General features: G+C 36.5%; 3 protein-coding genes and 1 pseudogene across 3 annotated transcripts; 3 read left to right on the top strand and 1 right to left on the bottom strand.

Moving 5' to 3' along the window:
- Nucleotides 1-2,247: 2,247 nt before the first annotated feature.
- On the top strand, nucleotides 2,248-3,680 carry LOC100663288 (olfactory receptor 6C2-like; annotated as a pseudogene).
- A 23,999-nt stretch (nucleotides 3,681-27,679) lies between these two features.
- Nucleotides 27,680-28,725, top strand: LOC100663855 (olfactory receptor 6C68-like). The gene is given in 2 exon segments (XM_010601009.3): nucleotides 27,680-27,812; nucleotides 27,815-28,725. Coding segments are annotated over 2 exon segments (942 nt in total). The 3' UTR covers nucleotides 28,624-28,725.
- Nucleotides 28,726-44,213: 15,488 nt separating this feature from the next.
- LOC100664143 (olfactory receptor 6C2-like) lies at nucleotides 44,214-45,679 on the top strand. The gene has a single exon (XM_003405527.3). The coding sequence runs from the start codon at nucleotides 44,705-44,707 to the stop codon at nucleotides 45,677-45,679; it is 975 nt and encodes a 324-aa protein (XP_003405575.2). The 5' UTR covers nucleotides 44,214-44,704.
- Nucleotides 45,680-65,304: 19,625 nt separating this feature from the next.
- Nucleotides 65,305-66,243, bottom strand: LOC100671547 (olfactory receptor 6C2-like). The gene has a single exon (XM_064285266.1). The coding sequence runs from the start codon at nucleotides 66,241-66,243 to the stop codon at nucleotides 65,305-65,307; it is 939 nt and encodes a 312-aa protein (XP_064141336.1).
- Nucleotides 66,244-72,089: the final 5,846 nt, after the last annotated feature.

Raw genomic sequence — 72,089 nt, 5'->3', positions numbered from 1 at the left:
TTTCCTTTCAAATGTGTAAAAAGGAACTATTCCCAGCCCTGTTTTATCTTCAGGATTTTACTCTTTATTATTTATTGGTGGCCCTTTTCCTAGCCTCAGTAGTTTCCTTAGATGCATGCAACAGTTATATTCAATTGAAGGCTTGTGACTTGTGGGCTTCTCTTTGAACATCTCCACAGTTCTCTTTTCTCTCTACATCTCTTTCGTCTCTGGTTCTCTGCCATGTGAAATTTAGCCCCTGTGGCTTTCCCATATTTACAGCTTTGTCCTCTCAACTTTGAAGGATGACCAGTCTGCTCCTGCTTTTCCCTTCGTTGTGTTGCAGCATGAAAACACTTATCAGTAAACTGTGTTAATTGTACATTCACCCCATTTGCCTCTCCCACTCAGGTGTAACTGTCCCTTGCTACCTGATGCTCGATATCTGAAAATTGTTGTTTCACATATTTTCCTATGTGTTTTACAATTTTTTTCTAGTGGAAAAATAAATTTAAATATTGTGCCTCCATCTTGAATTGAAGTGGAAATCTTCCGGCTATTATTTCTTTAAATATTGCATCTTCATCTGTCTCTTTTACTTGTGTTCCACACAAATGTTTTGGTTTTTACTAAACCCCTTATGTGTATTGCCTGCTTTTGTATATGTATTCCATCTATTTGTCCCTCTGTGCTTTAATCTTGGTGTTTAATTTTGATGAATATTAACATTTCTTATTCTTTCTTCAGCTGTGTTCTAGCTACTAATTTTATTTTGTTTATTTTTAAATTGAAAGTTTTTGTTTCATTTCTATAGTGTCCATGGAAATTCTTCTTGTTATATAATGTCATGAGTATATTAATTTGAGTTATTCCAATATGTCTGTGCTTGAAAGCTGGAATATCTAGATCTTCTGTTTGTCTGTTTTGTTCTCTTTATTTACTTTAGCTTTCAGTTATGTGGTCATGTCTCCTCCAATGACTGTTAAATTTGCTTGTCTCTCTTATGTCACTGTGGGTATTACATATGAAAAACTTGCACAATGCAAGGTCGTGGCAGCTCCCTAGACACATCCAAACTCCCTGAGGGACCGAATTGCTGGGCTGAAGGCTGTGCAGACCGTGATCTCTGGGAGCATCTAGCTCAATTGGCATAACATAGTTTATAAAGAAAATGTTTTACATTCTACTTTGGTGAGTAACGTCTGGGGTCTTAAAAGCCTATGAACAGCCATCTAAGATACTCCACTGATCTCACCATTTTGGGCACAAGGAAAAATGAAGAAAACTAAAGGTACAGGGGAAAAATTAGTCCAAAGGACTAATGGACCACATTTACCACAGCCTCCACCAGATGTACAACTAGATGGTGCACGGTTACCACCACTGACTTCTCTGACAGGAATCACAATAGAGAGCTCCAGAAAGAGCTGGAGAAAAATGTGGAACAAACTTCTAACTCACAAAAAAAAAAAGACTAGGCTTACTGGCTTGACAGAGACTGAAGAAACCCTGAGAGTATTGCCTCTGGACACCTTTTTAGCTCAGAAATGAAGTCACTACAGATGTTCACCCTTCAGCCAAAGACTAGACAGGCCCATAAAACAAAATGAGACTAACAGGGCACCTCAGCCGAGGGGCAAGGACTAGAAGGCAGGAGGAGGCAGGAAAGCTGGTAATTGGGAACCCAAGGTAGAGAAGGGAGAGTGTTGACATGTCATGGGGTTGTCAACCAATGTCATAAAACAATGTGTATACCAACTATTTAATGAGAAGCTAGTTTGTTCTGTAAACCTTCATCTAAAGTACAATTAAAAAAAAATAGAAAAGAAAAATCACCAAAAAAAAAGAAAAATTTTAGGAATAATTTGAAATCCTGGATGAAGAGCTGTTTTCCATTGGCACTGTATTTTGCACTAGGAGTCAATTAGGCCATATCACCCTAATCCAATCAGGAACTAAGCTCATTATGAAAGATGGTCAATTCCAGTTCATCATAACTCCTATAGTCCTTGAAAGCCCTAAGTGAAAGTGCATGATATTTCCCAGATTATCTCATCTTTGATAGACTCTGAACTTCATTTTGTGTGCCTACCCAAACTCATGAGACTCACAGAAAGATACCATACCTTTCAGATGAAAAATAGTTAATACCTCAATGGGAAATATGTTGTCAAATATCCATCTTACCTCTCTGTGGATCTTGATCCCACAAGTCCCTATTACCATTTTGGTGTTTGCCAAGTGTTAATTTTTTTGTTCATTTTGTTGTTTTTTAGCCTTTCTAGTTTTCTATTTGAAGGTAAGATAGCATATGTTACAAATCTTCATAGTACTTAAAAATATTACAGAGAAAATTAACATGTTAAATCAATTAAATTTAATTGAAAATGTGAAAAAAAGTTATAAACTATAGATGTAATAGACAAAACGTGAAGTGAGTTTTTGAGAACAAAAAAGTGAGTTTTTGAGAACAAAAAAGGAGTAAAAGCTCAAATCTCTTTTCTGTGTAGTCCATTTAAAAATAAATTTTATATAGATCATTGAAAACTATAACGAATAAGAGGAAGGGGTCACTTGGTATACGTTCTTTCTGGTGAGTTGTATACTTTCTGATTTTTTCTTTACATGCAGATTGACTAAAACATCAAAGGTAGTAATGAGAAATCATATAGCAGTAACAACTTTCATCTTGCTGGGACTTACTGATGACCCACAGCTGCAAGTTCTGGTTTTCATCTTTTTACTTCCGACGTATATTCTGAGTGTAACCGGAAACCTGACCATTATCATTCTTACTCTCACGGATTCCCACCTAAAAGCCCTATGTATTTTTTCCTTCAAAACTTCTCCTTCTTAGAAACCTCATTCACAACGGTCTGTGTTCCCAGATTCCTGTACTGTATATCAATTGGGGATAATACCATTACTTACAATGCATGTGCCAGTCAAATACTTTTTTTTTTGGACTCTTTGGGGCCACGGAGTTTTTTCTCCTGGCAGCCATGTCCTATGACCGCTACGTGGCCATCTGCAAGCCCCTCCATTATACGACCATCATGAACAGCAGAGTCTGTACTGTCCTTGTCCTCTGCTGCTGGATCTCTGGGTTGATGATCATCATCACACCGCTCGGTATGGGCCTGCAGCTGGAATTCTGTGACTCCAATGCCATTGATCATTTTGGCTGTGATGCAGCTCCTTTTTTTAAGATTTCGTGCTCAGATACATGGTTCGTAGAACAGGTAGTTATAATTTGTGCTGTATTGACATCCATTATCACACTCATAGGCGTGGTTCTTTCTTACGTATACATCATCAAGACGATAGTAAGATTCCCATCTACTCCGCAAAGGAAAAAAGCTTTTTCCACGTGTTCTTCTCACATGGTCGTTGTTTCCATCACCTATGGTGGCTGTATCTGCATCTATATCAAACCTTCAGCCAAGGAGGATGTGGACATTAATAAAGGGGTATCTGTGCTCACTACATCTGTTGCTCCTTTGTTAAACCCTTTCCTTTATACCTTGAGAAATAAGAAGGTGAAACAATCTTTCAATGATATTTAAAAATTGCATTTATTTCACAAAAGTAAGAGCACACTGAATTTGAGCAATCAAGTGAAAATGGAAGACTAGTTCCTTAATATTTCTTCTGAAGTTCTAACTAGTGGAATTAGATTAACTTTCTTATGGTACTTTCATCTTGACTCATGAATCTACTCTGATCAAGTAGTTCCTTGCCCTCTTCAATCTCAATCAGAATTCCTTCCATGGCTAAGAGAGAAAGGCCAGCCAGAGTGAAAGGCCTTGTTAATACTTCTTCAAAGCCACATAGGAATAACTTTGGAGTAATGACCATGTCACAGAGTCAGCAAATCAAGGCCTGAGAACAAAATCTATCTACTTCCTCTTTTTTTAAATCAAGTTTCTTTAGAATAGAGCCAAACCCATTCACTGGCATGTATTGCTTATGGCTGCTTTTAACGGAAGAATCAAGTAGTTTAGTGAACCTTATTGCCTAAAGATCTAAAGTATTTGCTATCCGGTCTTTTACAAAAAGGGTTTTCCCACCTAGGGTGTAGAATTTACTTTCTGCTCTCATGATTTTATATCATTTAGGGAGAAAATAATAGGAGGTATTTTGCTATGCATCCACATTGCCTTCACCTGCCCAGAGATCTCCAAGGGGTGACCCTTCAACTTGTTGGCAAGCTAAAAATATTCAAGGTTAGTCCTTCCCTTTGTAATCTCCTCCTTCGTCCCTGAATATACTTCGAAACAGATTTTAAGGACACTATTTTGGGAAGCCTCCCTATTCTGTCCACCTAGATCTCATACTAACCAAAAAAGCATATCAATATTTGATAAAAAATGGGAAACTCACCTGCTTTTCCATTTAAAAGCAAATTTGAGTCTCCAATTCCTATAAATCTTGAATCTCACCAAAGATGGCCCTGAAAAAAAAAAAAATCCAGAAGTATGCATGCAACTCAAAATCCAGCTGCAGGAATGTATTCCCTAGGAATTCGGGGCAAGCCAGTCACATGATCTGCTCAACATTTGACTAAGATCATTTTAAGTATCATAAACTTAAGATTCCATTCCGGAAGTTTGGTTAGTGCCTGTCAAGTGGTGTTTGGCTGAAGCATCACAAGTGCAGCCTGCCCTGCAGTTACCTAAATATTGTCACTGATGTGTGGAGAAGGCCATCTTGAACTGAAGGGACCCTCTAAGATGAAAATTCTTTGATACTAATTTTAGCTAAACACTGCTGGAAAATTTAACTAGTTTCTCCTAGGGAGTACATTCATTAATTCTTATGTTAGATCTTGTTTCATGTATGCTATTAAAAAAAAAAAGCAGTTTTTTTTTTTCTCCTAGATATTTAAAAGAGATATTGGAAACTTCTTCAAAATTGAAATACAATACAACTTAATATCATCTGTCTAATGCAAATAAATTATTAAGGAGACATAAAGCTGACATTTTGAATATTAATCATTTCTGATTTTATATTTTATGACCCCAAATAAGCACTACTCTGATTAGTGGTTTAGAGTAGTTTAGAGTAGGTGCTTTACTGTTTGAAACAATACCCTCTATATATGAAGAAAATCTGAAAAATTTTGTCAGTCAAAGGCATTATGTTTAGAAGATGTGAATTCATTGATATTTTTCTACAAATGACTTATTTTTGCATTTTTCAAAAAGTAGAAGCCCTTTTGATGTGGTTGTTAGGTGCCATGGAGTTGGATCAGGGCCATAGTGACCCTTTGTACAACAGAAGAAAGCTTTGTCTGGTCCTGGGCCATTCTCACAATGGCGTCTCTGTTTGAGCCCATTGTTGTAGCCACTGTCTGAATTCATCTTGCTGAGGAGCCCCCTCTTTTTCACTAACCCTCTACTTTACCAAACATTATGTCCTTCTCCAAGGACTTTTGCCTTCTGATAATATTCCCAAAGTATGTGGGACCAAGTCTCATCATCCTTTCTTCTAAGGACCATTCTGGTTCTACTTTTTCCAAGATAAATTTTTCTGTTCTTCTGGCAGTTGATAATGTATTCAATATTCTTCTCCAACACCGTAATTCAAACCCATCAAATTTTATTCAGTCTTCCTTATTCATTGTCTAGCTTTTGCATGATTATGAGGGGATTGAAAATAACATGGCTTCGGTCAGGCACACCTTAGCCATCAAAAAGACATCTTTATTTTTAAAACTTTAAAGAAGTCTTTTGAAGCAGATTTGCCAAATAAAATATGTGGTTGGATTCCTTGACTCCTGCTTTCATAGGCATTGATGGTGGATCCAAACAAAATGAAATTCTGGGCAACATCAATCTTTTCTCCTTTTCTCATGATGTTGTTTATTGATCCAGTCGTGAGGATTTTTTTTTTTTTGGAAGTTGTACTGAAGGCTGTAGTATTTGATCTTCATCAGTAAGTACATAAATTCCTCTTTGCTTTCAGCAAGCAGCAAGCAAGGTTGTGCCATCTGCATATCACAGGTTTTTAACGAGTCTTCATTCAATCCTGATGATGTACTTTTTTTCATACAGTCCAGCTTCTTGGATTATTTGCTCAGTATACAGATTGAATAAGTATGGTAAAAGGACATAACTCTGACACACCATTTTCCTGATTTTAAACCACACACTATCCCCTTGTTCTGTTCAAACAGTGGCCTCTTGTTCTATGTACAGGTTCCACATGACCAAAACTTAGTGTTCTGGAATTTCCATTCTTTGCAATGTTATCCATAATTTGTTATAACCCACACAGTCAAATACCTATTCATAATCAATAAAACACAGGTAAACATCTTTCTAGTACTCTCTGCTCTCAGCCAAGTTCCATCTGACATCAGAAATGATATTCTTCCTTCCAAGTCTTCTTCTGATTCGGGCTTGAATTTTTGACAATCCTTTGTTAATGTATAGCTGCAATCATTTTTTAATTATCTTCAGCAAAATTTTATTTGTGTGTGATATAAATGATATTGTTTGATAATTTCTGCATTCTGTTAGATTACCTTTCTTTAGAATGAGAACAGATATGAAACTCTTCCAATCAATTGGCCAGATAGCTTCCAAATTCCTTGGCATAAATAGGGAACACTTTCAGCTTGCATTCGTTTGTTAAAACATCTGAACTTGTGTTCCATTAATTCCTGGAGCCTTGTTTTTCACCCATGTCTTCAATGCAACTTGAATTTCTTCCTTCAGCACCATTGATTTTTGATCATATGTTACCTCCTGAAGCGTTTGAACATAAACTTTTCTTTTTGGTTCAGTGACTTTGTGTTTCTTCCATCTTCTTTTGAGGCTTCCTGCATCATTCAATTTTTGCCTATTCAATCCTTCAATATTGCAATTTGAGACTTGAATTTTTTTTTCAGTTCTTGCAGCTTAAGAAATGCCATTTTCATTCTCTAACTCCAGGTGTATGTACATGTCATTATAATGCTTTCCTTTGCCTTCTCGATGTGCCGTTTGAAATTTTCTCTTCAGCTCTTTTACTTCATTATTTCTTCCTTTTGCTTTAAATACTTGACATTCAAGAACAAGTTTTGAGTCTGTTCTGACATCCATTTTGGACTTTTCTTTTTTCCCTGTCTTTTTAATGACCTTTTGCTTTCTTCATGTATGATACCTTTGATTACATCCCATAATTTATCTGGACTTTGGACACTAGTATTCAATGTGTCAAATCTATTCTTGAGATGGCTCTAAATTTAGGTGGAGTATATTCTAGGTTGTTCTTTGGCTCTTGTGGAGTTGTTTTAATTTTCTTTACTTTCAATTTGAACTTGCACATGAACAATTGACGGTCTGTTCCACCTTTGGCCCCTTGTCTTGTTCTGAGAGATGACATTAAACTTTTCTATTGTCTCTTTCCACGGATTAGTGAATTTGATTCCTGTGTTTTCCATCTGGTATAGTTTCCACTTATATTGGTGAAAAAAGGTACTTGTAATGAATAATTCATTGGCCTTACAGAATTCTATCATGTGATCTTTAGTGTTATTTCTATCATCAAGGCCATATTCTTTGTTTCCAATTTCCTCATTCCAATCATAGTAATTATCAATGCATCTTGATTGAATGCTTGATCAGTTTCAGGCTGCAGAATTTGGTAAAAATTTTCAATTCCTCATTTTTGACATTAGTGATGAGTGCGTAAATTTGAGTAATAGTTGTATACTTGGTGTTCCTCGTAGGCATATGGATATTATCCTATCACTGACTGTGTTGTACATCAGGGTAGATCATGAAATGTTCTTTTTGACCATGAATGCAATGCCATTCCTCTTCAATCTGTCCTTCCTGGTATGGTAGACCGTATGAATATATGATTCAAAATGGCCAAATATCAGTCTTTTTTAGCTCACTAATGTTTAGGATAGCAATCTTTATGTGTTCCATTTCATTTTTGACAATTTCCAATTTTCCTAGATCCATGCTTTATATATTCCATGTTCCAATTATTAATGAACGCTTTCAGCTGTTTCTTCTCATTTTGAGTCATGCCACATCAGTAAATGAAGGTCCTGGAAGCATGTCTCCATCCACGTCATTAAGGTCAACTCTACTTTGAGGAGGGAGCTCTTTCCCAGTCATATTTTGAGTGTCTTCCAACTTGAGGTTTTCATCTTCTGGTACTGTATCAGACAATGTTCCATTGTTATTCATAAAGTTTTCAAGGGCAAATTTTTGAGAAGTAGGTGGCCAGGCTCTTCTTCCTACTCTGTCTTGTTTTGGAAGCTCTGCTGAAACCTGCCTACCATGGATGATCCTGCTGGTATTTAAAATACCAGTAGCATAGCTTCCAGCATCACAGCAACATACAAGCCACAAAAGTATGACAGAAAGATAGACTCATGGTGATTTGATTTTTAACTCTATTATTTAATTAATAATATGATTATCTTTCTTCCACCAAATCTTATTACATTTCTTAAATGTATTAGATATAAAATATAACCATGAAATATAACCATATATTTAAGAAAAGGAGCCCTGTAAGTGCTATGGTTAAGCACTAGGCTGCTAAAAGAAAGGTCAGCTGTTCAAACTCACCACAGCTCTGTAGGAGAAAAGACCTAGTTATGTACTCCTGAAAGCTTATTGTAGCTTAAGAAATCCAATGGGGCAGTTCTACTCTGTTCTATAGGGTCACTGTGAGTCAGAATTGACTCGATGGCACACAGCAAAAAGCAACAAATATGTTTAAAGAAACAGACATAAAGGTATTAAAAACCTAAAAAGAGGAAGGCCTGGGTAGTATGGTTAGAGGAGGAGAACAGAGAAATAGATGGAAAGAGATTAGAAGAAACAAGACGGCATTTCTGTCACCCATAAGTGTAATCATTTGTTTTCTTTAGGATTAATCTCCTTTTAGTTGTAAATATTCTCTGAAAAGTCCGTTACCTTCAGGAAATAAGGAAAATAAGACACTTAAATGAGCAGTAGGTGGTCATAATCCAGAGAATAAAAAAGTGAGCAGTAGGTGGTCATAATCCAGAGAATAAAAAAGAGGAAATTTAATCATAAGTATGTGGATATTATAATTAGCTTTATTGTTGTGAGTTGAGGAATAAATGAAAGGTTGATATAATGGCACGTAAGTCGAGACTGTAAACTGAATGGATAAAGGAATGAAAAAAATAATGTGCTTTGTATAGTCATCTCCATTTTTGCCTTATCGACACAACAAAGTAACAGAGAAAAATTCAATTTGAGGTAAACTAGCTGAAATTATACAACTTCCGTGATGATATTTTTAGCCTGCATCCAAAAGTAAAAAAAAATGAAGGCTTTATAATTCTACTTATATGTACTATCAGTCATGAATTCCTAACACTAACTGTAGAACTATGAAAATTATACTGAACTAGGGCAGCTTCCCAAGTATGAAACCTGTCCCAGAGAACTGAGGAAGAAAAAGTGAAGAATGCCCATTCTGTGATTTAAAAGTAAAGTGTTGAGCATCTACTCAAAACTAATGGCTAACATCATTCTCAACGCTGAGAAGTTGAAAACATTCCCTGTGAGAATGAGAACAAGACTAGGATGCCCTTTATCACCGTGCCTATTTAACATTGTGCTGGAAGTCCTAGCTAGAGTAATGAGGCAGGAAAAAGAAATACTGGACATCCAATTTGGAAAGAAAGAAGTAAAACTAACCCTCTTTGCAGCTGATATGATACTATACATATAGAACCCCAAAGATTCCACAAGAAAACTACTGGAACTAAAAGGAAGATCTCACAGAGTAATAAGACACAAGATTAACACACAAAAATCATTTGGATTCTTATACGCCAACAAAAAGAACTTTGAGAAGGAAATCAAGAAAGCAACCCTATAAAAATAAAATACTTAAGAATAAATCTGACCAGGGACGTAAAAGACCTATACAAAGAAAACTACAAAACACTATGGCAAGAAACCAAAAAACACCTACATAAAGGGAAAAACATACCGTGCTCATGAATAGGAAGATTAGATATTGTCAAAAAGTCAATTCTACCAAAGTACAGATATAATGCAGTCCCAATCCAAATACCAACAGCATTTTTTTTACAAGATGGAAAAACTTATCACTAACATTATATGGAAATGAAAGAGGCCCCAGATAAGTAAAGCATTATTGAAAAAGAAGAACAAAGTAGAGGACCTCACAGTATCTGATCTGAGAATGTCCCCCTGTATGTATAGACACTGTGGTCAAAACAGCCTGGTATTGACACAATGACAGACACATGGACCAAAGGAACAGAATTAAGAAGCCAGGTATAAATCCTTCCACATAGGGTTAGCTGATCTTGACAAAGGCTCAAAGTCCATTAAATGGGAGAAAATACAGGTTTTTTAACAAATTTTGCTGGTAAAACTCGATGTCCATCTATAAAAAAATGAAATAGGACCCATACCTCACAACATACACAAAAACTAATTCAAACACATAAATATAAAAATTGAAACTATAAAGATCGTGGAAGAAAAAATCAGGAAAACACTAGGAGACCTAATACACAGCATAAGTAGGATATAAACCAAAACTAACAATGCTCAAGCACCAGAAAATAAACTACATAACTGGGTGCTCCAAAAAATTAAACACTTATGCTCATTAAAAGACTTCAACAAAAGAATAAAAAGAGAACCTACAGACTAGGAAAAAAATTTTTGGCTACAACATATCTGGTAAGGGTCTACTCTCTAAAATGTACAAGAGACCTTAACTCCTCAACAACAAAAAGACAAATAATTCAATTAAAAAATGGGCAAAGCATATGAACAGACGCTTCTCCAAAGAAGACATCAGGTGGCTAACAGACACATGAGGAAATGCTAGTGCTTACTAGCCATTAGAGAAATGCAACTTTTTTTTATTTTATTTGGTTTTGGGTATGAACCATAGAGCCTGTACTCTCCTTGTCCTTGGCTATTGCCTGGCTGGCTTATTGATCATCCTTGCTTCACTTTGTGTGGGATTTCAGGTAAATGTTTTGTGACCGCTTTGTGACCATCTACAAACCCTTGCATTATATGACAATCATGAGCAACAAAATATGTGAAACAATGGTTATCTGCTGTTGGATGACAGCTTATATGATTATCCTTCCACCTCTTGGCTTAGGTGTTAAACTGGAATTCTGTGACTCTACTGCCATTGATCATATTGGCTCTGATGTGCTTCCTATCCTGAAAATCCCACGCTCAGGCACCTGGTTAATTGAGCAGATGGTTATAGCCTGTGCTGTGCTGACCTTCATCATCACTCTTGTATATGTAGCTTTCTCCTACATATATATCATGAAAACAATTCTAAAATTCCCTTCTGTTCAACAAAAGAAAAAGGCCTTTTCCACCTGTTCTGCCCACGTGATCGTAGTTTCCATCACCTATGGCAGCTGCATCTTCATCTATGTCAAACGTTCTGCAAAAGAAGAGGGAGAGACTAATAAAGGTGTTGCAGTGCTCATTTCATCCGTATCACCAGTGTTGAATTCTTTCATATATACCTTGAGGAATAAACAAGTTAAATAAGCCTTTAAAAGACTACATTTCTCTTAAAGAAATAAAGTGCACATAAGTTGATAAATCAAGTTAAAAAATACATATCTACTTTATATTTTTCGTAAAGCTGATAACCAACTTTTCAATTACTTAGGCTGTAGAGCAATCAGGCTGATCTCATATCTATTTAGTTATTATCTTTTCTATCAGTTTATTATCAAACAACTAATTACTTAACAGTGCTCTGTGATAGACAAAATATATCACTTTTAACATTTTAACCAGAAACTATCATGGTTACAATATTAATTTTTCTTTTTTCAGATTATTTCCAAGATGATTTTATAATATTGACGTAAGTCACTCTTAACCAAAAAGTAAATTCCTGCCTCCATTAAAAGAATAATGTATTTAACTAAAAAACTAAAAATCTATAGTAAATTGACAACATTTAAAGAGAAATATCAAGGAAAGACTATCACTAAAATAATAACTTTGTGGCATAGAAAGAGTTAATAACATTGAAGAAGTTTTTATGAATCAATACAAAGACAAAGAATTTATAAATACCAAGAGAAAATAAGATAGTTAATCTACTAAAAAGTAAATGAAATTATCTATCATAATAGGAAATGATGCAAATGAAAATCATGGCATAAAATACATCAGTCATATCTGGACAAGTTAAAAACTTTAATGATGTTCAGTTTTAGCAAGTATTCAGTGAAATGGAACTTCTGTGCACAATTTGTTTGAAAACTTTGGATTTAATTATTTACCCAAAATATATATAAACTTGCACCTGGAAATATCTACATTTTAGGAATTTATGTTAGAACTATAATTGTCAATAAATGTGAAACACATATTTATACCCCTGCTCATTGAATTCATTTTGTAATAGTAAATGATTGGGAAAGACCAAATGAACATCACTTTCACAAAGGCTAAGTCAATTAGGGGATTATGGTTTAAGACGTAGAACTTACAAAATGATATAGACCTTGATCTTATCATGGAAAGATATTAAAAGATGCATATTTTAAAGTAATTTTCAGAATAGTACATAATTTATTATGCCATTTATTAAAAAGAAATTGTTTATTGAACATAAATCTATGAAGGTAGAGGGATATATATTTTAGTTCTCCCTCTCACTAATCAGAACACCAAGTATTATAGTCAGGCACATAACAGAAACTCAGTATACATTTGATGAATGAATTAATGAATGGATAAATGGGTGGTTACCTAGATGAAAGAATGGATAGGTGAATGGGTTGATTATTGTTGTAAATAGAAATGAACATAAACATACACACCACACAATTTAAACCAGTCATCTAGAAAGACAAGTGAGCAATGTAAAAGTCAAAAAGAATATTCACCTTTTTCAATAATCCTAAATTTGTTTGTTATCACTGGGAATATCTGATGATTGTTTCTTCTTTTGTTACCTAGCCTCTATTTGCCTTTTGGGGTGGGACAAAAATACTTGGTAAACAACTTCGTTGAATTTATGTTTTTTCTGTTGTTGTTTTTTGTTTGTTTTCAGGAAAATTGTCTCCATCCTCGAGTTCAAAGGGAGAACAACATAACCCAGGCTTTCAAATGTTGAATTGTATTACATAATCCACATTGATTAATTCAGTATTGTGATCTAAATCAGGACAGTCAGAATTAATCGAGGCTTTTTTTCTACAGAGGAAGTATGCTTACAGAAATCAGGCTATATCAAAAAAGGTACATTGTAGTAAAAACACGTTATTTTTGTTTGTATTTTCTACTCAGCATCAATTCTCCATCCTCAAGGCAAAACAAAAATAGACAGACAAAAGCCAGTTTTATGCTAGTGCTGACATTAAGAGTAGAAAACGCAGCCTAGGCTAATTTATTTAATATATTTTATTTCTCCAGCTGCAGTGATTGATTAAAAAAAGAGCATGACTAAGCAAGGACAAGCAGATCTTGGTTTTTCCTGTAAACCCCTCAATCAGACTACTTCTTTTGTTCTTATTGTAAGTTGCCATCAAGTCAGCTTCAACTCATGGGAGCCCCATATGTTGGATGGCATTATATGACAATGTTTTATACAGAACTGCTATCACAATTATTGCTAGTGTGAAGGTAGATGGCATGAGAATAAAAAGTCAGACTGAGAAGTCTGGGCCTAGGAATTCTTATGGAGGTAGAGCCAGGAAAAAAAAAAAAATCATGAATTACTGAGTCATATCGTACCTAGCCCAGTCCTACTACCAGACTATTTCTCTAATGTCAACGAGCAGATTTTATTGTTCTTAACCAGTTGGAAACTGGTTCACACAGTTGCAACCCAAAATTTTGAGCTGCATAATAAGCCCTGTCACCCTGCATCCTCCTACTATACTCTAGGATATCTTAAGCCTCCAAACAATAGAAACAGATTATCTAGTAATGGCACTTATGGAGTCATGCTTCCCTGCATCCATGTCTTTGTGTAGTTCCCTCCCATACTTTCACTGGCCTTTGTCATGTGACTTGCTTTGGTGAATAAGACAATAGCAAAAACAACACAAGGAGAGTCTTTAAAACCTAGAACACTGCAAATACCTCTCATGAAAATAGATGCAAAAGTCTTCAAAAAAATATTAGGGAATAAAATGCAGGAGTATATAAAGAGAAATACATCCTACAGTCAAATGAGTATGCAATGCTGGTTCACTAATCAAAAATGGATCAATATAATCCACCATATCAATAGACTAAAAAGAAAAATCATATGATCATATCCATTGATGAAGAGAAAGTATTTGACAAAATCAAACACAATTTTTTAAATAAAAACTTAGATCGAAATAGTAATAGAGATGAGTTTCCTCAACTTTATAACATCTGATAGGAAATGCTAGTATCATACTTAATGATGAGAATATAGGTGCTTTTCTCCTAAGATTGAGAACAAGGCAAAGATGTCCTCTGTTACCACTCCTAAGGAACAGCACACGGAAGTACTAGCTAGTGCAATGACATAAGAAAATTAAAGAAAAACTATACAGATTGGGAAGGAACATACAAATCATGCAGATTACAAGTTATATTGTAGATACACACGAAATTATCTTAATGATCATATGAAAGGCAAAAGACTGAGATAAGCCAAAAAATATTGAAGAAAAAAACAAAGTTGGAGAACTGACTCTACCTTATTTCAAGACTTATTATAAGGCTACAGTAATCAAGACATTAATCATTAATATCACACGCAAGTAAAATTTTAATGAAGATCATTCAAAAGCAGCTGGAACAGTACATCAACAATGAACTGCCAGAAATTCAAGCTGGATTCAGAAAAGGACATGGAACCAGGGATATCACTGCTGGTGTCAAACATATCCTGGCTGAAAGCAGAGAAGGCCAGAAAGATGTTGACCTGCGTTTTATTGACTACACAAAGGCATTCAACTATGTGGATCACAACAAATTATGGATAACTTGGAAGAATAGGAATTCCAGAACACTTAACTGTGCTCATGAGGAATCTGTACATAGATCAAGAGGCAGTTGTTGGAACAGAATAAGGGGATACTGTGTGGTTTAAGATCAGAAAAGTTGTACATCAAGGCAGTATCCTTTCACCATTTCTTTTTTCAATCTGTATGCTGAGCAAATAATCCAAGAAGCTGGACTATGTGAAGAAGAACATGGCATCAAGGTTGGAGGAAGTCTCATTAACAACCTGCATTATGCAACTGACACAAGAAGACTTAAAACACTTACTGATGAAGATCAAAGAATAGCCTAAAATTTGGATTACATGACAACAAAAAGAAAACAAAAATCCTCACAAATGGACCAGTAAGCAAAATCATGATAAATGGAGAAAAAAATGAAATTGTCAAGGATTTCATTTTACTTGGATCCACAATCAACACCCACGGGAGTAGCAGTAAAAAAAGTCAAAGAACTCATTGCATTGGGCAAATCTGCAGCAAAATGACCTCTTTAAAGTGTTGAAAAGCAAAGATGTCACCTTAAAGACTAAGGTGTTCCTGACCCAAGCCGTGGTGTTTTCTGTCACCTCATATCCATGTGAAAGATGGACAATGAATAAGGAAGACTAAAGAATTGGCACCTTTGAATTATGGTGTTGGTGAAGAATATTGAATATACCATGGACTGCCAAAAGAGCGAACAAACCTGTCTTGGAAGAAGTACAACCAGAATGCTCCTCAGAAGCAAGGATGGTGAAAGTACTGCTCACATACTTTGGACATGTTGTCAGGAGAGATCAGTCCCTGGAGAAGGACATCGTGCTTAGTAAAGTAGAGGGTCAGCAAAAAAAGCAAGACCTTCAATGAGATGACCTGACACAGTGGCTGCAGCAATGGTTTCAAGCATGACCATTGTGAGGATGTCGCAGAAATGGGAAGGGTTTTGTTCTGTTGTACATAGAGTTGCTGTGTGTCATAACTGACTCAACTGCACCTAACAACAACAACAAAAATCAAGACAGTATATTGCTGAAATCATAGACAAGTAGATCAATGGAAAAGAATAAAAAACTCAGAAATATACCCACGTATATACAGTCAACTGATTTTTGGAATAAAATAAAACCAATTCAATAGAAAAAGTTTAATCATTCTAACAAATAGTGCTGTATGTATGTCAAAGGGAGAAAGAAGCCAACTGAAAGAGGAAGCAATGGTCAAAGTTGGGTTATTTGAGCAATAAAATCAATAAGTATTGGTTTATAACCCAAAGCATGAAATAAATATCCATGAGCCCATTATGATATAGATGGATAAATAAATAAATAGAGGAAAAGAAAAAAAATCTCTCATATAGCTGAATTCCAAATAATTTATATAACTACTACACCCTCAAGGAGGTGAAGCATCACTCCAAACTTCTTAAATGTGACTTTCTTATAGAGATTTCCTTTCAGAGAGGATACAGTGGAAATGGGAAAAAAAGAGTAACTTTATCAGGTTACCGTCAATAGTGATAACTCATATTGATAGTATATACCCATTGTGCTAGTTTCCCAAGTCTCTGGTAAAAAATTACCATAAAAAAGTGGTGGTTTAAAACAACAGAAATTTATTCTTTCACACTTCTGGATGCTAGAAGTCTGAAATCAAAGTAGCAGCAGAGCCAGGCCCTCTCTGAAGGCTCTAGGGAAAAAACCGCCTTTGCCTCTTCCTAATTTCTAGAGGCATGTGGCAATTCTTGGCATTCCTTGGCATTCCAATCCCTGTCTCTATCTTCTTATGGCATTCTTCCTTGCACATGTATGTGTCTGAGTCTTCTCCTTTTCTTCCTCCATAAGGACACCCTAGATTTAAGTCCCACCTAATCCAGTATTATCTCATTGCAAATTAACTAGTTACAATTACATATTTCCAACTAAAGTCACATTCTAAGGCCTCTGGTAGATGTCAATTGTAGGGGGACACTATTCAACATAATACATCTTTGACATGATGTGGGAAATATGACATACCTCTGTGATCTTCCCAAAAACACATAACCTCACTCTAATCTCAGAAAAAGTCATACAAATTCAAAATGAGTGACATCCTATAATATGCCTGACCAGTATTCCTCTAACTTTCTTTAAAGTCACCATGAATAAGAAAATCTGAGAAACTGCCACAGCTAATGGGAGCAATGTTCATAATTTTCAGGCAATAAAATCTGTAGGATTCCATTACCAATAGATCTACATTATAAAAAGTGCCAAGGGATATCCTTCAGCATAAGGAAAATGATACAGATGGAAATTTGGATCCAGACAGGAATAAAGACTGTCAATGCTGGTAACTATGTGGATAAATGTAAAATATTTTATCTACAGTTGAAATTTTCAAAGAAAATAAACCATTTAAAGTGAAAATAATAAAAAAAAATGAATTAGGGATTCTGTGGTAGACAAACTTCTAAGATAACTCCTCCTAATTACCAAGGTTTCATGTCCTTGTACAATTTCCTCCCATAGAGTATGGAAAGGGCCTTGACTTTTTTTTAATCAATAAAACATACAAAGATGATGGAATGTTACACCTGCGATTAGAGGATTAGTATGTGACTTCCATCTGGTTAGTAGACTCTCTTCATTTCCTTCTTGACTTGCAGGCTTTAATGAAGCAAGTGGCCATGTTGAAGAGCTCCGTGTGGTAGTGAAGTGAGGACAACCTCCAGTCAACACCTGAAGCTGAATTCCAAATTTAACACCTCCCAAGGGACTGAACTCTGCCAACAACCTCATGAGCTTGACAGGAAATCTTTCCCCAGTTGAAGCTGTGGATAAGACCCCACCAGCCCCATTCAACATTTTAATTGCAGTCTTTCGAGAAATCCTGAAGTAAAAGACACAACTAAACTGTTTCTGGAATCCTGACCCACAGAAACTGTGAAAAAATAAAATAATGTTGTTTTAAGCTGCTAACTTTGTGTTTATCAGTTATGCAGCAATAACTAAAACAGAGGTTGGTACTAAGTGGGGTGCTGCCAATATCAAATACCTTTAAATGTGGGGTTGCTTTGGAAACAGAAAATGGGCAGAGTCTCAGAGTACTTTGAAGAGCATGATGAAGAATGCCTAAATTGCCTTGAACAAACTCTTAATAAATATTTGGACATTGACAATTCTGCCAGTGATAGCTTAAAGGAAGTGATAAACGTTATGGGAAAATGGAGGGAGGGACAGACTTGTTTTGTAGTGACAGAAAGCAGCCTTGATAACACATTGATCGTAGACTTATGAAAGAACCTGAATCAGAGCATTTAGCTAAGTTGTGCTCAGATTCCTGAGCCGTAGAAACTGTGAGATAATAAATGACTATTATTTTAAGCTGCTAATGTTGTGGTAATTTTTTACACAACAATGATAGCAAATACAGAGTTCATAACACATGTGGAAATAAAATTAACAATAACACAAAGGATAAGAGGGGACAAAAATAGAAGTATGCTGTCATCTGATTCATATATAACTCATGAAATGTTATAGCATTATTTAAATATGAACTTCTATGGATTAAGGATTTATATTACAAACTAAATCAATAAATAGAAAAATAAAAAAATATATAAAGCTAATAAACCAAAAGAAGATATAAAATGGAATGCAAAAGCATACAGTCAATTGAAAAGAAGGCAGTAAAAAGAGGAAATGGGGACAAACACGTGTGTGATATATAGCAAACAAATAGCAAGATGGTAGGTTTAAACTTAACCATATCAATAATTATATGATATCGAAATAGTCTTAACATTACAATTCAGGGCTGAGACAATCAGTTTTGATAATAAAGCAATATCCAACTCTGCTATCTTTCAAAATACACATTTTAGATGAAAGCCATAACTAAGTTAAAAGTAAAAAAGAAGGGGAGAGGGATACAATGCAAACATTAAACATAAGAAAATGGAAATGTCCATACCAACATCAACCAAAGTAGACTTCAGGGCAAAGAATATTACCAGAGGTATACAACGATATTTCACAAAGTCATGAGTGTCGGTTCATTAAGAAGATATAACATTCTTAGACGTAAATAACAGAGCTTCATAGTGCACAAAGTAAAAACTGACAGTACTGAAAGGAAAAATAGATAAGGCCCCAATTAGAGTATATGATTTCAATAGACACAGAGAAAGTACAGCGAAAACAACGTAGGATCTATTGTTGTTAGGTGCCGGCGAGTTGACTTTGACCCATAGTAACTGTCATGGATTCCATTGCATCCCTCAAAAATATGTGTCAACTTGGCTAGGCCATGATTTCCAATACTGTGTGGTTTTTCACAATTTTGTTATCTGATGTGATTGTCCTATGTATTGTAAAGCCTACCTCTATGATGTTAATGACGCAGGATAAGAGGCAGTTGTATTAATGAGGCATAACTCAATATACAAGATTAGGTTGTGTCTTAAGCCAATCTTTTTTAAGATATATAAAAAAAAAAAGTGAGTGGAGAGACCTGGTGACCTAGTACCACCAAGAAACAAGAGGCAGAGGAATAGTTCGTCCTTTGGATCTGGGGGTCCCTGCACTGAGAAGCTCCTCGACCTGGGAAGATTGATGACAAGAACCTTCCACCAGAGATGACAGAGAAAACCTTTCTCTAGAGCTGACGCCCTGAGTTCAGACTTCTAGCCTACTAGACTGTGAGAGAAGCTAAAGCGAAAGGAACAAATGACGAAGTAAAAGAGGTGAACAGATGATTTCAAAGTAAAGTATTATAATGATGTGTGTGAAGACCTGGAGGTAGAAAACTAAAAGGGAAGAACACGCCCAGCATTTCTCAAGCTGAAAGAACTGAAGAAAAAATTCAAGACTTCAGTTGCAATATTGAAGGGTTCAGGAAAGCATTTAAAGAAGATGGAAAGAATACACAGAGTCACTATACCAAAAAGAATTGGTTGACATTCAACCATTTCAGGAGGTGACATGTGATCAGGAACTGATGGCACTGAAGGAAGAAGTCCAAGCTGCACTGAAGGCATTGGCAAAAAACAAGGCTCTGGGAATCAACAAAGTATCAATTGAGATGTTTCAACAAATGGATGCAGCACTGGAAAGGCTCATTTGTCTATGCCAAGAAATTTGAAAGGAAGCTACCTGACCAATCAACTGGAAGAGATCTCTATTTACACCTATTCCCAAGGAAGGTGATCCAACCAAATACGGAAATTACTGAACAATATCATTAATATCACAGACAAGTAAAATTTTGCTGAAGATCATTCAAAAGCAGCTGAAGCAGTATGTTGACAGGGAACTGCCAGAAATTTAAGCTGGATTCAGAAGAGGACATGGGACCAGGGATATCACTGCTGATGTCAGATGGATCCTGGCTAAAAGCAGAGAATACCAGAAAGATGTTTACCAGTGTTTTATTGACTATGCAAAGGAATTTGACTGTGTGGATCATAACAAATTATGGATAACATTTCGGAGAATGGGAATTCCAGAACACTTAATTGAGCTCATGAAGAACCTGTACACAGATCAAGAGACAGTCGTTCGAACAGAACAAGTGGATACTGCATGGTTTAAAGTCAAGAAAAGTGTGCACCAGCTTGTTGCAGGACAAAGCTTCCCAGCTTGGGACCGAGTCCTGTTTAGGTTCTTGCCTTCTACTGACCAAGAATGACCAGGAGTGGCTTAGAAGTTCACACAAAGCTTTATTAGTGACAGAGAAAAAAACAATGGCTCACGAGGGAGGGACGGAGAAGGGCTTCCTTCTGCCTATGCTAGCCTCCAGTCTTTCCCTGAATGGAGACTTTTCTGAGTTTATAAGTGGTTTAAGGCAGAAAGGATCTCATGTTTTATTCATTGCTTTCTGGGGAAAAAGGCAAGACTTTCTGAGAGGGAGAGAGGTTAAGAAATTAGGTGCATGCGCATCTGGAATCCAAGGTGGAGTCAGTTTGGACAATGTCACGTCACCACTGTGCAGTCTCAGTTGCCACTTGTCAAGATTGTAAGGTTGCACCCATTCTCACTGCATATACCCTGGGGATCAGCTGATTCCTGTTCATCTTTGGAAAGCACCTTGTAGGGAAGATACGTGGAACTTCACGTGTCAGAGTCGAGAATGTGAGTTATCTTGTAACACCACCCTCTATAGTGGAGTCCTGAAAAACAACTTACAAGAGAGACACGCAGGATGCCACACCCATAGTGGGGTTCTGAAAAACAACTTGAGAGAGATATGTAAGACTTTGTGCATCAAGGTCTGCACGTGTGGGTTGTCTTGAAACACCATCCAGGAGATAGAGTCCCAGGTCAACGGGTCTGTTATTCTGGCCTCGAGGCTCTCCCGTCTTCTGTGCCTGTCTCGGGGATTGTATCCTTTCACCATACTTATTCAATCTGTATTTTGAACAAACACTCTGAGAAGCTGGACTATATGAAGAAGAACAGGGCACCAGAATTGGAGGAAGACTCATTAACAACCTGTGATATGCAGGTTTAGAGAAGTGTCATAACAACCTGCCTTATGCAGGCTACACAACCTTGCTTGCTGAAACACAAAGAGGACTTGAAGCACTTACTGATGAAGATTAAAGACCACAGCCTTCAGTATGGATTACGCTTCAACATAAAAAAAAAAAAAATTGAAAACAAAAATCCTCACAACTGCGCCAATTAGCAGCATCATGATAACCAGAGAAAAGATCGATGTTGTCAAGAATTTCATTTTTACTTGGTCCACAATCAACATCCACGGAAGCAACAGTCAAGAAATCAAAAGACACATTGAATTGGGGAAATCTGTTCCAAAAGACCCCTTTAAAGTGTTGAAAAGCAAAGATGTCACCTTGAAGACTAAGGTGTTCCTGACCATGAATGTCACTTTATATGCATGTGACATGTTGTCAGGAGGGATTAGTCCCTGGAGAAGGTCATTATGCTTGGTAATGTAGAGCACTAGGATAAAAGAGGAAGACCCTCCACAAGATGGATTGACACAGTGGCTTCAACAATGAGATCAATACATAACGACGATTGAGAGGACGGCGCAGGACCAGGGGGTGTTCCATTCTGTTGTACATAGGGTCATTATGAGTTGAAACTGACTGGATGGAACCTAACGTAACAGGCTGTGAGAGAATAAACTTATGTTTGTTAAAGCCATCCACTTGTGACATTTCTGTTACAGCAGTACTAGATAATCGACACAGTGACCTTATGTACAGGCATAATATATATAAACTTGTTTTTGTTGTTAGGTGCAGTAAAGTCCATTCTCATTGACTGCAACCCTATAAACGATAGAGTGAAACACTACCTAGTCCTGTGCCATCCTCACAATTGTTTGGGCCCTTTTATTGTATCCACTGTTTCAATATATCTCCTTCAAGGTCTTCCTCTCTTTTGCTGACCCTCTGCTTTATTAAGTATGATGTCCTTCTTCAGGGACTGGTCCCTCCTGATAATATTTTCAAAGTACGTGAGATGAAGTCTTGCCATGCTCACTTCTAAGGAGCATTCTGTTTGTACTTCTTCCAAAACTGTTTTATTCATGGTATTTTCAATATTCTTCACCAGCATCATAAATCAAAAGCATCAATTCTTCTTCAGTCCTCTTTATTCATTGTCCAGCTTCCACATGCACATGAGGTGATTAAAAAGACTATGGCTTGAATCAGGCACATTTTAGTCCACAAAGTGACATCTATGATTTTTAACATTTTAAAGAGGTCTTTTTACAGCAGATTTGCCCAAAACAATATATCATTCAATTTCTTGACTGCCGCTTCCATGGGTGTTGATTGTGGATCCAAGTACAGTGAAATCCTTGACAACTTCAATCTTTTCTCCATATAGCTTTATGTATACATATCTAGCATGGGTACATATATGTATACATATATACAGATACATTTTGTGCTCTAACCTAATTGATTTTATATTTAACAATATAACATTCATGTTTTCTATGTATCAATATGTCTAATCATTTTTAAAGTCTATATAACATACTGTCGTATGACAGAACCGTACATTCATACCCTATTGTTGGAAAGTTATTTTATGATTTCCACTACTTAAAATGATATATTAAATGTTTGCATGTGCCTTACAGAAACATTTCATACTATTTTCTTTCCAAAAATAATTTCAAATTTATTGGTTAAAATTGTTCTTTTTTGAATTTTACTAATATCAGAGGTTTGCATCAATTTTTAGTGACTGAACCTTGTTTTGGTAATAAGTACCACTAGTTAGAAAATTTAATTATTCACATTTCTCATTTGTATCAAAAAACACTGCTATAAGAGTTTTTTATATAACTATCTTCATGCCTTTGAATATTTTTATGCTCTACCATTTGTGTAAGAGAAATGCTTACTTGAAGTTAGAAAACTTTTAAATTTTAGGACTTTCGACATGTATTTCCAGCTAGTTATATCAAAAATGTGTATTTGATCCAAGGTAGAGCAACATTGTACTCTCATAAGCTAAACCTAGATATTTTTTTTTAATTCCATTATGTTTATGCTTATCATATATGTTTAAAATATAATTCCCAGTTTTAAATTTGTTTTAAACTTTTTTTTTTTATTTTATGGTATGTAAAACTTCTATTTTAGGTGTGATAATTATCAACATTTTTATAATGCACTATTATGTATGCTTAGTTGGTCCTTTACAAAACTAAATTGATTTAAATAGTCTCCAATTGTTTTCATGTCTGTTATTGCTTAATTTTTAAGATTTACATCTCTAGTCTGTTTGAGATTTTTTTTTGTCATGGAAAGTATGAAATATCATCAAACACTTTTTTTTACTCAAATCATGATTAAGTCCTCATTCATTTAAACTGTAACCTTTATCACCCCAAAAATGTATAAAACCATTGAACCTATTTCAGGAAAAAATGTATTATTCCATTGATTTGCTATTTAAGACTTGCATCAAATAGCAACATTTTATTCACTGTACCTTTGTAACATACAATCACACTTATTAGGGCAAATGCTTCTTTACTATTATTCTTTATATAAAAATGTATGGGTATTAAAGAATTTAGTACTTTTAAATATCACAATAGGATTTTTACTGCAATCATTTTAACACTTAATTAAATATATCCATAATTAAAGACACCCATAATACACTGGATGAAATGCTAGATTACAAAACCGTTTTGAAGGTTTACTTATGTTTGGGTGGAATAATCTCTGACATTACTTTTATGAAGTAATTAGCAATGTTTATCTCTGTGCCACTGTTTCCTTTTTATCTTTTTATTTTTAAAAATATTACTGATTTACTTATGGGAAAAAAAAAAAAGAAAAGAGTCTTATGCAAGCTCCACCATCTTAGACAACACAGGAAAAAATGTAAAAAGTCTTCTTATTTAACTTCCATTGCCCAGCACCATCATAGCGTGTGTGATGCTATCACTGCTATTCTTGTCCCTGAGGGCTCTGTCCCATTTACTGCCCCTGTGAGGTTGATTGCCAAAACTAATTATACTGAAGATTCCTTAGTGACTTTCAACTAAAGGTTGCCAAGGACTCTTTTGCTCCTTGACTCTATTGTCTCCTGTTAAAGAATGACTATATAAAGTAACTAGCTTTAACATTTAGTGGCAAATATGTTTTTCTGACCAGTAAGCTTAGACCAACTATCTCTAACTACCTGATAACTCATGACACCCCCAGCCCTGAGAGTTCATGGCATACCCAGCATTCCTTTATTTTAGCTAGCTAGAGAACAAGAACATATCTGCTTGGTTTAAAATGACTCCTTCTGTCTCATGGAAGAATCCCCTTATAGTGTAAAATGTTTCTGGGTCCTTTCTGGCTTCAGTGGTTTTCCTTGAGAAAATATATGTCTCCACCAGCATATTATTGTTCAACCTGTGTCCATTATGAACATCTGAAAGTAAACTACCAACAGATGCCATGAAATACCACTGTAAGGGTAAGTATGAAAAGGTTTGTTACTTCAGTTATTTTTATTGTAGAGGAGTATCATGATGCATTTCTCTCTTAAAGCAAAGTTAACCTGTTGTCCTATTGCAACCCTATAGGACTGAGTAGAACTGCCCAATAGGGTTTCCAAGGAGAGCCTGATGGATTTGAACTGCTGACTTCTTGCTTAGCAGCCAAACTCAACCACTAAGCCACCATGATCTCTTAAAGTATTAGGCTTAAATAATCAGTATGCTGACTACTGATGTTAGCATTTGATTTAAAAAATTCCAAAAGTCATTTATGAGTTATAATTTTTTCTAGAACTATGGCTATACAAATAATTACCAGGCCTAATATGAGGGAATATTCATAAGAAAAATCCCCCACAAACATACATGTATGGAAAAAAAAAAGCTATACACGCATAATGACTTTAGACTGATATATTGACTGATAGTTTATTATCCACTTCTAACATTTTATAAAATTAAATTCTTTCTTAAAGTCAAATATTTAAAGCAGAACATAGTCAATATGAATATGAAGAGACTATTAAGTGCTTAATACTTATGCAAGTCCGAATTCATGTAAATGCAAAATATTGAGTATTGACAATGAAAAATAGTTTTAAGACATAAGAAAGCTGAATTAAATACCAAGAGCACTCCTATTACCAGGTGATGCCTCAAGATTCTGAAAAGGAGGAGAACAGGAAAGAAGGTTCTCAGTGTGAACTAGAGACTTACCTCCTGATGGTAATGCCCTGCTCTAGAGTCCAGCTTTCTATCAGGTTTCACCTACACTGAGCCTAGATCCATACCCCTGTCCTAGCCCTGTCCTGTGGTAGGGTCTCTCTGCCATGGGGATCTCTCTCTCTATATCGGGTCTACAGTAATGAAGACAGTGTTCACTGAATTTAAAAAAAAATGAAAAAAAGACACTTTTCGAGCCTCTGGTATTACACACTTCAAGACTTTCTGAGGAAAATATTTTAAACCCGCAAGAAAATGACTTATTGCTACGAGATACTTTTGGGACTCAGTAACAGTTAGAAAATTTGGAGTCTTGGAGACATTACTCTCAAGTTAGAAATCTATGAATATGTACAAATGTAATTAGAAATAAATGATAAATAACTCTTAGCTAGCAGTTCATCTTAGCTCAGGTTGACAGAGCCCCTAGCCTCCAGTCTTTACTGAGAAAAATATTGACTGTAGAGGAATCTATATACTTAGAGAATAATGGCACTTGCAGTTTGCAATCAGCTGTTGACCTAAATGCTGGTGGTCAGAACCCACCCAAGGCTCTATGAAAGAAAAGGCCTGGTAATCTGTTTCTGTAAAGACTACAGCCAAGAAAACCATATGGACCAGTTCTACTCTGTAACACATGGGTTTGCCATGAGCTGGGCCTGATTTAACAGCAGATAACAAAAAGGACAAGAACAACAAAAGGTAAGTAATAAGACAAGGAAAATAAGCCAGTTGTACTTGGCCAATTTTTTTTTATGTCCATCAGCTCTGATACTAAACATAAATTGAAACAGTGATTGTATATAAATAGAGAGATTCATATTTAGTTTTTGCCCTTAACAATCCCATTTACACCAGGTAGTTGTATTAATATAATTGCTAATATTTCCCCCTTTACTAATCAAACATGTTCCTTACACAATAAATTATGGTTCTGGGTACCTTACTTTAAGGTTTTGAATACTAATAGAAGCACTGTCTTCTTTAAACTAAACGTTCAGGTAAATGTGCACCAACCATCAGCATGCAATGATTAGAGTTGGGACCCTGGCCACTTTCTAGGAAACAGTGGACACATACTTTATCTCTCTGTGCCTCCATTTTCTCATTTGCAGATGGAGATCATATACCTCCCACTTCACAGGATTATATCAGTTATATATGCAATATGCCTAGAACAGTGCCTGGAGCATGGTAAGAGACTCTTTAAGGTTTGCCATAATTATGATTGTACACTGAATTAAGTAAAAAGAAGATGCATGATGAAACAGATTTAGAAGTCTTTTGTAGTAGAAAGTGAGATAGTAATACGTTGAGAAATGAATGCAAAATGCATAAATAGGCACAGTGTGTGAACTTGAAGGAAAAGACAAGGGAGGGTACATATTGTCGTGGTGAGAAGATTCAGCAATTTAACCTTGATTTTTCTTCTGAGCACTGCAAAATATGTTGTATGAAATGTGTTCTAATCTGAACCAAGCTAATTGAAAGCGTGAAAGTACACTTTTTATATTCTTTATATTCTCCCACAGTGCATTTATTGTACTCAACACTGCCTCACGATGTGATAAAACAGTGCAGAAAAACCATCAGGTTGTACCATACAGTGTAATTCAAGGAGCAGCTACAAGCTTAACATGGACATGTAAAATTACACATTTGGATATTTAGGAGTAAAAGTGCACAGACCCCCAAGTAGAAGTTAAAATGTTAAATGCATTACTAAGTAATTATAAAAAAGTGATAAAGGAAAGTTAAACTATAGTTAAATGACAAAAATTGATTTTTAAAAATCTCATTTGACCATTCTGTGTTAATAAATTAGGGGAACTCAGCTCACTACACAACAGAAAATGTGCTCCTTGGAACAACACATGAAACTCGGGGTGTTGGATAAGTTGAATGTGGAAATGTATTCATCACGACCTGATTTTGTTACTGAATTCACCAGTTCAAATCTCTCTGACATTCACATGCAGGCTTTGCTTTCCCCAGAAGTCAATAATGAGAAACCACACAGCAATAACGACATTCATCCTTCTGGGACTGACGGAAGATCCTCAGCTGCAGGTTTTGCTTTTTATTTTCCTACTTACCACCTACGTGTTGAGTGTAACTGGAAATCTGACCATCATCACCCTACCTTGGTGGATCCCCACCTTAAAACACCCATGTATTTTTTCCTCCAAAATTTCTCTTTCCTAGAAATCTCATTTACAACTGCCTGTGTTCCAAGATTCCTGTACAGTATATCAACTGGAGACAGAACAATTACCTATAACGCATGTGCCATTCAACTATTTTTTACAGATCTCTTTGGGGTGACTGAATTTTTCCTTTTGGCCACCATGTCTTATGATCGCTATGTGGCCATCTGTAAACCCTTGCATTATATGACAATCATGAGCAACAAAGTATGTAAAACCATGGTAATCTGCTGTTGGATGGCAGCATTTATGATTATCCTCCCACCACTTAGCTTAGGTTTTAATCTGGAATTCTGTGACTCTAATGTCATTGATCATTTTGGCTGTGATGCATCTCCTCTCCTGAAAATCTCATGCTCAGACACGTGGCTAATTGAGCAGATGGTTATAGCCTGTGCTGTGCTGACCTTCATCATTACCCTGGTATGTGTAGCTCTCTCCTACATATATATCATGAAGACAATTCTAAAATTCCCTTCTGTTCAACAAAGGAAAAAGGCCTTTTCCACTTGTTCTTCCCACATGATTGTAGTTTCCATCACCTATGGCAGCTGCATCTTCATCTATGTCAATCCTTCTGCAAAAGAAGAGGTAGAAATTAATAAAGGTGTGTCAGTACTCATTTCATCCATATCACCAGTGTTGAATCCTTTCATATATAGCCTGAGGAATAAGCAAGTTAAACAATCCTTTAATGACTCACTCAAAAAAATTGCATTCCTCTCAAAGAAGTGTACCTAAGTTGATAAATCATGTTAAAATGTGTATATTTACTTTATATTTTTCATAAATTACTTAACCTATAGAGCAATCAGACTGATCTCACAGCCATGTAATCATTATTTCTCCCATCGATTCATTATTGAACAACTAATTATTTAATAATGCTCTATGGTAGATAAAACATATCACTTTTAGTTAGCAACTTCCATGCTGAAATCACCGATTTTCTACTTTTCAGATGTTTTTCAAGCTGACTTTATGAATGTGGACAAGTCATTATTAAGCAAGACAAAATTGTTGCCCCTATTTTTTTAAAAAAATGACAGATTTAACTCACAAACTTTTAAAAATCTATAGTAAAATGGCAAAATCTAAAGAAAAATATTAAGGAAAGACTATAATTAAAAGAATAGGTTTGCTGTACAACTAACAGGAAAGGGTTAATAATATAAATACATGAGAAGCTTCTATGAATTGATAAGAAAGACAAACAATTCATAAATAGCAAAAGAAAATAAGATAGTTAATTCACCAAAAATTAAATACAATTATCTATTATAACAGAAAAAGATGTGCTACTTCATTATCAAACATCAATTTGCAAATTAAAACCATTCATCACATTTGCACCTAGTAAATTTTTTAATGATGTCAAGTTTTAGCAAGTATGCAGAGAAACTGGCACTTTTATGCACAATTTGTTTGAAAACTTTTGATTTAATTATTTGTCAAAAGTATATATAAACTTTCACCTGGAAAATATTAATCTAGGAATTTATGGCATAACTATAGTTGCCAGTGGGACTCTGGTGGCACAGTGGTTAAGAACCTGGCTGCTAACCAAAAGGTCACTAGTTTGAATTCACCAGCTACTCCTTAGAAAGTCTATGGGGCAGTTCTAATCTACCCTATGCGGTCGCTATGAGTTGGAATCGAGTTGACAACAAGGGATGTTTTTTTTCACAGTTGTCAATAAGCCTGAAATATATATTTAACACTGCTCATTCTAGTCAATGTGTAATAGTAAATGACTGGAAACAACCAAATGAACATCACTTTGGGCAATGTGTAAGTAATTTAGGAAATTACAGTGTAAGTTGTAGTATTTACCAAATGATATGAACCTTGACCTTACCATAGAAAGATACTAAAAATATGCATATTTGAAAAGTAATTTGCAGAATTGTATGAGTCATTATGTGGTTTATGAAAAAGAAATGTTTTTGTTGATCATAAATGTTTGAAGGTGGGATGAAATATATTTTAACTACCCCTCCCCCACCCAGAACACCAAGTCCTAAAAAAAAAAAAAAGTCATAGCACACAGTAAAAGCTCAATGCATGTTTGATGAATGGATTAATGAATGGATAAATGGGTGGTTACCTAGATGTAAGGTCAGATAGGTGAATGGGTTGAATGATGTGGATAGAAATGTAATGCAATTTAAACCAGCTCTTTTGAGAGGTAAGTGAACAATGTAAAGCGAAGAGTATGCGCCTTTTCTCTAAACCCATTTTCATTTGCTCCCATTATGGATATTTGATGCATACAGCCTGTGTTTTTACTCAGCCTTTGTTCACTTTTGGTGGTGAGGGTAAAAACACCCAGTAAACAACATTGTTTAATTCGTGGCTTTTTTTTTTTTTCAGGAAAATTTTCTTCATCCTTAGTTTCAGGGATGGACCACATAACCTGTCCTAAGTCAATCATGGCATTCTATCACACCATCTACTTTGATTAATTGACAATTGTGATCTAAATCAAGCCACTCATAATTAATCAAGAGGTTTTTTTTTTTTTTTTCCTGTAGAGGAAGAATTGTGCTTGTGGAAGTCCGCTATGTATAAGTAAGCAGGCATTTTCTTTTTTTTCTTGCTCAGCATCAATTCTTACTTCTTATGGTAAACAATATAAGACAAAGCAAAAATAGACAAACAAAAACCAGATATTTGTTAGAGTTGACTTTAAGGGTAGAAGGTATGACATAGGCTAATTTACTTAGCATAATCTATTTCTCCAGCTTCAGTGTTAAAAATGAGCTTGCCCTGACAAGAACAAGCAGTAATTCCCTCCCATACTTTCTCTGGCCTGGGTCATGTGACTTGCTTTGGGGACTAGGGCAATAGCAAATATGATACAAGTAGAGTTTTGAAAATGCTTGAACACTTGGACAAATATTTCTGGTAAAAATAAATGCAAAAATCCTCACCAAAATATAGCAAATAAAATGCAATTGTATAAAAGGAAATATATACCAAGGTCAAGTGAATAAGCAAGGTTGAATCAATATTTAAAAATCAATCAATGTAATCAAATCAACCACATCAACAAGCTAAAGAGGAAAAATCATATGATCTTATCGTTTGATGCAGAAAAAGCATTTGATACAACAAGACACTCATTTTTGAACAAAAACTTAGACCAAAATAGGAATAGAAGTGATCTTCCTCAACTTCATAAAGAACATCTGCCGGGGGCCAGCCTCAGCAATGAACAGGGTTACCAGAGGAGGGGTAGAGTTCGGCGAAAAAGAATGAGAGGTAGTATGTCTTATATTTTCATTTTGCAGAAAAAGAAGCCTCTGCTCTTTATTTTTTACATGGTCTTTTATATCATAAGCTTACAAAAGCATAACATCGCATGATCAATAAAGGGGCAGTACAAGACATAATCATAAACATCATTTCCCAGAGACATAATTTTCCAAGTGACACATAGTACAGTTCCGCATACACACACAAGTACAATGAGTTTTTGTTTAATTGAAGAGAATATTTTGTTGATATATTTTTACACAAAGTAACAATTGACTTCATACTGCTTTACACTTTATGCTTAATCTTGCAATTCCTTCCACAGTTTTTATAATAATTAATCTTTTTGCAAAACCATTGCCACATAGGCTTTGTCCATTTTGTCCAGGGTGGCCAAATTCTTGTAGTCCAGCCACTTTGGGTTACGTCATATTGTCCACGATTATGCCAAGGACAATTAGCCCAATCTCTATACCCAAAGACCAGTCAAGCGCAGCAGTGAGCGGGGTAGACGAGAAGGTTGACCTGTAATTGGCTGAGAAATTGGCTGAGAGAACTCACTGCCTTTTGTTTTTCCACTTTTATGGGATCATGTGTGGGTGGTGGTTTAATCACAAAAAGGGCCTTGGTAAATACCAAGATTCCACCATCCTGTTTTTGTTTTCCATAGTCGAGCTATTTGTTTTTCCCCTAAGACAACTTCATGTTGACCCCCAAGTAATACACGGGCTGTCCCTACCCGGGATTTCACCAGGGGATTATGAGTAGGACGCCCCCCGTCCAAAGGTCCCTAAATCTATAATGGAATTTTATGCTTATACATTCTGCTATACACAGGCTGAAAATGAAACAGAAACATAACACAGATGACAGAGATATTCCTGACTTTTCAGGAATTCTTCGATGTTTATGCTAGGGGCAGTGGGTGCAGAGGGGCCGCCCTTGCAGCCTGGCTCCTCCTGACTTTTCAGGAATTCTTCAATGTTTATGCTGGGGGCAGTGGGTGCAGAGAGGCTGCCCTTGCAGCCTGGCTCCTCCTGACTTTTCAGGGATTCTTTGATGTTTATGCTGGGGGCAGTGGGTGCAGAGGGGCCGCCCTTGCAGCCTGGCTCCCAGCAAACATCTACAAAACAAATGCTAATATCATACTTAGTGATGAGATTGTTTTCCTCTTAAGATTGAGAATAAAGCAAGGATGTCCTCTGGCATGATCCTAATCAACATCATACTGGACGTACCAGCTGGTGCAATAACATAAGAAATAAAAGTAAAGGTATACAGATTGGAAAGGAAGAAATAAAATTGTCTTTGCTCACAGATTACATGACTATCGATATAGAAAATCCCAAAGAAACAACAACACAAACATCTTGAACCTAATAAGCAAGTATAGCAAGGCTTCAGAATACAAGGTTAATATACAAAAGACAATGTCTTTCCTATGTACTACAAAGAGTAATTGAAATTTGTAATTTTTTAGAACACCAATTAGAATAGAACAAAAAATTATATAAAAATAAATTTAGCAAAATATGTACAAGAACTGTGTGCAGAAAAATACTAAATTCAGTGAAAGAAATAAAATAAGAGGTAAATAAAGGGGTAATTGTCTTGTGTTCATGGATTGGAAGACTCAATACTTTTAAGATGTCCATCAATTTTCCAAAATTCACTATAGATTTAAAACAATCCCCGTAAAAATTCCAGCAGGCTGCATTGTAGATATGGGCAAACTGATCCTAAAGCAAAAGGCCTAGAAGAGCCAACAAAATACTAAAAAAAAAGTTGGAGGACTCACTCTACCTGATTTCAACACTTACTATAAGGCTACGCTAATCAAGAGGTGTGTAAGGCAACATTAATCAATAAAATGTATTAGTGAAATAATAGACAAATAGATCTATGGAAAAGAATAGAGGACCCAGAAGGAGTCCCACACAAATACAGTCAAGTGATTTTTCACAAAGGAGTAAAGGCAATTCAGTGGAGAAAGGACAGTCTTTTCTACAAATCATGCTGGAACAATTGGGCATTCATATTTAAAAAAAGAAAGACGCAATTTATACTTTTCACAAAAATTAAGACAAAATGAAACCTAGACCCAAATGTAAACTACAAAGCAATAAAACAATTTCTGAAAAATAACACAGGAGAAAATCTAGGTAACCTTGGCTTTGGCAATGAGTTTTTAGATGCAACACCAAAAGCATGATGCAAGAAAGAAAAAATGATAAGTTGGACTTAATAAAATTAAATACTTCTGTTCTGCAAAAGACAGTATGAAAAGAAACAAAACAAAAACCGCATACTGAGAAAATGTTTACAAAACATGTTAGAAAAAGAACCTGCATCCAAAATATATAAGGAGACATAAAATTGAACGATAAGAAAACAAAATTAAAAATTTACCAAAAGAACTAATCAGAGACCTCAATGATAAAGACGTGAGCATATGAAATGATTTTCAACATTATTTGTCATTAGGAACTTTCAAATTAAAACCTGAGGTGTCACCGCATACCTATAAGAATAGATAAAATTTAAAAAAAACAACAAAACCAACAAGAACTTTCTTTCATTGCAAAATGAAATGAATAGAATGCAAAATGGTACAGTCACTGGGGAAGACAGTTTGTCAGTTTCTTACCAACTGAAACAAAGTATTTTTTTTTATTACCATATGATACAGCAATCATGCTGATTTGAAAACTTATGTCATCAAAATCCTACACATGAATGTTTATAGCAGCTTTATTCGTAGCTGCCAAAAACTGGAGGTAGTCACAATGTCCTTCATTATATAAATTGATAAATAATGTTTGGTAAAACCATACAATGGAATAGTATTCAGCTATATAGCGAAACTAGCTTTCAAGCCACAAAAAAGACACAGATGAATCTAAAAACGCTGTAATGATGGCAAAAAGATTAACGGTGGCCAGGGTGTGTGTGGTGGGGCTTGAATACGTGATACACATGAGATTTTTTAGGGTGGTGAAACAATTCTGTATGATGCTGTAATTGTGGGTACATGACACTATACCTTTTTCAGACCCATGGAACTTTACAACACAAAGAGTGAAACTTAATGGATGCAACTCTTTAAAAAAAATCATCAATTAATAGGTGGGAAAGATGCTAACTTACGAAACTATGGAAAGGAGTACAGTCTGTTGGATGGAAGGCAAAAAAAAAAAACCTTCATAAGCACTATACTCTAGTTGTTGAAGTAGTTTCACACAGGGTTACACGTTAATTCTAGTACTGTTACGTATGTATACCGAAATTGAACAATTAAGTAAATGGAGAACAAATGATGGAAGTGAGAAGTTACAGATAAGCAAGGGAAGAGGCTGGGATGATTCTTGCAGTAATGGATTAGATTTGGAGCTATCAGTGTAAATTCATGGTTAGCTTAATACAGACACAGAATGGTACAAAGATTATTATTTATAGATATGTGTATAAATACACAGGTTCATACACACACGTCTTTCTTTGTTCTGTCAGCTAAGAGGCCGTAGACAAAGACACTTCAGTAGCACACCTGGTAGTGACATCAGAGTTGCTAACACCATTCTCCCAAGAAAGAAGCCAGGGCCCCCTGGAGAAAGGGCTGATTCTGTGACTCAGATATTAACCATAGGAGCTTGGAGCATCTCGAAATCCCAGAAAGTAAGGAAATTTTTAAGAAATTTAAACCCAGTGAACCCAGTAATGGGAATAAGGCAAAGGGAGACAGGATCCAACTGAAAAGAGGTCATGGTGGTAGAAGGTGGAATAATTTGAGCAGTAAAATAATGTAGCATTGGTTTAAACTCGAAGTATGAAATAAATATCTACAAGTTCATTCTGATATATATAAAATAACAGAACAAATAAATCAATAGAGGTGAAGAAAAAAATCTCCCATACAGATGAATTCCAAATAATTTATATTACTACAACCTCAAGGAGGTGGTGCATAACTCCTGACTCCTTAAATGTGGATTCCTCAAGTGATTTCCTTTCAGAGTGTACAACATGGAAAGGGGGGAAAGAGTGACTTTACACTGGAGAAACCTGGCAAGTACTACCTCAGTGAGGCAATCAAGGTTAACATCAACAGTGCTAATACAGATTGATGGTATATACCCTTTTCATTCGTTTCCTAGACTTATGGTAGCAAATTACCATTAACTTGGTGGTTTAAAACAACAAAAACGTATTCTGTCACATTTTTGGATGCTTTTGTTGTTGGGTGCCATAGATGATTTCTGCTTATAGTGACCTCCTGTGACAAAAGTAGAACCGTCCCAGACCAGGTGGCAAAGTGGCTTAAACTTTGCCAAAGTGGCTGTCCTCAGGGGAAAGAAGTGGCAATCTTCTTCTGTAAACATTACAGCCTTAGAAACCCTATGGGGCAGTTCTACTCTATCCTAGAGGATCGGTATGAGTTGGAATCTAGCAACAGGTTTTATTCTTTATGGAAGTAGATTGCAGGTCTTTTTCCTGTGGCACTGCTGGATGAGTTCAAACCAACAACCTTTTGGTTAGCAGCCCAGTGCTTAACAATTCGTACCACCAGGGCTCCTTCTTCTGGATGCTGGAAATGAAAAATAAGGTGTTGGCAAGGCCATTCTCCTTCTGAAGGCCCTAGGAAAAAAATCTTCCCTTGCCTCTTTCTAGTCTCTAGTGGCATGTGGGAATTCTTGGCACTCCTTGGCTTGTAGCTGCATCACCCCAATATCTGTCTCCATCTTCAAGTGGCCTTCCTCCCTGCATGTGTATGAGTTTGTGCCTTCTCCTTTTCTGTCCCTATAAGGTCATCCTTAATTGATTTAAGGCCCACCCTAATCCAGTATTACCCCATCTTAACTAGTTACATTTATAACGACCATATTTCCAAGTAAAGTCCCATTCTAAGGTCCCTGGTATAGAGCAATTGGGGGGGGGGCACTATTCAACCCAGTACACCATTGATATGATGTGATGAAAATAACATGTTACTTCTGTGTCCTTCTTCCCCAAAAGACATAACCCCACCCCAGTCCAAGAAAAATATTATACAAATTTGAATTGAGTGACATCCTACAATATGCCAGACCAGTATTCCTGAAACTTTTAAGGTCATCATGAATAAAAGTAATCTGAGAAACTGCCATAACCAAAGGAAACAATTTAAAAAATGAAGCTAAAGTAAATGCATTTTCAGACAAACAAAATGTAGCGTTCCATTACCAACGGACCTACACTACAGAAAGTACAAAAGTTATTCTTCAGGTTACGGAAGATGATACCAGTCGGAAACTTGGATGCAAAAAAGAGCAAAGACTGTCAGTGTTAGTAATGATATGGAGAAATCTAAAATATTTTTATCTAAAGCTTAAATTTTCAAAGAAAATTAACCATTTAAAGTGAAAATGATTTTTAAAAAATGAATTGAGGGTTCTGTGGCAGACAAACTTCTAAGATAACCCGTAATAACTGCTCCTACTGACCAAAGGCTTCATGGCCTTGTATAAGTCCTTCCCATATATTCTGGGAAGGACCTTGACTTCCCTTTAACCAATAAAATACAGCAAAGGTGATGGAATATCACGGCTGGATTAAGTTATGTATGACCACCATCTTGCTAGTAAACTCTCCTCATTACCTTCTTGATTTTCACCTTTTAATGAGATAAGTGGTCATGTTGGAGAGGCCCCTAAGGTAAGGAACTGAGGACAGCCTCCAGCCAATGCCTGGAACTGAAGCCTCAATTTCAACAACTCCCAAGAAATGAACTCTGCCGACAACCTCCGGAGCTTGAAAGGGGAGAGTTGAAGCTGTGGACGAGACCCCAGTCCTACCCAACACATTAACAGCCATCTTATGAGATACACTGAAGTCAAGTATACAACTAAACTGTGCCTGAAATCCTGACCCACAGATATCGTGAAAAAATTAATTTACGTTGTTTTAAGCTGCTAGCTTTGTGTTCATCAGTTATGCATCAATAACTACTACAGATGTTGACACCAAAAGTGGGGTGTTGCCAATATCAAATATGTTAAATGTGCGGTGGACAGAATCTGGAAGAATTTTGAGAAGCATGATGGAGAAAGCCTAAATTCCCTTGAACAAGCTCAAAAACAAATTTGTTGATTTCTGCATAATTTTCATCCCTTCCTTTCTTTACATTTCCATTGGTGCTGCTCGTGTATTTTTCAATGACTTTATCCTTTTCTCTCATAATTAAGTAAATTTTAGTTTGCCACACTTGAACTTGGTTATAGCTTCTTTGGAGGTCTTTTCACTTCAGTTATCACGTTGACAGCATCAAACTTTTCTTACAGAGATAAATGTTTCAATCTTCTGTCTATGGCTGTGAAAGAATAAGCCTTTTTAAAAAGGGAAACAAGTTCTCATAAAACTTAAGGAATTTATGACCTTGTCTTCTCGAAAATATGAATATCTCTGACAAAATAACGAAAACTATCAACATAACAAAATTAGTACATTTCAGTAAAGTATTTTTAAAAAATACGTAAGAATTTTTTTTTTTAATTTTGTATAAATATTGAATGTGTTAAGTGGAATTGTTTCTCTAATTTTGGGGCAAAACAAGAAATTTTGAAGGAAAGAATGTCAAGGAGATGAAGGAGTGGATTTTGAAAATTGTAATAATGTACTAAAATTACAAATAGCTAAACCAAAAACTAAAATTTAAAGAAGAGTAAAACCTTTCAAGACAAGGAAAAAAAAAAAATGTGCTTTGCTAGATTTTAATGAAAATAAAGGAATTTATTAATGTTTCTTAACCTTCTTCCAATTTTATGGATGTTGTTCTAAGTGGGAAAAAATGTACAGGCATAAAAAGTAACAAAAAAAGCAAAAATATGAAGACTAGGTGTACCCAGAACAGTAGCTATGCACGGTATGCACTCACACACAGTAACGGTGCAAAAGGAAGTCGAAGGCTGATACTTCATCTCTGACTCTGGTACTTCTTGGAATTATTTCTACCTTGCGAATCTGCACTTTCCGGTATTTGGATTGCCATACCAACATTTTTCTGATTCCTTCTGCGTCTCACAGGTTCTGGCTTTCAGAGAACACTTATTATGCTGAAATAATTGTTTCAGTGGAAAATATTGGAGTTTTCCTTCTCTGACAGGTTTCTGGCTTTTGTAGGTTTTACTATAGTAACATGTGAACACTAAACATAATAAAATTGGAGAGTCTATACATAAAGGTCACTAGTTTGAATCCACCGCCCTCTCTTTGAAAACTGATGAGGCATTTCTGCTTCATTCTATACAGTTGCTATGAGTTAGAGTCAACATGATGACTTTCATCAAAGTATACTTCAAGGCAAATACCAGAGATATACAAGGCCATTTAACAACGTGGAAAGGGCCAATTCATCAAGAAGATCAAGGATTCCTAAATGTATATGCACCTAAAAACAGAATTGCAAATTGTAGGAAGTAAAAACTAACAGAACTGAAAGGAAAAATTAATGTCCCCAGTTAAATAATTTCAATAGTAGCAAAATCAAACCAAGCCTGCTGCTGTCACGTCACTTCCGACTCATAGAGACCATACAGGACAGGGTAGAAGTACCCCATAGGGTTTCCAAGGAGCAGTTGGTGAATGTGAACACAGAACGCATGAAAGAAAATCATGAGGTATCTAGAAGATTTGAACAACACTATCAACCAACCCACCCTAAAAAAAAAAAAAAAACTGATGTTTATTCTTGAGTGTGTTTTCTATAAATATCAGTTAGAGCAGGTTGGTTAATAACCTGTTACTGTCAAGTCCATTCTGTCTATAGGGTCGCTATGATTTGGAATTGACTTGAGGACAACAGGTTATCGACCAACCTTCACTAACTGATATTTATAGAAAACACACCCAGGAATAAAAAATGTACGTTTTTTTTCCCAAGGGCACATGAACCATTTATTATTATAGACAGTAAACTAGGACATAAAACAAATCAATGCAAAAGGATGTAAACAATCTAGAATGTGTTTCTTTTCCACAACAGAATTAAATTAAAATCATTAATAGCAAGATATCTGGAAAATCTCCAAATATAGAGAAATGAAATAACACATTTTGACCACACTTCAGCATGGGTCAAAGAAGAAACTGCAAGTAAGTAGAAAATATTTTTACCTAATTAATAATGAAAACATGGAAGTAATACAGATAATTAATGAAATAAAAAACAAACAATAGGGAAAAAATTTCAGTAAAACCAAACAATGATATTATTGTAAGGACAGGTGGTCATTCCCCTGGTATTTCCATATTTGAAATATTTTTCTCAATAATACATATGCGCAATTATCCTGGTCTTTCCTCTCCCTGTTTTTCCCCTGGGATTGAAATGTGACATACCTGACAGGTGAATTTTGAGGAAGAAAATGTGCATGTGAAATTCATCCTTTTCCTTGTCTTTCTGCAGAAGGCTGTGATCTTTGTCGTAAGTTACACACTAAGGTGAATAGTAAAAAGGTCTTTTTATATGATGGGGCAGATCTGGAATTTCAACACTGCCTACCTCAGAAGTTTCTTGTTTAGATGTTCAAAGCCATGCTTTCAATACCTCTACCTAAAACAAAATTGATATTTTGGTCTACATTTCTTAAGCTATTTTCTCTCTTTAGTTGACTCAGAACTCAGGCAAGGAAGAAGGACAGGGTTCCTTCAGATCCTACGGTTCCAATAATGGCAAATAGAAGACTCATACACTTTTGATGGATATAAATTGGTATTACACGCCTGAAGCAAAATGTGTCAATGTATTTCAAAATTCTAAAATGTGAGCGACTTTTGCCTCAGGAATTTAGAAGTATTTAGAATACTTAGGATATTTATTGGAGGATTTTCAATATGTAACTTTATAATAGTTAAAAAAACATTTGAGGCATGATTAAATAAATATTGATTTATCCATGTAAAGAATAGTATGAAAAATTATGATACAAATCCATATTCATTAACATGGAAAATGTTTATACTTCGTTGACTTCTGTATTGACACTCTGTATACTAATTTCATGTATATTGATATGTTTTTCCCAATGAAAACACAGACATAAAACAATTTAGTTATATTTTTAAACCTTTTCTAATCTACTGGTTGAAGCACAGCCAGTATTACGTCTTTTCATCATGCAATTATTACTATGCACTTGGAATATGTCTAACACAATAGTTGCATCTTTCTGTCTCTGAGGACACTATTCCCACTGCTGCTTCTGTTAGGTATTCTGCCAAAATTCAGTGTGTATTAGATTCATTAGTGATGCTTGAACTTTGGCCACTAAGGACCTTTTTTTTATACATGTAGATGGCCCTGCACATCCGTAAGAGGCTGAGCAAATAAAACATTTGTATTACTTCACAGTGTAAAATATGCCTTTGCTCAGAGAAATCATAAATTATCTCTTCCAAAACTTTAAACATCTCCTTATATTTCTCAGACATGTAACAAAAATATCTTTTTATTGCAGCATTGAGATATAAGAAATTATTTCCTAGTTTTATAGTTCATTAGAATTTCTAGTGAGAGTCTGTATATGATGAGAGATGTTGATAACTCAGAGAACACTATCTATTCCAAAAACTGGACTGTGAACATGTATGGATTCATGAGAAGGGCATCTGTGTGCTATTGGACTCTACTAACACTTTCAGTTTCATCTTTGGGACTATCAAAGTTATGCAGTCAACTAAAGCCAAGATTGCCTTCCATACGTGTAAGTATGTTTTCATTTGATACTTTGTGTCTTTCTTCAATCAACGTTCTATTTCCTTGTTTGAACAAAATATTAAGCTTATATCGCTTTGAAAATTAAAGATGACAGTAATTATTTTGAATCTCTCTGGAAAACAAAAACAGTATTTCTGATATTATTTTGTTCTATAAAAATGAACTCACTGGAAATATTTATGACATGCATCAGTAAAGAGATGATCAATTCTAGTTCACTCTTTTTATCTTACAGCGGTACCTGTCATATCATAGGTTCTACAAAGAGGGGTGTGAGGGGAATGCAGAACAGAAGTTTAAATTCTCACGGAATCCAATTTTTCTGGAGCCGTTAGGCTGGATGCAACCCCAAAACTATTGACTGAGATAATCTTAAAACCTTAAACCAAAAATATCCCCTGAAGTCTTCTTTAATCCAAACAAGAGTCTAGTTTAATTAGTGAAGAATGTCTGCCTGGAGCACTGTACTCTTTTAAGAACTATCTATATGAGACCAAATTTGACAACAGCAACTTAAAAGATTAGAAGGAAACTTAGAGGGCAGTGAGTTTATGATTATGGGGGAGGAACAATTCAAAAAGGGTGAGAATGGTTGTAAAACTTGAAGAATGTAATCAATGTCACCAAATTGTGCACGTAGAAATTGTTAAATTGGTGTATGTTCTGCTGTGCGTATACTTCACAGAAACCAGAAAATAAAAAAAGAAACAAAAATGTCTTAAATGAATTAATGAGTACTCATAGAAGCAGGATCATTTAAGGGTCAATTGGAAGCAACTTACCTCACAATGTCACTCTAACGACATATGTTCTATGTATATTTATATCAAGATATAACATTGGAATACCAATTTTTCTACAATGTTATAATTCATGATTACTATGGCTGCTATCTAAAAAGTCGGCAGTTGGAATCCACCAGATGCTCCTTGGAAACTCTATGGGGCAGTTCTACTCTGTACTGTAGGGTCACTAAGAGTCGGGATCGACTCCATGGCAATGTTTTTTTTTTTTTTTAACGGAGCTGATTATATATGCCAATATCCTTGAAATACTAGAAAATGTATCTGAGTTAAACTAGTTTATCAGAACATTTCCTTAATATTCTAGTAGTAGAGAACATAAGTAATGATGATTAGAAAGGGAGAAGACTTTTGGAATCTGACACTTCTCTGAGTTAAGATACCCAAGTGAAGCCTCAGGAGTTTAAGAATTCTCTTGACTTAGGTTAGAAAGGTCAATCTCTGTGCAAAAGGGTAACTCGCTCACCTACTAAATATTTCTTCCTCTGAGGCTGAATCAGTGCTCCTTTTCAGTGAAGCTACCTATGAACCACAGGTGCTGTTTTTTATAGAAGAAAAGTGCCTCAATTCAGCAGACCCTAGAAAAGCCATTCACATTACAAGCTCATGGTTTTCTCCATGGGAGATCCATTTCTACCTTGCAATAGTGGAAAATCAGAACACCTTGAGTCTTTTATTAAAGGAGATATGTTGTTTTTGACTTATAAGGCAAATATATTATTCTTCCATTATTTTCACAAAATTTCAAGGAACGCTACATCATTGGAAAATACGTTTGGTGTTGGCAACACAATAATACTTAAAACAAAATTCGTCAATACAACCTGACAATCTAGTTAAAAGAGCTCTAGGAAGAATAATCTCGAACAGTGGTAATAATAAGAGGGAAGGCTAACTCCACCTTGGAGAATCATAGATGGATTCCTGGTAGAATTAATACCTAAACTGAAACTTGAAAGAGGGCCATAAAAGGTTATAGAGTACAAGTGGAGAGATGATAATGGTGGAAGAAACACATGTGAGAATGTCCAGATATAATTTTAAGCATTGCTTTTGGAGGAACTGCAACTAGATTAAGTCAGGTGAAGAAAACTGAACCAGGAGACATGAATTCAGCAGCCTGACTTTGTAAACTATAAAAAAAATACTTTATCACTATTGTATGCTTCCTTTTGTTAACAGCCAGAACAAGTATATTAGTAGGGTATAGCAAGAAATATGATAAATTGTATCAATTGTTACTGGATTAGAAACAGATAGGGGAGGAATAATCATACCTGGGCTTGAGAGAAACAATTCTAAATACATTGATTCTAAAAGATTACATGAGGAGCACCAAAGATATATGTTAAGATATGTTAATATGATTTTGAAATATTTCAGCTATAAGATAGTGAGAATTAAGACAATGGTATGAGGGAGGGAAGAAAAGGAGTAAATTAACAGGATAGTAAGCATACAGAAATGACAAGACCTGGTGATAAATTGAAAATGGGAGGAAAAAAGAAGAAATAAATACTGTCACTAAAAGAGACTCAGGTTGATAGGGGAAGAGGGAGAATAGTGAGTACCACTTTTAAAATCATGAAATTTGCACAACTACAGGATATTCAAGAGGAAATAATAAAATACCAAAAATAAGAATGTTCAATATAGTAAAGAGTAATGAATGTTCATCATCACTGTACAATACATAAAAGGAGTAGAGCTATATCACTATCAAATGTATTTAAAATAATTTTTTATGGGGAAAACCTAGAAAAGTTTAGACTTTTAGGCATTAAAATAAATCTTAAAGAAAACCTGTCTAGTTAAAAAAATATCTGAAGCCCCAAAGAAGGTGGACTGGCACCACATGATATGTATTCATTACCAGTTTAATGACTAACATGCAAGCAAACAGTGTGCTAGAATTTTCTTAATAAAGACCATTGTTAGTGTATGTTGGGGCCTCTCTACTAGCAGCTGCAAATGACCTCTTTAAAGTGTTAAAAAGCAAAGATGTTACCTTGAGGACTAAAACGTGCCTGATCCAAGCCATGCTGTTTTCAATTACCTCATATGCCTGTGAAAGACAAAGAATAAGCAAGACCGAAGAATCGATGCCTTTGAATTAGGGTGTTGGTGAAGAATATTGAATATACCATGGACTGCTAAAACAACGAACAAATTTGTCTTTGAAGAAGTACAGCCAGAATGCTCCTTAGAAGCAAGGATGGCGAGACATCTTACACTTTGGACATGTTGTCTGGAGGAATCAGTCCCTGGAGAAGGACATCATCATGCTTAGTAAAGTAAAAGATCAGCGAAAAAGAGGAAGGCCCTCAATAACATGGATTGACATAGTGGCTCCAACAATGGGCTGCAGCATAATGATTGTGAAGATAGCACAGGATCAGACACTATTTCACTCTGTTGTACACAGATTTGCTGTGAATTGGAACCAATCTGATGGCACCTAACAACAACAACTGGAAGCGGAGTCCTGGTGGCACATTGGCTAAGATCTTGGCTGCTAATCAAAAGATCAGCAGTTCAAATCTACTAGCTGTTCCCTTGGAAACCCTATGGGGCAGTTCTGCTCTGCCCTATAGGGCCCTATGAGTCAAAATTGACTCATCAGCAGTGGGTTTTCTACTAGAAGCACGCCTGGCACTAGGTTAGGGGAAGGCAGAATAGTTAATCCAAAAGCAACTTATTAAATGGGACATGATTCAACAATGTTTATAATATATGTTAAATTGACAGCTATTACAGTGAGATTGTAGATTCATTAGAAGCAGCAATGTAAAACATGTGATTGAAATATGTGTGGTCAGATTGTGTGATACGAAGAGAAGGCAATCGAACATTGCGATGTTTTGGCCTTGCTTCTTCACTAACCAGTTGCACAGGATTCGCTCTCATGTTCACTTCACTTGAAGTTAGAAGCTGGCTATGACTCTGAAGTTCCTCATACTAAATCTTTACTATTGTTCCAAACAGATCCTGTAAGAAACAATAATCAAGGATGAGAAATCAAACAGCACTAACAACCTTCATCTTGCTGGGACTGACAGATGATCCTTGGCTACAAATTCTGACTTTTATCTTTCTATTTCTTTCCTACATGTTAAGTGTAACTGGAAACCTAACCATCATCATCCTCACTCTGGTGGATTCCCACCTTAAAACACCAATGTATCTTTTCCTTCAAAATTTCTCCTTCTTAGAAATTTCATTCACAACTGCTTGTATTCCCAGATTCTTGTATAGCATGTCTTCTGGGGACAGGTCCATCACCTATGGTGCTTGTGCCAGTCAACTCTTATTTATAGACCTCTTTGCAGTAACAGAATTCTTTCTCCTGGCCACCATGTCCTATGATCGCTATGTGGCCATCTGCAAACCACTGCATTACACAACCATCATGAGCAACAGAGTATGCAAGAACTTCATCCTCTTTTGTTGGGCAGCAGCACTGGTGATCATTCTTCCACCAATTAGTTTGGGTTTGGGCCTGGAGTTCTGTGATTCTAACGTCATTGATCATTTTTGCTGTGATGCATCTCCTATCCTGAAGATCTCTTGCTCAGACACATGGCTGATAGAACATCTGGTTATCGCGTGTGCTGTGTTGACATTCATCATCACCCTCACGTGTGTAGTTCTTTCCTACATCTATATCATCAGGACAATCCTAAGGTTTCCCTCTGCCCAGCGAAAGAAAAAGGCATTCTCCACTTATTCTTCCCACATGATTGTTGTTTCCATTACTTATGGTAGCTGCATCTTCATTTATGTCAAACCTACGGCCAAGGACGAGGTGGCAATTAATAAAGGCATTTCACTCCTTATTACTTCTATTTCACCAATGTTGAATCCCTTTATTTACACACTGAGAAATAAGCCAGTGAAGCAAGCTTTCAAAGACTCAATGAAAAAAAAATGCACTCTTCTCAAAGACGTGAAGGTAAAAGGAAGGTTGATGAATCCAATTAAATGAGACAATGAATGGTCACAAACCTGATGCCTCTAAGACCATTTGTCTCTATATAATTCATTGTCCAGTCATATTAGCATTCTCACTTTCTCTTTAAACTTACTTTCTGTAAATCCTAATGAATTCGTTCTCTACCCTCCATTAAAACCAAAGTTTTAAAGGATATTCACTGCCATTATTTGGAAGAAAGTGTTGTTTGCCAAATATATTGTCCACTCTCTGGGAAACAGAGTGGGTCACATTTTTTCAATTTCATTGCAGTTACATGCGACTGTGTAAAGGAGGCATGGCTAACCCAGCGAGAGTGGAAGTGAGGTGCACCATTTCTAGTGCTAGCCTATAAATAACCCCATAAGTGATCCATCATGCCTTTTTCCCACCTGCTGACCAGATGCCCATGTTTATATGACCTCGTACACTTCATGTTGATAATGAAAAAGGCTTGGGAAAGTTTTGGTCTCTGAAGGACTATATAGAGATCTTCCATACCACCACTAAATTGAAATCTCCATGAACTGTTTATGCGGGTAAGAAATAAATTTCCGCTCTTTTTGACCTATTGCCCATCTAGGGAACTATTTTAGTTAGCTATTATTAAAAAACCTAAGATATGCTGCATTTGGAAAGCAGTGAGGAAACTGATACTGAAGATGAAAAACTTGAAAACTTATGTAATGCAATGGGAATACTTTTAGGAAAACAGTGCCTTATTTGCAAAGTCGGCTAAGTGTCTACTGAGATTATTGCTCAGGGAAGTATTTGAACAAAGCCAATAGTATGTGTCGTCTACTATTTGCTACATTTATCAAGGTTTTGTAGAATAAGACTGAGTTTGAGCTAAAATTTGCTGGTTTGAGAGCAGAAATTAAAGGGAATAAAAAGGATACCAAAATTTAGGATATAGCAAATTTATAAAATCCAACTGTTTCCAAACCCTAAACAGTAAGAATAAAAATAATAAATAAGACTAAAAAGACTTAGGAAAAAAAGGCCAATTATGAGTTCTCAAATAAAAAAGATTCAGCTCTATAGCAAAGGTTATATTAAGGGTATTTTCTTTCTAAGCAAGGCTTTTGTTCCAGATAGGCATAAATTAGTCACCATTAAGTTACAAAAAAGAGCCCTAGTGGCTTGGTGGCTAAAGTACTGGGCTACTAACCAAAAGATCAGCAGTTTGAACCCACAGGCTGTTTCAGAGGAGAAAGACCTGGCAGTCTGCTTCCATGAAGATTTACAGCCTTGGAAATCCTATGGGGGCAGTGCTGCTCTGTCCTATAGGGTCACTATGAGTTGAAATCAACTCAGTGGCAGTGGGTTTGGTTTTGATTTGGGTGGCACCATGACTAAAGGTGCTAACTAAAAAGTTGGCAGTTTGTACCCACACAGTGGCTCCATGAGAGAAAGACATGGCTATCTCCTTCTGTAAAGATTACAGGAAAGGAAACCCTATAAGGTAGTTCTACTCTGTCTTATAGTGTTGCTACAAGTTGGAAGCGACTGATGACACACAACAACAAGTACAAAAATGAAAGAAGTGAAAAAAAAAACAGAGCAGACCTGAGAACTATGTCTAGGAGAGAACAGTGTGTGGAATTTCTGGCATATAAAACTGATTGGAAGCAAATAAGTCAGGAGTTTTCTAGCTTGATGAGGGAATTTGACGGAGCTTCCACGATGTTTTTTTCTTTTGCCTTTTGAATGCTAATCCCCAGGGTAATCTCTGAAGTCACAGGTTATATGTGGCACCCATGCATGCGAAGAAAGAATCTAACATTAAATAATCTTGAGTCTCTTTGCTATATTAGTTAGGCTACAATGTTATAAACATTATATAAAAAAAATTTTTTTTTACAACGTTTATATGTATATATATATATTCAAAGATGATGAAAACAGATTTCATAAAAATGTAACTCTATAATGAAGGAAATCACGTAAGATTGCATTTAGAAGTATAGTAAGAATTACATCTGCAAGTTTACTGAAAATAAAGAAAGAATTATCCTGGTAGCCTCCTCCAAACCCAATGCACAAAGCAGTGATTTCCATTTGGGGGTAATAAGAATTTAAGATTTAAAAACAATTAACAGGATGAAAAATAATATAATGTAATAATTAAAAAATCATAAATATAACACCTCCTATTCTAAGACTATGATAGAATAAAATAAAACTATTACTTAAAATTTTTTGGAAGTTCTGGAGCATGAGGCTGGTGGTCAAGTGGGTCAAGAGAATGGGGCTGTCATTGAAAATTGAGAGGTTAAGGCTGCTGTGTCATTGGGCCAGAAGAATGAGAAGGGAGCTGCCTGGAACTGAAGGGGTGGGATCACCACTCAGGTAGGCCAGGAGAACGGGGCCACCCAAAGCCAAGGACGTGGAGTTGCAGTTCCATGAGGACAGGGCTAATGCCCAGGGCCGAGGGACCACCACCCAGAATCCAGACAGCATGGGCAAGGCCCAGATTCTGGAGGGTGGAGCCATTGCCCAGATGCTCCTGGAAAACAGAGGGTTATTTTCAAGCCTTGAAATTCAGTAAAATGTGCTCCGTTGAGTTTTGGACTTGCTTTGATATCTATGACTCTTTCTTTCCTTCTAGTTTTTCCTAACTGAGATGGGAATGTCTACCTTGTGCCTATTCCACCGTTGTACTTTGGGAGCAGGTAATTTGTATTCTAGTTTTCAAAGGTCCATACATGGAAAGGAATTTTGTTCCAGGATGGAATGGACCCATATTCTCATCCTTCTTGACTTAGATTATCCAGGAGATAAGATTTTGGACTTAGAGTTGATGGTGGCATGGGCTAAAACTTTTGGGATGATGTGATAGGGTGAATATGTTTTTTTGCATGTGGGAAGAACATGAGTTTTGGGGAGCCAAATGGTGAAATGTTATAGATTGAATTTTGTGCCAAAATACGTGCTGGAATCCTAACATCTGTACCTGTGATTATTATCCTATTTAGAAATAGAGTTTTCTTTCTTATGTCAATTAGATCACACCCAAGTAGGGTGAATTCTAAATCTAATCATTTTCAATTTTAAAAAGAGAAGATGAGACACAAAAATATGTACACACAGTGTGGGGGAGCCAGGGAGAGGAGAAGACACCATGTGGGGTTGTCTGTAAGTCAAGGAACCAAGGAACTCCTGGGCTACCTACAAGGAAGGAATCAATACAGCCAATACTCTGATTGAAATTTTAGCCTCCAGAACTGTAAGAAAATAAATTCATGTTCTTTGAAACTACCCAATTGTGTTATGTCTGTTAGAGCTGTCACAACACAAATACTATAAGTGGAGGATTTTAAAGAACAGGCATTTATTTTCTCACAGTTTTGGAGGCTAGAAGTCCAAATCAGGCCATTAGCTCTAGGGGAGAGCCCTTCTTTGTTGGTAGCCCCACAAGTTCCTTGGTACTCCTTGGTATCCTAAAAAGGAGAAGTTTTGAGGAAAAAGTTCACGGCAGTTTTAAGATGGGAATACATTAAAGTGAGGGTAGTAACTGTCAGATAGCCAGTTGCACTTGATGTGTAGATAACAAATAGAAATATAAAACTCGAACCTTCATTTGTCCCTGGAGTATGAATGTAGTTTAATGACATACAGTTTCTCATCACTGATTTATACTTCCACTCGATCTCCTCACAAACTAACATGATACTGAACTGAGAAGAGTGTGTGAAATCACGTGGCCTTGGACATTGCCTAGAAAACCTAATCATTGCAGTTAAGAGTCATTTTCTTAATGATAATATACTTGTGAAAACCCTGGTAGCCTCAGTTTTACTGATGTGCTTCCAGGTTTATGATCCGCTCCCTGCTGGTCCTGGCTACCATCAGGAATATCTCATACCACTCTGTAATTGCAGGATAGCAGGCAACAAGACCACTTCCCACTATCCCCTTCTGTGTCACTAATACTAGGTGGATGTGTAGGTTCAGTTACTCAGCAGACCTTTCTGACACCAATAGTGGCAGAAAGTGGGATGCTCACCAGCCCTAACCTGCAATGCCTTCTTCAGATTTTTTGTTGCTGATGGAGCTTAAGGTTCAACTCCTTGCTGGGTCTCATGACATGGTGTTTTGGGGAAGGGAGAGGTGAAGCCTAGCTGTGACTAACCCCACATTGCATTACCTTGTTAAGTCTCAGTGCTGCTGGGTAGATCAAGGCTCAGCTCCCTGCTGGACGCCACTGAAACTACCCTGATTGGGGGAATTGGAGCACTGCACGGCTCTGCAAGGTAGGATATGGGAGATGAGCTCCCTGCTTGGCCTTGCCAACATCACTCAGGTGGGAGGACTGGAGCTCAAAACCTGCTTCCATGGGATTTGGGTAGAGTAGGGTGGAAGATCACCACCACCTGGTCCCACTGAACCACTGAAACCACATGGGGTGTGGTGGTTTGGGGGTTCTGGATGAGCTTTCCTGCAGTAGGGTGCGTATTGACAAAAAGGGTTTCTGTTGTTAAGCTACCATTTTCTCAGCCATTTTGCTAGGGACAACAAGTTTTTCTTGGAGCTTATTTTCTTTGTGCCTGTTGGTGGCTTTGGATTGGAAATTTCTGCAATGTCCTGTCTGGGACACATGGGAGGAGTTAGGAAACCCAGGGAAATCACTGACATGTAATTTCTCAAGCCCTGAGGATCACAGGCAACCCACCTTCTTTCAATTTTTCAGACTTCCTATGCTTGTTTCTTCTGTTATATCCATGTTTTTTAGTTGTATAGGAGGAGACCTGGAAGATATGGGGCTACTCCCTCTTGGCAGAACTGGAAATTTGCTTTTTCAGCTGAAATGTTTTATGGTTGCTTTACAAAATCAGTTTGGCAATTTGCATTTCAACAGACACAGTGTGAAAGCAGCCATTTTCCAAGGATTTCAATAAGTAAGATGCTTAAGAGCTATTCTCAATATAAGCATTTATCTCCATACCACTTAATTTTGGATTTGACTATTATAGTGAGTTTGAGCAAATTTTAATGCATTTTTGCTCAATTGGATTTGCTATTACGCAAATTATCCATTTCTTTTCTTATTTTCCTTTTGAATTATTTGTATAGCCTCTTGCAACATGAGCTCCTTTTATCATTTAGATATTAACCTGGCATGTAGTGGTTAAGTGCTACGGCTGCTAACCAAAGGATCGGCAGTTCGAATCTGCCAGGCGCTCCTTGGAAGCTCTACGGGGCAGTTCTACTCTGTACCATAGGGTCGCTATGAGTCGGGATCGACTCGACGGCACTGGGTTTTATTTATTTATTCCTATAATATCTCCTTTAAAAATTGATGATATGGTAGATCTTATGGATAATTTTTTTCCGAGACATAGATTTTTCCTTTATTTCTAGATTAAACTCTGGCCATAATCTATTTTTCTTTTATTATGTGGCTAGAATCAACTTGCATGTATTTTATTTAGAAAATTTCTGTTTATATACCTAAATACAATCGTGATGTTTTCTTTTTCTCTGGTTTGAACGATTTAGAGTGCAATTATTTTGATTTATTTTTAAGTTACTAAAATTTTTTTTGAAGCATTTCGGTCCTGATTCTACTGTATACACAGAGGTTTATTCAATTTTCCAATAAACTATATGAGTATTTTTACATATAAATTATAATTTCTTAATCCATATTTTCTCAAGAAATTTTGAATTACTTCATGTTTTTCTGTCTTGTTGCTTTGAATCGAACACAGTGTATATTCATATCTATTTAGAATTCATTTTTAGCATGTATATTGATTTCTCTCTTTTTTCCTTATTTGAGTATTCGAGATTTTATTTTCTGGATTTTACATAGAATCAACTTCTGTGGTATTTCATCTTTTTATTGTTATAGCTTTTACTTCTTATCCTAATATTCTATTTTTCACTTTAATTCATTTGGTGGTATTTCTAATTGCTTTTTTTTTTTTAATGAGTTGATTTCTTTGTATTTAATCTACTTTAAAATTTTTAATAACGATTATATTTAATAAGGCAAGTTTCTCTCAACTATACATGGCTATTTCTGTGCTCTCTATATGCATGTTCTTGCCATTTTATTGTTTACTTATTAGGTTGTTATTTTAGTTTCAGATTTTTAACCAAAATTTTAACTGGCTTTGTGTAATTAATTTCCAATGAGTTATTTTTAATTTTTACTTTTACTTTTAAATTCTTATATCTCATTTGTAGCCTCTAAAACTCTACTTGTGTGAGCCTACCTACAGTCAGTGTTTTAAGTTATTTTAGGACACCTATTTATTCCCTTTTCTTTTTAAACTGATAGATAAATTTACTTATCATCTCATTGTGTGGGTGAGCAATTTTAAATTTTCCTTTCATCCATGATGCATTAATTTGGTAATCTTAGTTTCACGCTGTGTAAATTCTAATTTTTTCATCATGTGACTATTGCAGTCTCATATTGCATGTCCATGTAGATATTAAAACTCAGTCTGACTGGATACATTTTGAAACATCTTTTTAATCTCCAACCCATGGAAGCAGCAGTCAGAAGATTAAAAGATGCATTTCCTTGGGTAAATTTGCTGCAAAAGACCTCTTCTAAAGTGTTGAAAAGTGAGAGGCGGAGTCAAGATGGCAGAATAGACAGACGCTTCTAGTGAGCCCTCTTTACATCAAAGACCTGAAAAAACAAGTGAAACGAGTATATTTGTGACAAGCTGGGATCCCTGAGCATCAAAGACAAGCTTAGACAATGAACTGAGGGGCAGGGGGAGGAAGAGACCGTTCAGAAGTGGAGAGGCGTTACCAGACCTGAATCAAGGGGAGCCTCAGGCACCATTCCTGGAGTGGTGGCAGCGGCAGCACTGGGCTGGTACTAGCATCGGGCCATAGTTTCCTCAGGGAGAAGGAGCCACCTGGATAGCCTACTCACACCTCCGGAACCTAAGAACGGCGCTCTTGGCAAAAGCTAAGAACTTGCATATATTTTACAGCGCCTCCCCCACCCTCAAGCTGGCTTCAGCGGCTGAATCCCTGGGCCTGGGATAGGCACTGTTGAGCACCTAGAGCCATCCTCCCGGCCTTGGGGAAGGGAAAAATTTGCAATTGGGGGAAAAAGATAATTTGCTAGCTCCATTAACCGGGGGAGCTCAGGACTGAAGCAGCTCCTGTCCAGGCATTAACCGACCATGGACTTTGGGCAACTTTCCCTTCTGCACGGACCTGTATGGGCCTATTTTGGGAGAATAGGCCCTTATTGGCAAACTCCAACTATTTCAGCTGTGCAGTGGAGAGGTGGGTGTTCAATATTTGACATTGCTTTGCTTATTAAACGAGGTCCTCACCTACCCACATCAGGGAGCTAAGGACTGGTAGCTCCACTCAGGTCACCCAGCCAACCACGACAGGGGTCCAGAGATAACTGGTACCTCCCAGTCCTTACAACCAAAAACTTTGGGTGCCCATGGTCCATCTGCAGAACCCACCCACCAGCATGCTTTAGGGAACAGGGATGTGTTTTCCTCAGAGACACTTAGGGGTTGGTTCTCAGCCCCCTGCCTTGTTCAGAGCATGACCCCCTGCTGCAATAAGATACCGGTATATACGCCAATCATGCCTGCCCCTCTAAGACAGTAAGACAGAGCCTGTACCACACATTTGATGATCAGCTACCTGGAAACCTGAGCTGAATTCATACAAGAAAACTGAATGGACTTCTAGACTGATATACCTGAAAATAGTTCTAGCCATCTGGGGACAGGACATCAGAGCTCCAAAGGCAAAAATAATCAAGCTACCTCACTCAAGCAACCCTTAGGGGTATACCAAAACAAAACAAACCAAGAAGCCAAGACACAGTAAGCAAGCATAAACTAATACAATAACGTATAGATGGCTTGGAGACAACAGTTGATATCAAGTCACATAAAGAAACAGACCATGATCACCTCAACAGGCTCTCAAAACAAAGAATCCAGGGATCTTCTAGGTGAAAGTGCATTCCTGGAATTATCAGAGCTAGAATACAAAAGTCTAGTATACAGAACCCTTCAAGACATCAGGAAGGAAATGAGGCAATATGCAGAACAAGCCAAGGAACACACAGATAAAGCAACTGAAGAAATTAGAAAGATTATTCAGGAACATAATGAAAAGTTTAATAAGCTGGAAAAATCCATAGACAGACAACAATCAGAAATTCAGGAGATTAACAATAAAACTACAGAATTAGACAACTCAATACAAAGTCAGAGGAGCAGAATTGAGCAAGTAGAAGCCAGAATTTCTGAACTCAAAGATAAATCACTTGGCACAAATGTATTTAAAGAAAAATCAGATAAAAAAATTAAAAAAAATGAAGAAATCTTAAGAATCATGTGGGATTCTATCAAAAGAAATAACCTACTAGTGACTGGAGTACCAGAAAAAGGAGGGAGAACAGAAAATACAGAGAAAATTGTTGAAGACTTGTGGCAGAAAACTTCCCTGATATTGTGAAAGATGAGAAGATATCTATCCAAGTTGCTCATCGAACTCCACATTAAGTAGATGTTAAAAGAAAGTCACCAAGACATATTATAATCAAACTTGTCAAAACCAAAGATAAATACAGAATTATAAGAGCAGCGAGGGATAAATGAAAAGTCACCTACAAAAGACAGCCAATAAGAATAAGTTTGGACTACTCAGCAGAAACCATGCAAGCAAGAAGGCAATGGGATGACATATTCAAAAAATTGAAGGAAAAAAATTCCCTGCCAGGAATCATACATCCAGCAAAACTGTCTCTTAAATATGAAGGTGAAATTAAGACATTTTCCGATAAACACAAGTTGAGGGAATTCGTAAAAACCAAACCAAAACAACAAGAAATACTAAAGTGAATTCTCTGGTTAGAAAATCAATAATATCAGGTATCAACCCAAGACTAGAACACTGGGCAGAGCCACAGGAAGTCAACCCAGACAGGGAAATCCAAAAAAAAAAAAAAAATCTCAAAACAGGGTAACAGCAATGTTATTGTATAAAAGAAGACAACATTAAAATAATAAAGAGGGACTAAGAAATATAATCATACACCTTCCATATGAAGAGAAGAAATGGTGATACAAAGAAATAAAAGTTAGTTTCAAATTTAGAAAAATAGTGGTAAATAATAGGGTAACCACAAAGGAGAGAAACTATCCTATTCATTAAAATAAAAAAACAAGGGAAAAATACAGACTCAGCAGAAACAAAATCAACAACAACGGATATGAAGAAAGGACAACATAAAAAGAAAATCTACTCAGCACATAAAATTAAGTGGGAAAAAGAAACTGTCAACAACACACAAAAAAAGACATCAAAACAATAGCACTAAATTCATACCTATCCATAATTACCCTGAATGTAAATGGACTAAAAGCACCAATAAAGAGACAGAGAGTGGCAGAATGGATTAAAAAACAAGATCCGTATATATGCTGTCTACAAGAGACACAACTTAGGCTTAGAGACACAAACAAACTAAAACTCAAAGGATGGAAAAAAATACATCAAGCAAACCAACAATCAAAAAAGAAAAGGAGTGGCAATATTAATTTCTGAGAAAATAAACTTTAAAGTTAAATCCATCAGAAAGGATAAGGAAGGACACTATATAATGATTAAACAGACAATACACCAAGAAGATATAACCATATTAAATATTTATGCACCCAATGACAGGTCTGCAAGATACATAAACTCTATCAGCATTGAAAAGTGAGATAGATAGACAGCTCCACAATAATAGTAGGAGACTTCAACACACCACTTTTGGTGAAGGACAAGACATCCTGAAAGAAGCTCAATAAAGACACAGAAGATCTAAATGCCACAATCAACCAACTTGACCTTGTACACATATACAGAACACTCCACCCAACAGCAACCAAGTATACTTTCTTTTCTAGTGCACGTGGAACATTCTCTAGAATAGACCACATATTAGGTCATAAAGCAAGCCTTAGCAGAATCCAAAACATTGAAATATTACAAAGCATCTTCTCTGACCATAAGGCCATAAAAGTGGAAATCAATAACAGAAAAAGCAGGGAAAAGAAATCAAATACTTGGAAACTAAACAATACCCTGTTCAAAAAAGACTGGATTATAGAAGACATTAAGGATGGAATAAAGAAATTCATAGAATCCAATGAAAATGAAAACACTTCATAACAGAACCTTTGGGACACAGCAAAAGTGGTGCTCAGAGGCCAATTTATATCAATAAATGCACACATCCAAAAAGAAGAAAGGGCCAAAATCAAAGAATTATCCCTACAACTTGAACAAATAGAAAGAGAGCAACAAAAGAAATGCGCAGGCATCAGAAGAAAACAAATAATAAAAATTAGAGCTGAACTAAATGAAATAGAAAACAGAAAAACAATTGAAAGAATTAAAGATCAAAAGATGGTTTCTTGAAAAAATTAACAAAATTGATAAACCACTGACCAAACTGACCAAAGAAAAAGAGGGGAGGAAGCAAATAACCTGAATAAGAAATGAGATGGGCAATATTACAATAGACCCAAGTGAAATTAAAAGAATCATATCAGATAACTAAGAAAAACTGTACACAAATTTGAAAACCTAGAAGAAATGGATGAATCCCTAGAAACACACTACCTACCTAAACTGACACAAACAGAGGTAGAACAACAAATAGACCCATAACAAAAGAAGAGATTGAAAAGGTAATCAAAAAACTCCCAACAAAAAAAAAGTCCTGGTCCAGACGTCTTCACTACAGAGCTCCACCAAACGTTTAGAGACAAGTTAACACCACTACTACTAAAGGTATTTCAGAGCATAGAAAAGGACGGAATACGACCAAACTCATTGTATGAAGCCACCATATCCCCGATACCAAAACCAGGTAAAGACATCACAAGAAAATTATAGACCTATATCCCTCATGAACATAGATGCAAAAATTCTCAACAAAATTCTAGCCAATAGAATTCAACAACATATCAAAAATATAATTCACCATTACCAAGTGGGATTCATACCAGGTATGCAGGGATGGTTCAACATTAGAAAAACAATTAACGTAATCCACCACATAAATAAAACAAAAGAATCACATGATTTTATCAATTGATGCAGAAAAGGCATTTGAAAAAGTTCAACACTCATTCATGATAAAAACTCTCAGCAAAATAGGAATAGAAAGAAAATTCCTCAGCATAATAAAGGCTATTTATACAAAGCCAATAGCCAGCGTCATCCTAAATGGAGAGATCCTGAAAGCATTCCCACTGAGATCAGGAACCAGACAAGGATTCTCTTTATCACCGCTCTTATTCTACATTGTGTTGGAGATCCTAGCCAGAGCAATTAGGCCAGATAAAGAAAGAAAGGGCATCCAGATTGGCAAGGCAGAAGTAAAAGCATCTCTATTTGCAGATGACATGATCTTATACGCAGAAAACACTGAGGAATCCTCAAGAAAACTGCTGAAACTAATAGAAGAGTTCATCAGCCTGTCTGGATACAAGATAAACATACAAAAAATAGTTGGATTCCTCTACATCAACAAAAAGAACATCGAAGAGGAAATCACCAAATCAATGCCATTTACAGTAGCCCCCAAGAAGATAAAATACTTAGGGTTAAATCTCACCAGAGATGTAAAAGACTGATACAAAGAAAACTACAGTACACTTCTACAAGAAATCAAAAGAGACTAACATAAGTAGAAAAACATAATTTGCTCATGGATAGGAAGACTTAACATTATAAAAATGTCTATTCTATCAAAAGCTATCTATACATTTAATGCAATTCCAATCCAAATCCCAATGACATTCTTTAATGAGATGGAGAAACAAATCACCAAGAGGCCCTGGATAAATAAGGCATTACTGAAAATGAAGGACGAAGTGGGAGGCCTTACTTTACCTGATTTTAGAACCTATTATAATGCCACAGTAGTCAAGACAGCCTGGTACTGGTACAACAACAGATACATGGACCAATGGAACAGAATTGAGAATCCAGACATGAATCCATTCACATATGAGCAGTTGATATTTGACAAAGGCCCCAAAACAGTTACTGGGGAAAAGACAGCCTTTTTAACAAATGGTGCTGGCATAACTGGATATCCATCTGCAAAAAAAATGAAACAAGACCCATACCTCACTCCATGCACAAAAACTAACTCAAAAAGGGTCAAAGACCTAAACATACAATCTAAAATGATAAACATCATGGGAGAAAAAATAGGGACAACGTTAGGAGCCCTAATACATGGCATAAACAGTATACAAAACATTATAAAGAATGTTTATCCAAAGACTTCAACAAAAGAGTAAAAAGACTACCTACAGACTAGGAAAAAGTTTTTAGCTATGGGATTTCTGAACATCGCCTGATCTCTAAAATCTACATGATACTGCAAAAACTCAAGTACAAAAAGACAAATAACCCTATTAAAAAATGGGCAAAAGATATGAATAGACACTTCATTAAAGAAGACATTCAGGTAGCTAACAGATACATGAGGAAATGTTCACGATCATTAGCCATTACAGAAATGCAGATCAAAACTACGAGATTTCACCTCACACCAACAAGACTGCCATTAATCCAAAAAACACAAAATAATAAATATTGGAGAGGCTGTGGAGAGATTGGAACACTTATACACTGCTGGTGGGAATGTAAAATGGTACAAGCGCTTTGGAAATCAATTTGATGCTTCCTTAAAAAGCTAGAAATAGAACTACCATACGATCCAGCAATCCCACTCCTCGGAATATGTCCTAGAGAAATAGGAGCCTTTACACGAACAGATATATGCACACCCATGTTTACTGCAGCACTGTTTACGATAGCAAAAACATGGAAGCAACCACAGTGCCCATCAATGGATGAATGGATAAATAAATTATGGTATATTCACACAATGGAATACTACGCATCGATAAAGAACAGTGAAGAACCTGCGAAACCTTTCATAACACGGAGGAACCTGGAAGGCATTATGCTAAGTGAAATTAGTCAGTTGCAAAAGGACAAATATTGCATAAGACCACTATTATAAGAACTTGAGAAATAGTTTAAACGAGAAGAAAGCATTCTTTTGTGGTTACAAGAGTGGGGAGGGAGGGAGGGGTGGGAGGGGGCATTCACTAATTAGATAGTAGATAGGAGCTACTTTAGGCGAAGAGAAAGACAGCACACAATACAGGGGAGGTCAGCACAATTGGACTAAATCAAAAACAAAGAAGTTTCCTGAATAAACTGAATGCTTCGAAGGTCAGCGTAGCAGGGGTAGGGGTCTGGGGACTATGGTTTCAGGGGACATCTAAGTCAATTGGCATAATAAAATCCATTAGGAAAACATTCTGCATCCTGCTTTGAAGAGTGGCGTCTGGGGTCATAAACGCCAGCAAGCAGCCATCTAAGATGCATCAATGAGTCTCAACCCACCTGGATTAAAGGAGAATGAAGAACACCAAGGACACAAGGTGATTACAAGCCCAAGAGACAGAAAGGGCCACATGAACCAGAGACTACATCAGCCTGAGACCACATCAGCCTGAGACCAGAAGAGCTAGATGGTGCCCGGCTACAACCGATGACTGCCCTGACAGGGAACACAACAGAGAACCCCTGAGAGAGCAAGAGAGCATTGGGTTGCAGACCCCAAATTCTCATAAGACCAGACTTAATGGTCTGACTGAGACTAGAAGGACCCCTGTGGTCATGTCCCCTAGACCTTCTGTTGGCCCAGGACAGAAACCATTCCCAAAGCCAACTCTTCAGACATGAACTGGACTGGACAATGGGATGGAGAGGGATGCTGGTGAGAAGTGCGCTTCTTGGATCAGTTGGACACTTGAGACTATGTTGGCATCTGCTGCCTGGAGGGGAGAAGAGGGGGTGGAGGGGGTTAGAAGCTGGTGAAATGGACACAAAAAGACAGAGTGGAGGGAGACAGCAGTCTTTCTTATTAGGGGGAGAATAATTGGGAGTGTGTAGCAAGTTGTATATGGGTTTTTGTGTGAGACACTGACTTGATTTGTAAACTTTCACTTGATTTGTAAACTGTCACTTAAAGCACACTAAAAATTATATTAAAAAAAAAGAAGAAGAAACTGATCAATACACTGGCCACTCTCAGTGTTTCAGTGTGATACAGAAATCAATTAAAAAAAAAAAAGAAAAAGAAAGAAATGTAAACAGACACACATGTTTCTGTGTTTGGGCCCAATCTGGAAATTCTAACAAATACAGACCTCTAACAAGTGATGAGCCAGGAAGTAACTTCACGGTCTAGCAAAGTCTTGGAACATCTGTGATAATAATTATAATACTTTAGAGATACTTTTGTTATGGCCTTTATCACTTTTGGGGAATGGTTTGAAGATCCAGCTATCTCTACCCTAGTTAAAGAGTCAGGAATCATGATATTCATTTTGTATTATAAGGCCCTGGTACATAGTTGACATACTTGAGAGTCATCTAGAAAGGGAACTAGTGCTGAACATATTTGTATGCCAAGCATTGTGTTAGTAGGATTCTTGTATCTTTTAGTTCTTCCAGTATCTTAATTTAATCTTTGCCACCCTGTGGAATAGGTGCACAGATATTATATGAACTTGATATTTCACAGAGAATAAAGCTGAGATTCAAGGAGTGAATGTAATATTCCTAAGGCTATATCTCATCTAAGTTGCTATTCAGCAAGTGACACTTATTTGCCCAATTAGAAAAAGTACATCCTTGTGGTCACCTTAGATTCTTCTAAACGGTTGTATTATATCTGTAATCTGATTCATTATTTCCTCCAACTCTTTGTTTTAGGGCTCAATCCTGTCAATTTTATTTCCACCAATTACTGTTGCACGTTAGCACGTAATTAAGATTTGGATATTGTGAAGAATCTTACTAATAAATGACACCTGTCTGCAAAAAAAAAAAAAAGTGTTGAAAAGTAAAGACATAACCTTGAAGACTAAGGTGCACTTGACCCAAACAATGGTATTTTCAACCACATCATATGCATGTGAAAGCTGGACAATGAATGAGGAAGACTGAAGAAGAATTGATGCCTTTGAATTGTGTTGTTACCGAAGAATATTGACTATACCATGGGCTGCCAAAAGGATGAATAAATCTGTCTTGGAATAAGTACAACCAGAATGCTCCTTAGGAGCAAGAATGGCCAGACTGCATCTTACCTACTTTGGACCTGTTGTCAGGAAGGATCGGTCCCTGGAGAAGGACATCATGCTTGGTAAAGTAGAGGGTCAGCGAAAGAGAGGAAGACCCTCAAAGAGATGGATTGTCGCAGTGGCTGCAACAATGAGCTCAAGCGTAACGAAGTTTGTGAGCATGGCGCAGGACCAGGCAGTGTTTTGTTCTGTGATATATAGGGTTGCTAGGAGTTGGAACTGACTCGATGGCACCTAACAACAACAACAACAACTAACCTATGCCATACTTAGTGTCAGTTTAAAGGCTGAAACTGCTGTTTCCAGTCTCTCTTTCTTCTCTGGCACCTAGGGGTTTCCTTTATTTACTGTAAGGTAAGCTAAACAACAAAAACAGTATTTATTAAATTGTAGTGACCATATTAGAGGTGTTTTATTGGTTATATTTTCATAAATTTTAGCCTGTCATACTTTCCTAATTCTGGAACAGTGATACAGTCTTGCAGATCTTGCCTTTTATTACTACATTACACATTATTTAAAACTTTTAGCCTTAAACCTTTTTATAATTATATCAATGTCATTGTCAAATAGATTTGGAGTAGAAAGTCAAATTGTAAATCCCCCATAGCTAAACCTAAAGAAGTTATAAATATGTTAATAAAACTAAAGGAGAAATTATTTAGACACAAATATGATTCAAATTTTAATAGAAGCATTGAAGAAATACTCATCCCTTCATTTTGATTAATAAAGTACTTTTTACCTTACTTTTTAAGAACAATGCAAATCATTTCACTGAGTCATTCAAAGCTCTTTTCACTGGATATAAACAAATGGGTGCAGCATATGGGAGGTAGAAGACATGAGTAGAGACACACCTTTATTAAAAGCCACCTTTGCTTTGCTGAAAGTTTGATACACATGAAGATGCAGCTGCCATAGGTGATGGGAATCATGATCATGTGGGAAGAATGGGTAGAAAACTTGTTTTTCCTTTGTTGGGCAGAGCGAATTGTAGAATTGTCATGATAATACAAATGTAAGACAGAACTACACAAACACAGGTCATGGGGAAAGTCAACACAGCCCACACTAAAATCATTCTCTCTATACACCAAGTGTCTGAACATAAGATCCTTAGGAGGAGAGTGATATCTTAGAAAAAATATGATCAATGACATTAGAGTCACCAAAAAAAAAAAAAAACCCTTTGCTGTTGAGTGGATTCCGACTCATAATGTAACCGAATGTCACTCAGGTTCTTGTCCTGTCCTATTAGCAAATTGAAATAAGACTGACACTAATTGCAAGGGAAACAGTAAGTGGCAAGTTTATTGTCTGTGCGTACAAGGAGTGATGCGGCTCTAGCAAACCTAAGGCCGTGTGCTCGCTGTCCGAGGGGGCTGGGGAGCTTTTGGTTTCCAATAGCATTGGAGGGTGGGTTTGGTACCTAGAACTTTCTGCCCTTAGCCCTCCCATTCCCATGTTCAGAAGTCCGGATATTAAATCATCTTCCATTGGATGCTCTTGTAGCGGGACTCCTTGCTTCTAAAATGGAATCCGGTGAAATCATGGGCTGGGGAATATTGTTCTTTCTGGTGACAATAGGGTGCAAGATCAGTTGAAGGACGTGATCTCTTCAACGTGTGCATGCTTCAGGGTGTAGCTTGGGCCAGTTCAATGGATGCAGCCACTACCTGCTGTGACTTCCTGAAAAACGTTGCTCAAAACAAGCTCGTGGTTGGGGAGGGTGTTGATTATGGTTTTCCATAGAGGCCCTATTAGAGTCACAGAATTCCAGATTTAGACCCAAGTTAAGTGTGAGGGGGGGGTTATGATTAGCACCTGGGTGAAAAGGCAAGATTGGAAGTTTCACTGCCATTGAGTAGCTAGAGAACTCCAGAAAGCTTTGCAGATTTATCTTCCTATGGATTTACACTTCAGAAGGGGTTGAAACCTGGAAGCCCAGAGCCAGTCTTTCACATTTCAAAGGGTGGTAAATGACTAAGAAACAAAAAGGCAACTATCCTGCTTCATTGTAAACTCCCAGATTCAAAATGTCAATGATACATTTCACAGTAAATATCTGTGTGATGAATTTTGCAAAATAAATTTTATTTTGTTAATAACATCTTGCCTAGATGTGCTTTAAATGTGCTTGTTTTAAGCAAATGTAGGCTTCTTTGAGCTCATTTTTGTTGTTGTTAGTTGCCATGGGGTTGATTCCGACTCTCGGCAACCTTATGTGTACAGAGTAGAATTGCTCCTTAGGGCTTTTAAGGCTGTGCCTTTCAGAGAAGCATTGCCAGGCCTGTCTTCTGAGCACCTCTGGGTGTGTTCAAACAGCCAACCTTTCAGTTAGTAGTCCAGAGCTTAACCGTTTGCAACACCCAGGGATTCATAGGATATTAAATTGTATATCTCTAGAGAGATGATATAATTTACTAGAAAGAACACATGATTTTAAACTCCAACATTCTTCCCACATACACTCATCCTAAATAGTTTCTGTGCTTGCTCAAAAAGGAAAAAAAAAATTTCAGAACACTTGCAAACGGACAAAAAGAAAAACATTAAATTCATAAGAAGTTTGTCTACAGGAAGTAAAGACTGGGAGTGTGAAATGGGAATAAAAGAGAGAAAGAAATCAAATTAGTGGTGGTCTTGAATACATTAATGACAATCATTTATGATGAACTGAGATGCGTAACAAACTCAACCATCTGTCCCTGTGTATTAAAGAAAGTAACTTCCTAAACTCAATTTCTCAATATTTGAGATAAGGGTAAGAGAAACGGCCTAGAAATGCATATGTATGTGGATGGGGTAGAGGGCTGTTTGGTTTCTGTTTTTGGAATCAGCAAAACATATTAAATGATACATCCTTGGATCTCAGTGGTAGATGTGTTTACCATTGCCTTTAACATTTTAATACAGTAAGAGCTTTCCAAGATACCCTGGTTATGTATTAATTTCTATCTTTATTTGTAGTAAATTACACTATGTTGTTCTTTTCTATTTAGCTCATAGTTTAAAGCAAGTTGTCATTTTAGTCTTTCCTATTTAAATAACGATTATTCTTTTTCTTGTCATAAAGTTTATTTTACTATAGATGAAGACATGTTAGCAGGTACCATTCAAAATTGGAAATTGTAATGTGTAATGCTTGCTCTGACAGAAGGAGGAAGTATGTGTGAGCACCAATAGTATACATATCTAATTAGGCATAGATTTGGGAAGGGGTCATTCCAAGATTTTTCAGTGACGTTTATACTGAGATCTGAAAGATGTATAGGATTTATCTGAAGGACCAGGTGGTAAAGAATGACATAAAAAACATTTCTAGAAGTATAGCATGAACAACTATGTAGAAATAAAAGATTAGAGAGACAAATGCATTCCATTTGCTTGGACCAAGAGGACTAGGGAGAGATATATGAACAGTCGTGAAGAATATGATAACTAGGAGTATGAACTCATACTATTTATTCTTTCAAACTTTATACTATTGGTTTCTGGTAAAAGGAAAATTTTTATTTATTTATTTACTTATTTAGATTTTAGTTTTCATTTTGATATCTTATTGTATAACCTGAGTTTTCCATATATTTTTCGGGTTTAATTTAATTGGGATTTGCTATCTTCTGTGTGCATAGTATAGCTACTTTTATGATGGTATCTTAATCCCTGTTTCAGTGTTTGCCCTGCTTTGTCCTAGGAAAGGCTGTTTTATTTCCATCTTTATTGTAAATTCCCATTCGAGATGTTGTCTTCAGTTCCTTCCCAAGTTAATCTTTCCCTTTGGTAATAAAGTATACTTATTTTGAAATGGTTACATTTTTTCAGATTTTTTTTAAGTATTCTGAAATTTATCTTATTATTTCTTGAGAATGGTAGTGGTCGATACGTGGATGAAAATTGTGTGTGTGTGTACCTCACACATATACACAGCTGATTTGCTTGCTGAATCGGTAACACTGGTTTGGAGGTGAGCTCTTGCTTGTTTTCCTGGAAAATCTCTTAATGAGAGATGTCACCCTAGCACAAATGTTTTACAAGGAGGGGTTAAAATGAGTTAGTTAGGATCTTATTTTAGCTGCAAGACCAATAATGTTTTTAGACAGTCAATGTGAGTTTAATGATGACTGTAAAGATACACAATAATTTAGAAAAATAAGGCTCACTAACCAAGTGTTTCTCAATTTATTTGTGATGAAGGAGCAGACCCCCTCCAAATTCATTGTGAAATACCATGAAAATGACTTTCTAAAAATGAAACATAAAAATACAAGTTCAATTTTTTATTAATAAATTCAACAAATACTAGCCTTTTTCAAATTGTTCTTAATGTTTCTAAAAGCTTGCTATCAATTTCTATACTCATATCACCAAACATCAAAGCAGTTTGCTGATCTGCCCTGGTCCTATGAGCACTACACCAAACTTTCCTGATGACTTGATTCCACAATTTCTCTATTTCTTTGAGAGAAATGCAATTCTTTTGATTGCATCATTCAAAGCTTGTTTCACTTGCTTGTTCCTCAGGGTATATATAAATGGGTTTAGCATGGGGGCAATGGAAGTCGTGAGCACAATTACACCCTTATTAACGTCCACTTCTTCCTTTGCAGAAGGTTTAATGTAAACGAAGATGCAGCTTCCATAGGTGATGGATACAACGATCATGTGGGAAGAACATGTGGAAAAAGCCTTTTTCCTTTGCTGAGCAGAGGGGAATTTTAGAATTGTCTTGATGACGAATATGTAGGAAAGAAGCACGCACATGAGGGTCATGATGAAGGTCATCACGGCACAGGCTATAACCATCTGTTCTAAGAACCATGTGTCTGAGCAAGAGATCTTGAGGATAGGAGATGCATCACAGAGAAAATGATCAATGACATTTGAGTCACAGAATTCCAGATTTAAGCCTAGGCAAAGTGAAGGGGTTATGATTAACAAACCATCAACCCAACAGAAGAGAACAAACCTTCTGCAGACTCTGCCGCTCATGATGGTCACATAATGTAAAGGTTTGCAGATGGCTACATAGCGGTCATAGGACATGATGGCCAGGAGAAAAAATTCTGTTGATCCGAGAAGAAAAATAAAAAATAGTTGAGTGGCACAGGCATTATAAGTAATGGTATTGTCTCCAGTAGACATGCTGTAAAGGAATCTGGGAATACAGACTGTAGTGAATGCGATCTCTAAGAAAGAGAAATTTTGGAGGAAAAAGTACATGGCAGATTTAAGTTGAGAACTCACTAATGTGAGGATGATGATTGTCAGATTTCCAGTAACACTCAACATGTAAGTGACAAGCAGAAAGACAAATATCAGAACTTGCAGTTGTGGGTCATCTGTCAGTCCCAGCAGGATGAACGTCGTTAGTCTTGTATGATTTCTCATCACTGACTCCTGACTTGAGCCCAATCTGCTTATGTAGTTGAGATTGAAATGAAAAAATGATGTGAAAAATCATGTTAGTAATGGAAATTAACAAGAAAATACAATGAATGGAACTAATGTAGATTTTTTTCCTGCACTTAACAATGATTCTTGTGAATACATGACTTCAGCTCTAACTGACGTGTGTTGTGTCTAGTTGATTTAGGGAAGGTTTTCACAAAATTAAGAGCCCCGATGGCACAGTAGTGGAGCCCTGGTGGCACAGTGGTTAAGAGCTCGACTGCTTACCAAAAGGTCAGCAGTTCAAATCTGCCAGCTGCTCCTTGGGAACCCCATGTGGCAGTTCTACTCTGTCCTCTAGGGTCTCTATGAGTCAGAAACGACTTGACAATGATGGGTTTGATTTTTTGTTTTGCTTTGGTGGTGCAGTGCTTAAGCACTTGGCTACTAAGTAAAAGGTAGGCAGTTGGAACCCACCAGCCACTCCACAGGAGGAAGATGTGGCAGTCTGCTTCCGTAATGATTTACAGTCTTGTAAACCCTGTGTGGCAGTTCTGCTCTGTCCTTTAGGGTCACTATGGGTTGAAATTGACTAGACGGCTATTTGTTTTGGTTTTGGATTCTCAAAATTGTTGTCACTGTACTAGAGTCCTTATATTAATAGCTCTTTCCATGTTCTCATATTTCATTTTTCAATTGATGTTGTGAATATGTTTGGTTAACTTAATTTAACCACAGGATTAAAAGAGAATATCAATGTCACAGGCAGTCTGATATCCTTTTGCTTCCAATCCTTTTTCTGTACTCAGAAGTTGAAATCAAAACATCATCACCAATTTAATGTCTTTGCTTGAAGTGCTGGTTTTTTATTAACTACAAATACAGAAACTAATGATTTTGGCAGACTACACAGATGCTGTACATCTATTCGTATAGAACTTGGGAAAATTTAGAACTGCCATGTTTAAAAAAAAAATTTAATAAAAAAGAGAAAGGATTCTTATAAGTATCCCCTCCTTGTTCCTATCCACTAACACACATGATTTCCACACTTGTTCATTCTGAAGTAGGACAATGTTTTTTGATGTGCCATCTGGTAACTTGGCTCTCTCCTGCTTTAATGAACCTGGTCCTGGGGCTGCTAGCTCTCCAGGTGATTTTGGAACACGCTAACATTTGCAAATGACTCTACTACAATGATTAAGCTATACATACCAAAAGAATATAACTATTATATTTTATGATTAGGTAAAATTGAAATCCTGGCAATGCCTTACTATCAGAGTCATGGTTATGTTAGCTGCCTTATACTCAGCACTCAACTCATGGAGGCCTCACACAGGACAGAGCTAAACACTGCCTGGTTTTGTGCCTGCCCCATGAGCAGTTGCAGATCAGACCATTGTGACCTATAGGTTTTTCGCTGGGTAATTTTGGAAACTAGATGGCCAGGCGTTTCTTAGCCTATAAGGTCCCCTGACACTTGCTGAGCATCGCAGCAACAGGCAATCCACCACCGACATATGGGTCCTGACTGGGCAGGAGGTACATCGGTCAGAAATCAAACCTGAATCGCCCACGTGGAAGATAAGAATTCTATCACTGAAACACCAATGCCTTGCGCTATCAAGGGTTAAAAAAAAAAAAATTCGCCATTAAGTCCACTCTGAATCATGGTGACCCCATGCATGTCAGAGTAGAACTTTTATCCAAAGGGTTTTCAATGGCTGACTTTTTGCCAGGCCTTTCTTCTGAGATGCCTTTGGGTGGACTCCAACCCCCAACCTTTCAGTTAGAAGCTGAGAGCATTAAATTTACACCACTATGGATTCTAGTCAAATAGGATTTAAGAAATAAATCCATTCTCCAAGGATTTACCACTTTTATCCCTTTGTTTTTCCTTCTCATTTACAAAATTTTTCTCAAAACTATCACCACTCATTAATGCCTCACACATTCTATTCTGGTTGTGCATCAACATTTTATGAAAATGGTTTTGAAAAGATCATCTTAGCAGCCTTCTAAATAAATGCAATGCACTCCTTCTGTTTGGTTGGACTACATATATTTACCATTTTTTCATGTCAAAAAGAACAGTTCGAACTAACTCTTGACTTTTCTCTTGAATTGCATCTCTGGCATGCATCCTTCTTCTTTCTTATAAATTATGTACTATTTGTTAGGTAAAAATGTATGTTTAACAAACTGCTAGTAGTATACACCGTAGACTTGATAGTAACATTTTTCATTTTTTGATATTTGTATCGTGAAATATAACAGAGAAGAATGCATAAAAACTGAGTGTTATTTAAACAATAATTATTGAACAAGCATGGATACGACTGTCATCTGGATGAAGAAATAGAAGGCGGCCTGCCCCGTTGAAGTGCCTTCTATGCCTTTCCCTGATTGCCACCTCCTCTCTGCACCCTAGAATTAGCAACTATTGTGCTTTCATGACAAGAATTTCTTTCTTTTTTATTGTTTTTTAATTTTATCTGCATCTTTGGAAAGTGAATTTTGTTTTCCTTACTTTTAAACTGCATATGAATGGAAGCGTACTGAACTTATTATTTTCTGTCTTGCTTGTTTTCCTTAACATTCTGTTTAAGATCTATTCATGTTTTTATTTGTGGAAAAAGTTTTTTTTGCTTTTTTTGTTTACCATAATCTAGTATTACATCAAAAGAGTATACTCAGAGTTATTATATCTACTCCACTATTGATGCCTATTTGTGCTTCTTATTTAGACTATTATGAATATTGTTGTTATGAACATGCTTGAATGTAAGCACTATTTACAATGCTGTCCATACCCGTCAAGACAACTTTTTATTTTCCTTTTTCTAGTCTCTCCTCTGGAGGAATTTATTCCACTATCCATCTCTATATCCTTGATATTTTTTAAAGATCTTTCCTGATATCTCTGCTCTGCTTACTATATATGCTTTCTCTGGGTTTTTATAAACTCCCATGACATCAATTAGTGTCTATTGTTTTTGATTTCTGTCTTTATCTCTAATTATAATCATGTTCTTAAGTTCCAGGTGTATAGCCAAATGATTACTAGGCACCTTAGAGTAAATTTTTTCCTGATTCCTATTTCTACTAAAAATTAAAAAAAAAAAAAATAGCAGAGTAGTAAATATTGAGTATTATGACATGTACCTTACATGGATTATCTGTCTGGGACTATTTCTCCTTCAATTATTCATGCTTCCAACACTGCTGCTTTGTATCCAATTTCCATGAAAGAAAACCTCCTTTGAAATATGCATAGCAAGATTAAAGGATGAGTTTGAATGGAAATTACTCATATTACAGGTAATCCATCAAGAAGTCAAAACTCAGACATTCAGCGATGACATATAGGCATATTTATTTGACCTTTTGACTCCTTAAGAGTACACTGTTCATGCTGCTAATTGTAATATGTCCTATAAAACAAACCAAACCAAACCCAGTGCCACTGAGTTGATTTCTACTCATAGAGACCCTATAGGACAGAGTAGAACTGCCCCATAGAGTTTCCAAGGAGCACCTGGCGGATTAGAACTGCCAACCATTTGGTTAACAGCCATGGCACTTAACCACTATGCCACCAGGGTTTCCAATACATCTTATCTCATAAACTCATTGCCATCGAGTTGATACATCCTATACAAAGTTATAATTGCATCAACTCTTTAGAATCAGTTCACCAAAAGAGAACATTTACCTGCCATAAACCAACAAGACATATCAGTACCTCTGAGAGCGGTGGTTTGTCTTGTTAAACTCCCTCCAGCCACTGCTCCCAACTGCTAACACACAAAAAATATTTAAATCACCTTAGAGGTCAGTTCTTTTGAAAAATCATCTGGAAACACTGTGGTCTGGGTTAAGTGTCTTACTTTCATTCCCTTAGAATACTCTGCTTATTACTATTTTAGCACACAGCAGGAAGAAATAATTTTATTGAGATTAGGAACTATGATTCATGAAAAATTCTATCATTCAGTTAGCTGTATCCCAGATTTATTATCAAATGCTCAATATTTTTTTTTACTGTCAGTTGTATGAATTACATATTCAACCTACTGACCTAGAACATACTTTTAGCTTTCTCGTTTAGTGAAATTAGCACTCCTTTTTTAATTGTACTTTAGGTGAAGGTTTACAGAGAAACCAGTTTCTCATCAAACAGTTAGTACACACATTGTGCTATGACATTTGGTTAACAACCCCATGACATGTGAACACTCTCCCTTCTCAACCCCAGGTTCCCTATTACCAGTTTTTTTTTTTTTTTTTTTTTTCCATTTTTATTGTGCTTCAAGTGAAAGTTTACAAATCAAGTCCCTTTTAAAATACTTTCACAAAAGTTTCCCATATCCTTTACTCAACATGGGACTTATTGTTGTAGTCAGTGTCGCTTAGGTGGAGGAGTAGTTGCTAACCACTCTGGAATTACACTGTGAAATGATCTCCTAATCTGTTTATGCTGAAAGCTTCTACTAATGACCAAAGTAACTGCCTTTCCTTCTGTGTCAAATTTGCTATTTGGGGTTTGCTCTTTATGATGTTACTTATATCTTCTCTACGTACTTCTCATATAGATATTAAAGACAGACAGAAATGGAGGATTTGTAATTCTGTGTTTGGATTACTAGCTGTTTCCTAATTGACCCTAAAGTATAACTAATCATGTACCCTGAAAGTTACTCAAATGTTTTCTATGGGGAATTCTTACGTCGCGGGTCATAGTTTTCCTACATTGCTTAATTGAAAGGCATCACCTGGAAGCCTTACGAATGCTTTCATTTGATTCTTTTTATTTCTTTCCTAGTGAGCTGAAGGTAGGAATCAGGCGCTTTTGTGCCCAGGCTCCACTGTTTAGCCCTGGGTGTTTAGAACACAGTATTAAGGAAAGGGAACGAACTTGTTCCCTGAGAGGTGGTATTTAAAGACCATAAAGAGGACAATCACAGGGACCACACATTGAGGCATAAGAATGAAATGCACTTATGACATTCTTGCTGTTGTTAGATGCCATCCAGCTGGTTTCAACTCATAGTGACACCATGTGACAGACCAGGACTCCCCATGGGGTTTTCTAGGAGCAGATCACTTGCAACATGGTTTCCTCTAAAGCCATCTCTTCTCAGTTCAGGCACACTCATCCTCCTCTGTGCTGCACCATTTGTACAACAGTATTCTTTGTTGCAAAAATATCATTTTTCTCTGTGAGTCATTGTGATTCTACGTTAGTATGAATACTTTCTTACTGAGATACAAAGAGGTCAAGTTTGATACACTTATTGATATTGAAATCAAAAGGAATGACTTCCATCTATGTAGCAGTATTTCATTGCTACATTTACAAATGAGTAGAGTAAGAAGCCCTGGTGGGCCAATTGTTAAGCGCTGGGCTGCTAAACAAAAGGTTGGCCATTGGAACCAACCTAGCAGCTCCCAGGAAGAAAAATCTATCTAGAAAATTCTATGGAACAGTCCTACTCTGTCATATGGGGACCCTAGAAGTCAGAACCTGCTCGAAGGCACCCAATAGCAGGGTAAGAGACTATTGAAACATGAGCAAATAAGTCATTATATTGAGGAAAGTGTGTGAGGTGCGGGGGAAGGGGTCTCAGGCGTGAATAAGATTCTGTCAGAGGTTGCTTCTGGATGTCCCCCAAAGTACACTACGTTTAAATAACGTCATCTCTACTGATGCTAGGAGGCCTGCTGGCACGGTGGCTAAGAGCTCAGGCTGCTAACCAAAAGATCAGCAGTTTGAATCCACCCCGTTCTTCTTGGAAGCCCTATGGGCCAGATCTACTCTGTCCTATACGGTTGCTATGAGT

This window comes from Loxodonta africana, chromosome 4, assembly GCF_030014295.1.
Source record: "Loxodonta africana isolate mLoxAfr1 chromosome 4, mLoxAfr1.hap2, whole genome shotgun sequence".
Taxonomy (NCBI): domain Eukaryota; kingdom Metazoa; phylum Chordata; class Mammalia; order Proboscidea; family Elephantidae; genus Loxodonta; species Loxodonta africana.
This window is presented reverse-complemented; position numbering and strand designations above follow the sequence as displayed.

Coding starts and splice junctions, on each gene's coding strand:
- LOC100664143 (XM_003405527.3), top strand. CDS start 44,705: ATGAGAAATCAAACAGCACTAACAACCTTCATCTTGCTGGGACTGACA.
- LOC100671547 (XM_064285266.1), bottom strand. CDS start 66,243: ATGAGAAATCATACAAGACTAACGACGTTCATCCTGCTGGGACTGACA.